This window comes from Acanthochromis polyacanthus, chromosome 14 (genome assembly GCF_021347895.1).
Source record: "Acanthochromis polyacanthus isolate Apoly-LR-REF ecotype Palm Island chromosome 14, KAUST_Apoly_ChrSc, whole genome shotgun sequence".
Taxonomy (NCBI): domain Eukaryota; kingdom Metazoa; phylum Chordata; class Actinopteri; family Pomacentridae; genus Acanthochromis; species Acanthochromis polyacanthus.
The window spans coordinates 16,192,511-16,264,599 of NC_067126.1; the positions used below are offsets into that span (position 1 = coordinate 16,192,511).

At 40.4% G+C, this 72,089-nt stretch overlaps 2 long non-coding RNA genes across 2 annotated transcripts; both read right to left on the bottom strand.

The window, feature by feature from the left end:
• Positions 1 to 45,617: 45,617 nt before the first annotated feature.
• LOC127537147 (uncharacterized) lies at positions 45,618 to 46,370 on the bottom strand. The gene is made up of 2 exons (XR_007946644.1): positions 46,076 to 46,370; positions 45,618 to 45,968 (listed from the first exon to the last, which is right to left on the bottom strand). It is a non-coding gene; the product is annotated as an uncharacterized LOC127537147 (long non-coding RNA).
• Positions 46,371 to 50,994: 4,624 nt separating this feature from the next.
• On the bottom strand, positions 50,995 to 51,699 carry LOC127537146 (uncharacterized). The gene is made up of 2 exons (XR_007946643.1): positions 51,453 to 51,699; positions 50,995 to 51,345 (listed from the first exon to the last, which is right to left on the bottom strand). It is a non-coding gene; the product is annotated as an uncharacterized LOC127537146 (long non-coding RNA).
• Positions 51,700 to 72,089: the final 20,390 nt, after the last annotated feature.

The window sequence follows — 72,089 nt, forward strand, 5'->3', positions numbered from 1 at the left end:
ATGCGTGTCCTATTTTCTACGGGAGACATGTCCTTACCAACAACAAGCAGAACATAATGACCAGCAAAACATAGTCATTAACTCTGATATTCCTATTGTCATTATCCTTTGCATAATGATATTCAGTGTGCAATGTCAATGGAGACCTGAAGCCAGTCACTCACATGTGAGAATAGTAAGTATGCATCAGATATGTGTCATGACTTTATAGTCTCCACTGAGGCAGTAAATCGCAGGTGAGGAAAGCAATGTACTTATTTCCACTGTGTTAATTACATTTGATGACCTAACCAGTCAACTCTATGCAATTATATCAATGAAGTCATCTGCATATATTTGTTCATAGTCCCATGACAAACTAGTATATTATGCTCCAGTAAATATTTAGGGGGGAACTACAGTCTAATGATCTAGCTGAAGGTATTATTTAGGGTCACTCCACCCCCGGCCCCCTCCCTCCACTACCACCCACACACTCTATGTATGGCATTGTACTGACAAAACATGCCGTTGAGTGACACACTGGTGCTATTCCCATCTGTCGTACTTGGAACAACATATCTGGGTCAAGTGAAACCTACCGTTTTGTACAATGACAACCTTGGCTGTGGGAACATCATTTAACTGTGTAACTCTCAGAAAATCCCCGTTGAACACTGTCAGCCTCTGAGGGTCTATTCCCAGCGAGTCTCCAGTTCTAAAAATGACTGCAGAGATGGTGCTGCGAGGCAAGTAAATGTCACTGAGCGCATATTAGAAAACGTCCCTCAAAAGTTCTCCCTATTGAATTGTTGTCATTTATTGAAAGATATCTCAGGTTCATTATGAATTGGCTCTGTTTTTGTTGCTCTCCACTGTTTACTTGCAAGATCTGGGGAGATAACATTGTTTTGAAACAGTGGATGGGGTAAAAATGTGTGATAATGTAGCCCTAAATGTATGATAATTATTCCGTCAAGGAATGCGGAGGAGTTATGTGACTGTCTGCATTGGTTTGTCTGTTTGTCTCTCTACCTGTTCACAACATTACTTAAAAATGGATTCAGATGAAATTTTCAGGGAAGTTCAGAAATGACACAAGGACCAAGTGATTAGATTTTAGCAGTGATGCGGCTTATACCGTAATTTCTGGACTACTGAGGGCACCCAAATATAAGCCGCATCCACTAAATTTAAAAAGAAAAAAAATGTGTACATATATCGACCACACTTGTCTCAAAGTCGCAGCTGAAGAATTAGGTGTGAGTGCAATTGATTTAATTCAAACAGTTTCATTGGTCCACTGTGACCTGTTCTGTAATTTCATTGGCCTGATGTGACGAGGCTAAACGTATGGACAGCATGAGGCTCGGCCGTAAAAATCTATAAATTAGCTGCATCATTGTATAAGCTGCAGGGTTTAAAGCGTGTGAAAAAAGTAGCGGTTTATAGTAGTCTGGATCCATGAATTTGTTAAAGATATCTGTATCATTGTGAGATAGCAGCATGGTGTCACTGTAACTATGACTACAAGTGAACACTATGTCAACAGCCTGCTGACGATCACGATTACAATCCTTCTACAAATCGACCGCTGTGTACCACAAATTTTTTAAAGGTTTCATCCATCGGAAATCACACAACGCCTTAGTGGAGTACTGCGCTCTCTGAATGCTTTTATAGTTTTGATATGTCATAGTTTCAGTTTGTTCCATAAAGGTGAGATTCTATATAGAATCAGAATCAGAGCCAGAAATACTTTTTCGATTCCTGAGGAGAAATTGCTGAGGTAACAGTTGCTCCCATTTAGTATTACAAAGCAGTGCAGTTTTTTTTTGGTTTGTAGATGAACACAGCTTTCAGTGTTCAGTCAAACATGTCACAGTGATTCCGAGCATTGGCGTAAAAGTTTGCTGTAGTTGGCCCTAAGTGGCTGTTTATCATTGTGGAGTTGGGAGGACCAAAAAAATCTCTTATGTCAACATTTTAATTCAACTAAGGACAACAAAAGTGTGATCAAAGTGATAAATACTGTTTTGTCTCTCTAGAAATTTGGAAAAACAAACAAGAGAGCATTTATGATAACCAGCATGAGGTTTGAATGAATTAGCATTACTGTAAAACCACAACACATTGATAAAGACACTGATGCTGTTTCCCAAATTTTGAATACATACTGTAACAAGCATATTTTAATGACAGTTAGTAAATTTAATGGGCTCAATTACACAAAAGATTATAATGTGATCTATCTATCTATCTATCTATCTATCTATCTATCTATCTATCTATCTATCTATCTATCTATCTATCTATCTATCTATCTATCTGTAGAATAAACTGAAAACCAGTAAGAGTCAGAGTCACCTGGGAATGTTGCTCTATAACCTCTAGTCAGCATGTGAAATGTAATTAGTGTGATGGGTCCCCTAAGTATCATCACAGTATCCTTTCCTCTCCCTCCCTTAATGCAATACTTGCAAGACTTTTATTTTGGCACTGAGACTACTGTGTTAACGTCTGCTGTGTTTTCAATGTCAAGTGGAAGCATCAGCAAGTGATTCATGACATTATTAAACATCAATAAAATCTGAGAAATCTACCTAGTGTGTACTGCTTACTAAAACAAGATGTGCTGTTATTTACAATAAAGTGCTCTCCAGATAAAAGACAGTCACCTCAGGGTTATAGCTGGCAGTGAGGACAAAGATGTATGGGTATGGGTTTATGTATATCTTTCGGTGAGAGGGGAAGACTCATTAGGAGATGAGTGAGGATGCAAGAAAAAGGAGGCCGGCAAGAAAAGTGGAAGTGGTTGTGTTTGGAAGGTATTGTGCTGGTATTAATCTCTGGAGTGCCAATTCACCCACATTGGCCATGATACCTTCACACATGCACTGAACTCCTATTTACCTACACTTGTGTTCTTAATAAGGGAGACCCAGAAGGCCAGAGGTATATGCCAATTAAGTAACTGCTTAGAGCCCTGTGGCACTCAGACTGCTTCCAAACAAGCAACATACAAGTGATTAAGTCCTTGTTCATTTGTTAAATTATTACTACAAAGCATTATCTTTGGTTCATTCTATTTTCATGTTTTCACTGAAACTGCACAGAACTGATAATGCCAGTTAAAATATAGCCACTGTCTTATCATTAAAACTCACAATTACATTTACACAATTATGTTGAAGTATTTCACATAAATTGCATTATTCACACTAGATCACCTTCTTTTCAGTGTGACATCGATGTCATTACCCATTGTTACTGTGCAATTGTGTCCAGAGATGCCCCATCACATTTCATTCCGTTTCATTTGTTCTTCCTTTTGATTGCAGATGTTGCTTTGCAGGTTCTGTAGCCAGTTTATACAGCAGACTATTTCATATACACTAACATTCCAAACTTTGGGGTCACCCAGACAGTTACAGATTCTCCATGAAAATTCACACTTTTATTCATGTGCTAAAATAATTGCACAAGACTTTTCTAATCATCAATTAGCCTTTCAACATGATTAGCTAGCACAATGTACCACTAGAACACAGGAGTGATGGTTGCTGGAAATGCCTCTGTACCTCTATGGAGATATTCCATTAAAAATCAGCCATTTCCAGCTGGAATAAGCATTTACCATATTAACAATGTCCAGACTGGATTTTTAATTCATTGATTGTCTTCATTGAAAAAACTGCTTTTCTTTAAAAAAAAAAAAAACATTTCTAAGTGACCCTAAACTTTTGATGGGTAGTGTAATTCATTCACTTTCCTGCTTTCCTGTCACTCCTTTTCAGCCAACCAATCATATATTAGATGAGGTGTAACTCACCACCCTGGTAACACAGAAAAAGGAAGAGAAGCTTCAAACATGTGGTGAAAGGGTCATATTTTAATCCAAACTGTGCTTTACTCCAAAACCTAACCAAGTAATTTTGGTACTTAACAAAGCTTCTAACATGTAGTTACTGTTATGAAAGTCAAACTTGGTGCGATCATTTTCAAGGCCACGCCATTTTAGTGTCTAAACCAAAGGAAGCAGAACGTGAAAACTGAAAGAAAAAAACTAATGAAAACAACACTGAAACCTTAGAATGCCAGAATTTTTGTTGTTGACTTCTGCCTCCATCTTCCCCTTCTCTCTCTGTATGTGATTATATGTTATTATATGTTTGTGGATGCCTTTCCCACTGTACCACAGTTTTGGCTTTTGGATACAAAATGTTACGATGAATTTGTGTCTCATTAAAAAAATAAATAAGAATGCAGTTAAGTAAAAGAATGTAAGGTATGGGATACAGGGTGTATCGAGGAAACACTCACAATGTGTCCTCATTTGACACCAACATACGTATAAGAGTTTATCCATTTTGAAAAAGCCTCATAAGGACATTGGAGGCAGAGCTAGTGAAAGTTGCAGGGTTTTCAGACAGAACACTTAGATTTGTGTCCCATACTGGACCTTTTTGTTTTCAGTTAGTTATTTTGTGACTTTTGTTTTCACTTGCTGTTATGTTAAGCTGTTATATTAAATGTAGGCACTAAAACTACATGGCTGAGTTGAGAAAAAGATCCTGGTTTGTGTTCAGATGTTCCCTTTACACATCACGCATTAACCGTGTGTTACAAGGCAAACTTCTTGTTTCCTGAAAAGGAATGACAAAGACAACACCAACAGGAAGAATCTGGCTACCAACTCGAGTTGTCTATTTCAAATCTTCACAGATTTTTATATGTCTGTGGGGCTGGGCTGCTGGTTGAAAAATGAGTATGTGTCAAGTCAGGAGTGATCCTGACTCATATGGCTGCTGCTGTCTGGATCTGAGAAAGTATGCAAGCTTTCATGTTTAATTTATTTCTCAAGCTTTTTATCTATTATTTTTTGTACTTTTTCGTATAAGCAAAAAGAAAGAATCTCATCTGCAGACCTGTAAACAGGGAGGTGCCGTGGGAAAAAAACAGCAGCACAAAACTGAAGTATCAACTCCTACACACTGTCACAGATAACAAGAGTGTGAAATGTCCAATAAAGGTTCCTTGACCAAAAACTGTGTTGTTTATTTCACCACAACTGTATGCAGGAGTAAGTTTTTGTTTTACACAGCTGTGCCACAGCTTCTAGTCTCTACACATTTTTTTTTCCGCTTAGACGTTTAAACAGCACCCAGAGTGATTGCACAAGCTGGGGTCCCAGTTTTCTTCTTTTTTCTGACAGCCTCTCACTGCCATCCTGTTTAGTTATAGTATTACAAAAGTTGGAGGAATCACTTCATACTTAAACCTGAAAAGTGTACTTTCAATTGCTAGTGACCTGGGGCTATATTTCATCCTATGTCACTTCCTCATTTTTATTCATTAAGTAGTCTATTCTCTGGTATTCTTTAAAGTGTTTCTCTGTAACATCGTTCAAAATGTACAAAATTTTGCACAGCACTGCTATTTTTTAAATGTTTTCATTTTTCATTTCAGTGTATAGGCTTACAAGCAGTCCAATAAATGCATTAATATCCATTCTTTTAGTACCAATATACGTGATTAAAATCAGAATAGCTTTTGTAATTCCCAGTTTGACCTGATGGTAACAGTGTTTTTATAAGTGCCTACACTCAGACATAGTATAAATGCGTGTCTGTTCTGCTTGTTTTCACAGATGGTATAGGGCCTGTATTACAAGTTTAGGGCAGAACAGCATTTTCTTTGATATGGGAGGTCAACAGTTCTGCAAATAAAGATGTTCTTGAAGCTGCTGCTGATAAAGAATGTGTTTCCTTGCCATTTAAAAGCAGAGCCATCTTATAATAATAAAAACAGAGGCTGACCGATGGACTGACGAACAAATTCCCCAACCGTGTGTAGGATTGTTGAGACACACACACACACACACACACACACACACACACACACACACACACACACACACACACACACACACACACACACACACACACTGTGTATTCCTATCCTTGTGGGGCCCTACCATTGAGTCCCATTAATATCTAATCCCTAACCCTTACCCTACCCCAAACCCTGACCTTAACCCAGACCAAAACAATGCCTAACCCTAAAGAAACGTTTTTGCACTTTTACTTTTTTCAGTAACAACAACATGGCCAACATGGCCATGGTCCCCTCATGGGGACCCAAATGAGGTCTCCACAAATGACATTTCTTTTGGTTTTCCTATGGTTGTGAGGACATTAGGTCCCCACAACCCCTATAATTGGCCGCCCACACACACACATACACAGACTTCACAGAATTAGATTTCCAGAACAAATATTTCCTACTTGTGAAGACAGAGGATCTCACAAACTCCCACTCTCTTGGGGAATGACTTCCAAAAGCTGATGGAGGCTCTAAAAGTCTATAGAATTTCCAAAATCAGAACCACTTGAGCTGAAAATACAAGATTGCTGAAGATGCCATCCACGCTCAACTGCAAAACAGTGTATCCACATTGCAATATTCATGAGCAGATGACTACGATTAGTGCTTACTGTGCTGATTGATTTGGGTTTTTGCAGGTGTTTCTCTATGAGGAGTTATAGAGGACTGTGGAAACTTGAAATATGTTTATCTACAGTGACAAATGTAATTGCATTTTCCCTTTTTTGACATATTAATGATTATGACATTTCAGACAAGACAAAAGCATTTGTGTGTTTGTTTGCGTTGCTCTTTGAGAAATGATGCCATATTTGAGTGTAAAAAAGAAAAAAAATGCATTAATTGTCATTTTTATTTTACATTTTGGGTCAGTGATATAATAAACAGTCATTACACAAAAGAAGCAGTATGAAATACGATGCAAAATCTGACCAGTTCAGTGGAAAGTGTTTCAGTCCGTAATCGTCTTTTGATTTTTGTGTTTTACTGCTCTCTTGTTGTTTCAGGCAGTGGTCTGAGCTATCGGCAGGCTGTGAACCAAAGATGAAAAGTAAACACCGGCACTCAGAATTGGAGCGTGACCTCATCCCTTCATCCTCCAATCTTCACACTTCCACTTTCTTTTTCTCTACAAAACCCTGGAAGATTTGGCACACATTTCCATCAGTAGGCGAACCCAGACAGAAACCTTGAGTGCACCACATATATATGCATGCAAGCTTTGTGTTTTTAAATGTTTAATATGTTTAAACTGGATTTATTCTATGGTTCAGACTACAACGATGGACAACAGCACGCACAATTCTAAATAAACTCATTACTTTAACAGTAACATCTTTTAAATCTGTTAAAAGACACACGGGACAAAACGCAACCTTGAAAGCAACTTAAAACAGAATGTCAGGTGTGAAGATTTCAATCGCTGCGCTCAGATGGAGGGGCACAGGGCAATGAAACTGAGAGAGAAGAGACATTCAAAACACAATGTATTATTCATCCTCCACCTTGTGCTACTGTATTCCTCAAATAACATCAAGGATACGAACTGGCACAGATCACAGTATGAGGGCTCTTGCTTTGTCTGTTGTCTGACTGTGAGGGGTGTGATCAGTTCTAACACATCTGAGCAGAATAGGTCTCAAGACAATCTCACTGGGTTCGGTAAACACACAGACACACACAGACACACAGACACACACACACACACACACACACACACACACACACACACACACACACACACACACACACACACACACACACACACACACACACAGAGCAAAGAACATGTTTGTAGGCTTCTGTTGCATTTACTGTTCAAAATGGTCAAGTACTGCTGTCATCTGATTTCAGTTAAATTTGCCTCTATTAGGATATCCAACTGAGATGTTATTTTAAATAAGAATATGTAAAGCCCGACATGGAATCCTACAACCTAAAAGCTCAGTTCAGTTCGGTGAACACACAAAAAAACAAACAAATCTGTTGCTCCTAATTAAAGTGTCCATATGGTGTATTGTGTTTTCTTTTCTTTTCTATTTGTTTGATGTAGCTTATTTGTGCATGTAAAAGGTCTGCAAACTTGGAAAGCTCAAAGCAAATGCCAAAGTAAATTATTCTCTTCGACAGATAACACCACTGCTTACCTGCCTAAGTGTCTTATTTGAAGTCCAGGCTTTTCTTCTGGTACTTACCAATCAAACTGAATAACACACTTGCATAACCTCTGCCCAGCAGCTGGTTTGGGTCCCGGTAAAGAAAGAAAGAGCAGTTGCAATGCACATACAACCGTATTTCCTCATTAGACCAGCTTCTACATCTCTATACACAGGTCTGGTGGTGTTTTATGCTACCAGCATTAAATCACTTCATTCAGCCGGCTGACCAATCAGAGCAGATTGGGCTTTTCAGGAGGGAGCTTTAAAGAGCTTCATATCAAGTTTCAGCTCATTGTTTAAGTGTGTCTGAAACTTGAATAGTTTGTTTCACACAGTTCTGGGTGGTCATTTCAAGGTGCTGGGGTTGTTGTCTCCTTTCAATGAACAGGAAAATGGCTTCTACAACATGTGAAACACTAGAACACTGTCATAGTTACAGTGACGCTGTGCTGCTGTCTCGCAATGATGCAGAAATCTTTAACAAATCTGTTAATCCAGACTACAAGCCACATCAGTGTCAACATCTAATAACTTGGTCATTGTGTTATTTCTGACTTTCCCTGAAAATTTCATCCAAATCTGTCAGTCCATTTTTGAGTAAATTTGTTAACAGACAGACAAACAAACAGACGGACAAATGTACACCGATCGACACATAACTCCGCTGTTCCTTGGTGGAGAAATAAACATAAATAAAAATTCTTCAGTTGTATGGTGCATTAGAAAGGTGGGTAAGCCTTCTTTAAAAATAATTTGCAAATTGTATTTTGTTCATTTCCGTCTCAACACACAGTATTTCTTGTGTTGCAGTGCTGGTCAAATAAGAACATATTTAGATCCTTCAACTTTTAACAAGACCAGAGGCTGCTTTTTGATGTGTTGCTGCAGATTTTCTGCGACTCCCACAGAGTCGCTGTGTGAATACACACAGGGCCGGCTCTCCCTATACGCGAATTAAGCGGCTGCTTAGGGCCCCGCCGCCACTAGGGGGGCCCCGAATTGACTGTGTCTGATGGTCTGACCCACAGACTGCCATCTAACACTACTTGCTTCGGACTAACCTGGCAACCACCCAACACGCGTTGTAAGTTCAGTGTCGCTGATTGGGCGGCAGCCGCACCCCCAGACGTGTCAAAATATTTGGTTGGTTGATCAAAAACTGGCATCAAGGAGGATGTTTAGAAGAAGAACAGAAAAAAACAAGATGAAGCGCGTTTATCCCTCAGGTGCGGAAAAAAGGAAAAAGAAGAAGGAGGACGAACAAAAGAGAGATACGCAAGGCAATTTTTGAAAACATCAGTTGATTGTTTTGTGGATACTATGATCGTGAGTCTCATTTTTAAATACACTTGTTGTCCTTGATATATTCAGCTCAGCTGACGGTAACCAAATCGTTGTTGCTAATGCTAGCGCTGTTTAGCTAGCGGCACGGTCAATTTCTAGGTACAGACAGCTTCTATATTGATGTGTTTTCTTGTATTATAGATTAAGATTAAGCTCGGTTCCTGCAGCTTTCACATTGTTTATAGGATGAAGTAGAACAATATACTCACCCAGAAAGCTTTCCTGATCCAAACAGTGCTTCAGAAAACCATGATGAAATATTGGTGAAACTAATGAGTTTTTGGACGATTAATGCAGTTTTAGAAGTGGCGCTATACATGCCATCCGAGCTCCTCGACTTTGGAGCGACCTGCCCGGGGAGATAAGGCGTACAGAGTCTGCTGCTTCCTTTAAGTCACTTTTAAAAACATACTTTTACAGAACTGCTTTTATGTGATGTCGTCTTTTTAGTCTTTTTAGTCTTCTATTTTATCTTCCTAATATGTATATATATTTAACCCTCTATGGTACGGCGTTGCCATATGGCAACACCCACATTTTAAGCTTTCTACACACAGATAATACATCCCCACTTATGTTGCAATGCATTAAAAAGAAGTTGGGTTCTAAGTTAACCAATAGCAGTGTTTAAATTTGTCACATGACTTTCTGGAGGCCAGTTTGAAACCCTTTTCTGCAGACATCATCGACGGGAGGAGCCTCACCATTTGACTCCTAAAAATTCACCAAAAAAAGTGTTTTTTCGAAGTTTTTCAACGGGGAAAAAAATATACACTCAATAATAGGTGAGTTAAGTTCATTTTTATGTAGTTTCTTGCACTGTGCTTGATCAATAAATAATAGAAAATGTTAAAAATGTGTACGTTGCCATATGGCAACACCGTACCATTATGGATTGCTAGCCTGGTATGTTGATAACATTTTGTATTTAGTTATAGGCCTACTTTGCAATTGCATTGGTGTACACTGATCTTCTATAGTCTATAAACTATAATAATGCACTTTGTGAGTCCTTTCCACATTGCATATGATGATATTTGACACATCATTCTTCCATTTACAGAATGAATGCAATTTTTTTTTATGGTAAATCACGGAAAAAAGCTGAACTAGCCCTCCCTCTAGATGATAGTGAAGATGACAAAGGATTCAGTGACAAGAAAAATGAGCTGCTGGAAACACAGTAGAGTGAGAGTGATGAAGACAGTGAGATGGATGAAGACTATGAGCCAGAGAATGAGGACAGTCAAACGGACGGTCAAATAAGTTACTCAAAAAGTACTGTACATGTATTCTAATTAAATGTTGAAAAATGTCTTTTTAAAAGCTTTTACTTTCACATGAGATGTATTATTAACTGTTCAGGCTACTGGGGTTGTTTATACTATAACAGCAGTTTTAAAATAAATGTTATTTACAATTTCAAACAAAACTCTCTTGTTTTCATTATTTTCCATTATGGTACGGTGTTGCCATATGGCAACGAACCCTAAAAACTACTAAAAATAATAATATTTTTTGAAAATGTCTCTTCATTATGTTGACTGGGTCTATTTTAAGACAAAAAACACACCCCAAACATTTTTTTACCAACTGGGATCATAGTGCGTACCATAGAGGGATATATATATATATATATATATATATATAAAGTGATCCTGCTTAGGGCCCCCTGATGTCCAGAACCGGCCCTGAATACACAACTGCTCAACTTTAAAATAAAAGATGATGATTAGTCAGTGTTGTGTTCATAATGTGTTACTTCTGCCTCCACGTGGACAATAAATCCATCAATTTTAAAACAACAAAAGCAAATCAGGTATTGCAGTTATATTCCATTTGGTGCTAAATTAATTTTTGCAACTTGCACATAAAAAAAAAAAAACATCCCCACATTCAATCAGTAGCCACACAACTGTCAAGCCAAATAAGCAACACTGTGCTCTATAGAGAAGAGACACAGAGTTATAAAATAACTCCTCTCTGTGTCCCTAACACCAAAGCACAGTGGGACCTTAAAAGCTCCAGCAAAAATTGGCATTTTTACTTCCACCAACTCCAAACTGTAAATTAGAGAGTAAATAACAGCCTCATAACAATGAGTCAGTGATACTGGTGTTATTAAACCTGTTTTAAAATTCTCAGCTGCAGCTCTACCAAATCTGATGAAACAGAAATGAACCATAATAGATGCTGCATCCATTTTAATCACAGTAGAACCAGTCAGCCTCTTCATTAAAACTACAATGTTCTGCAACCTTTGAAAAATGTTGGCAGATTAAATAACCAATAGAAAGGTCATCGTCCTCTTTCAGGGACCTCTAGAAAGGAAAGGGTTCAAATTTGGGTTCAAATTTGGGCTGCTATTGTTTTATTTTATTTATTGTTGTCCATAAATTATCTATAAAGGACTACCACCAAAAATGTGTTTGTCTAGTCAATATTTTATGATTCCTCCACTCTGTCTGTGGCACTCATCAATTTGGGTCAGTCAGTTGGTCACGAATGTCATTTTAGTTATCTGGGCATTGTAGTAACACATTTAATTGTTATATTACTATTAAAAAAATTTATCTATTTTCAGCAGATCTATATTTCCAGGAGCAGGACTGACTAAGTGGAAACAAACTTCAATCTGCATTTGTTACAATGAACACATCAGCCAGCGCAAAGTGCAACAGCGTGCCTCAGTTTGTTGCCGTAGTTTTTCGGCAACAAAGGAGCTTGCTGGCACAGATGAATCAGATATTTTTGACTTTTTATGCACACACACTACTTGTTTAGGCTGTTGCTTTTAGGGATCTTCAACAATGATCTCATTGTATCATTGTTGATTATATGCCTCATTGATGATTATACAATGATGTTCTCCCATGGCACCATCAGTTTGACCACAATTATCTTCTGGTCTTTGGTTGACCACAGCACAATGTCTGGTCAGAGGGTTTTTTGAACCACTTCCAGGTACTGCAACCACCTTCCTACATCAACACTCATCTCCCAAGAGCTTGCAGTTTGAAGGGTGTTGGGCTTTGTTCTTGTGGCCTGAATAGACCTAGCTCTTTCCTTAAGGAAAGAGATCGCTCTGCTTGTGACTGTGCCAGTTGACCTTTTCTTGTCTCTCTCCTGCTCTGTAGTATCAGTGAGTGTGAGGAGAACTTTGTCATGGCGCCATCTATACCACCCTTGGGTTAAAACTGTTTGCACCCAGACAGTATGTGTGCCAGAGTCCCCTTCTGGCTGCAGAGCTTGCAGAATGGATCCTCTGTCAGCCCCCATGTGTGCAGATGTGATGGCGAAGGAAGGGTGTCATATACAAATCTCAAGAGGAAGGAGATACGGTAATCCTCCAGTCACCACAGCTCTGGCCACGTGACCTGCATCATGTTTTGTCTGGACCTTGCATTTGCATCTCCACAAGATTGGAAACAAGTGAAGCTGAGGCCTTGCCGATGGATGCATTGGTTGCCGTGATGGCTTGCAGCTTCAGAGAGCTCACTGCCTGCTCCACAGCTGTGTTGGCAGCCCACTTACGCCCAGACCTGGTTGTGACACCTGCTTGTTTTACCAGGTCATCGCTGGAGTCTCTCAGGTTTAGCACGACTCTTCACTTTGCCACCTTGTACTCCTCCACAACCAAGGGCGGCAGTTTGTTTTTAAAAGTGTGTGTGTGTGTGGGGGGGGGGGTGGGGGGGGTGGAGACCACAGCCATTGTTGGAAATGCACACCCTGGGTGGCGTGCTGGGTAATCGGGAACACCGGGGATATCCCCGGTGGGCCGCTTTATTGTTGGGCCGCTCCAGTCATATAATAATAATAATAATAATAATGCTTTAAATCATGGGTCTCAAACTTGCGGGCCAACTGCAGCCCGTGGGACGATATTATGTGGCCCTCTACTTGAGATCAAAGTTTTGCATTGGTGCGGCACGCCTGCTTTTCTCATATGCTTCCGTGTCATTGGTAAGACAGCACTTTGAGAAAATGTCGAAGAACGGCGGCAAAATGCTACAAGCTGGACTCGAACTCACAACCACCGCACCAAAGGCGGAGGCTCAACCTGTTGAGCTATCGGTACATGCGGGTAGAGGGGTCTGTGGGCCGCTATAGTACAAATTCTCCCGGGCCGAAATTTTGCCCCTGCACGCCTCTGGTGGGAGCTTCCACTTGGCACGGGCGCAAATTTAGCATCTGCACGTTTTTTTTTTTAACCTCACGAAGGTGTGCTGCATGTCTGTGCAACTCTCGGCCGAGTGCAGATGGTGCGTTCAGGAGCGTCGGAATTTTCTGTACTGCTGAAAATAACTGGGTTTACAACGGCTTACATGTGAAGAATTTGAATGTGTTGGAGACAAAATGACCCCTGACAAAAAGTGGGGGTTGCACATCCCCACTGTCCCCCCCTAAACTGATGCCTATGTCCACAACCAATGACAGGGAACGTTGCAGCTGCCCACACCAGATGTAAAGGACCACAGACGGGAAACTTAGGGAAATGTCCAGTCATCTTCATAGATGCTTGTTGGCCTTCCTCTCAATGACCTCTACGACCATCATGGGAAACTCATAGACAGTAAAGACCCAAAGGAGCCTGGTCAAGAGGCCATGTTGGTACAGCCATGTCTTAAACTTGCACGGAAGTAAAGATTTATCGATCCTCTTTAATCACTCCTCAGTCTGCTTCACTGCCTGAGCAACATTGGCGCCATCTGTGAGCAACGCGTTGAACCACTTCCCCAGGCACTTTATTAAATTGTCTTCGATGGATGGAATGACTTCGCCCTGAACTTGGAGACTGAAATTGCTGGTAACTCTGCCCTTCTTAATAATCAAACACCTGGACTTCCTAGCTTTGAACAACATCCCTGCCCACGAAGCAACTCTGCCCAAAATTTCCAATGCTTGGACATGAGTTACTGTTGTTCTTGTGATATCGTCCATGAACGCTCACATCACTGGCTGGACAATGCCCAACTCCAATTCAGGGCCCTGGATAATGCCCTCTGCTGCAAATATCAGTTGGTTCATTCCCATAATGAACAAGATGGGGGAGATGGTACACTCTGTTGGAATCCCCTTTTGGAGGTCCAGCCAACTGGTGGTGAAAGGGCTGATGTAAATCTGAGTGTGAACCCAGCAAGATAGCTGGTGATCATGTCTAGGATCGCTACTGGGATGTGATAGTGGTCAAAACCTTCTTGAATAAGGTCATGTGGGATTGACCTATAAGCACTGAAGGTATGCCCAAACTTCTGGCTGGTGGTGTACCTGTTAATATACTGTTAATTCTGTACAAAATTAATAGAGTTAAGCTTTAGCCTTACATATATGCAGTGTAGTCACAGTAAAGAGCCAGCACAGTATATTTCCGTAGATGGCACAATTAATGAATTTCCCTATGACTTAGTGATGGGGCCTTCTGTGTAAATAAGTAGCACCCATTAAAGCCCGGTGTTACATTTTGCAATGTTGAAAGAAATCTCTCAAAATCACATGTGTTATACTTTTAAAAAATCATTTGAGTTGTCTCACTAAAACATCTTTGATATGTCGTAACCATCTTGATGTTCTTGCTTCCTCCCTTGCGGACCTTGATGGCGTGCTGCTGGGCGGTTGGGTGCTAAAGTTGCATTTGATCCATCGGCCATGTTTTTACATCCATTGCCAAGGGCAGCTTAGGCAAAATTTAGCTTGGTATATTCATGAAATCAGTTAAGCACACCATAAGTGTCCAAAAAATGCAATATGCTATTTACTGAAGAGAAATGCCTTGGGATGTCCACTTTGTAGAAAATGCAACCAGTCTATAATGTATCATACAATTCTATTCTGACTGCAAAGGAATTCACTGTCAGAATATGTATAAAGTCAGTAGACATGAACATGCACTAAATGTGCTCTAAATGATGCAACCTGAGCGCACACTTACACTTAACCCATCAGCTGCTCTCTGTGATGAATAAAAATGTAAAACAGCAGCAACAACCCTGAGGTCAATTTCACTAGTTGGAATTTGCTTCAGTTGTTGTCTCAATGCAAGATGATATTCAGCTGCAATAAAGGGGAGCAAGCACCTATATATGCCATGAGGTACTATTGAGGATAAGCTTTCTGTCAGAAATCCTTCAAAAAGGATCAAACTGTTGCCTCGGTACGAAGATGGTCCTAGAATGTAAAATGATTTCTTGTTCGATTAAGATTAAAGGCCAAAAGTGGTGGAGCATACTGGAGAACAGTGCTGTAGATGAACATCCCTCACTGGCCTCAGATGACCTGCAAAAATTCAAATTCAAAAGCAGGGGTTTAAACTGAAGTGCTTTATAACATGCTTGCCGGTTGGCTTAATATCAAGCTATCGAGCTAACTGATGATGCGAGGAGAGTCTTCTAAGACCCTCAAAGTAATTCTGCCAACTTTTAACTAAACCCTTGAAGAAACCCCTGAAAGAAAGACTATAGACAGCAGAATGGTGAGAGAAAGGATTTTAGCAGTGTTAACAGGCATAAAAACAGCTAGCTGCACCCCAAATGCCCATAAAGGCTCTGTGCAAAGGCTGCTGTCAGAGATTTCATAAAGAAGTGTGATGCAAACAAGCACACGGAGGAAGATCTGTCAGTGCAGATTCAGAAGGCTTTTGGATCCCATCGTGATTTGTATTTACATGTATGACCTCCCCAGTCTGTCCGTCTTGTTGTGGAAAGCTTTGTTTACTTTAAATGCACTATTTATTGCCCAGGAAAAGAAGAAAGAAGAGGCGGCAATCTTTAAGCTCCAGACATTTGTTATGTCTTAATCTCCTTTGCTACTCTGAAGAGCCTTGCAAAGATCAAGTTAGACCTCAGACTCCCCCAGGTTGTTCATAAGCAAAAATGTAGTTAAATTCTAAATTACATAAACCCATTCCAAATTCTGATTTGATTTCTTCTGACTTTGATTGAGTTAGAGATGTTAATAAATTTGACCCATGACATTTTCAAAAACATTTTTACTAAAAAAATCTGATTTCTGAAATTATTCATACCCTTTGAAACTGTGTCAATCCAAGCTCCCAAATGGTGCTGGCAATCTCAACCAAGTTCTACAGGATCCTAATACACTATAATTTGATTACATATGATGTAATAGTTTTCTTTTCAGTTACTAGTCCACAAGTCATGGCTAAAGTCAGAGAAATTGGTGAGCTTGCTATTAGAATCCTTTACTAACAGACTTGTGCATTGTGACTGCTTACAACTTGGGTAAGGATGCAAAGCTACATTCCACTGTTCACAGTGCAAAGATGTGGAAGCTCTCAAAGGTTCATGGACGAAACCACAAGTTACCTCTGGACTTGCAAGAATGGCAGAGGCCAAGAAGAATTTAAAAATCACCTCCTAGACAATCCTGATGAATCTGAGCTATTCTTCTACCAACATTTCAATTCGACACTAAAGCAGAAACTGAGCAAAGCTGGTCTCCATGGATGCCGACCAGGGAGGACTCCACTTCTCCAAAACAAACATACATAAACTTTCCTAGCATTTGCAAAAGTTCACCTGGACAAACAAGACAGCTTTTGGTCATTAATTCTGTGATTAAATGGAAATCAGGTGATTTGGACACAGTAGCTGTCATTTGCAGAAGGGAGGTAGAAGCATTCAACCCCAGGAACACCATCTCCATGGTCAAACATTTTGGTGGGAATGTTTTTCAGCTAATGATACACTGAAACACCTCTCTAAATGAACACAAATTTTGCTAAACATATCAGAAATATACTTTAATTAATGTGCAGCTGGAAACAAACTAGCAAATCACCAAAAGTACCAAAGTCTGTCTGTCTGTCTATCTATCTATCTATCTATACACACAAGGCTGTCATATATGTGTGTGTGTGTGTGTGTGTATATATATGTATATATATATATATATATATATATATATATATATATATATATATATATATATCATGGTAGAGACTGCGATTTGGTAGAATTGGAGTTTCTACCAGTAGAGATTGCGATTGGAGTCTCTACCAGTAGAAACTCCAATTCTACCAGTAGAGATTTGTCAGGGCTAAGGTTAGATTTTTAAGGTTAGGGTCAGGGCAGGGGTCAGATTTAAAGTTCCATCTCTACTGGTAGAGATCACAATCACAAACTCTACTGGTAGAGACTCCAATCGCAATCTCTACTGGTAGAAACTCCAATTCTACCAAATCGCAGTCTCTACCCTGACATATATATATATATGTACACACACATATATACCCCCTGTCAAAAGTTTTTGGACGCTTTCCCATTCAAATAAAGTAGAACCTGTCCTGCAACTTTTGACAGGGGGTGTATCTACCAAGCACATCAGGCTGAACAAAAAGTCAGTGACAGCCACATTCCAAACCCAACAGGAAGTGAGCTATTTTTCTTTGAATGTCAGATTTTGCCCATTTTTCATTTTTTTTCTAGAGCAAACTCTTTCTAGGGGGAAACTCCAATTCACCTCAAATTCGGCCAGTACATACAGGAGTCCTTAATGATCCAAAGTTATTAAAATCTTTTTCCAAAGTCAAAGGGCGTGTCCGTGGCGGCCTCTGGAATTTTGATCCTTTGCCATGAAATTTCAAATGCTGTGTAAGTGCCCTGAACATGCTCCAATCTGCCTGAAACTTTACATGTATGATCAGACACCTGCCCTGATCACATCCATATGATGAAATACACCCCCTGTCAAAAGTTGTAGGACAGGTTCTACTTTATTTGAATGAGACAGTGTCCTAAAACTTTTGACAGGGGGTGTATATATATATATATATATATATATATATATATATATATATATATATATATATGTACGACAGCCAACATTTCTACTGGACTGAAGCTGGGACTTCAATGCATAAATTCCGATTAATTAAATGCAGAAAAAATTACACATTTAATCACAGCTTTCTCAGTTCCCTATTTTATGGGACACCGGGAACACTGATGCACCCTCCAGCCCGGCAGGTGGTGGTAACACTCCTAAAGTCTGTTTGCCAGCCATGAAGAAGATGCACAGGACACAGTGCAGTGGGCCACTAGCTGGTCACATGACAGCCATTTAGCTTCAGTTCAATAGTGTTGGACCAACATGGTGGCTCGGCTGCCAACTTTCTATTTATAACACAAATACTTCAGCAAAAAGTATTTCTGAAAGCATATGAGATGAGAAATAAGCTGTGCAGTTCCTGAATCTGTCCTCCTCTTAGTTTAGATTAACTAGATTAATGAATATTTTGCGATTTGCAGCGACCTCCAGGAGACGCACCGGAATGCAGCTCGAAACGCGCTGCAATGCAACCATCAACCAATGCAGTTCATTTCACATAGACAATGAATGGGATGCGAAAAATTGACAGATCTTGTGGACACATATCCTGGATGTTAGCTACGACAGTCCTGATACTGGAAAACGGTGTAGCCAACCCACAGTAGACCACTTTTGAAGACATTGAAAGTGCTTGAGTTTACAATAAATTTTAAAATGTTGATTATATTCGCTATAATTGCACTTTGAATTTGCAGTAATCTGTGAATATAGTAGACGGATGAAAAATGTAGTTTCCCATGGATGGTATAATTGTGCAGGCTGGTAGTTTACTCCATCCATGATGTAAGGTACCAATTCTACCTACTGCGTAGTACCCTGTAAGTCGATGACATGTGTAATGAGATCAGAATCAATTCAAACAGCATGTATAATAAGTTAGTGCTTCATTTGAAACTTTTTTTTCTGTAGAGGGTAGCTCTAAATCTTAACAAATGAGTCAAGAGACAACAAGGCTAGCTGAGATCCATCTGGAACAGACTGTAGAAGTGTTTGTTAATATTTAAGGTTTAAATTTATTTTTGACTGCTGGGTCCATGAGGGGTGGGGATGGGGGATTGACATTTCACCTGTGGATTGGTCAAGACTGCTGTCTAACTGGATGCACACAGCAGGGTGTGTGATAGGAGAGGAGGTTTTTCTTTTGCTGGTGCTTACGATGAATGAAACATGAAACAGCAGGAGTAGAGGGATCGTTGCAAGTGGTAAGGCAGGATTTAATGTTAGCTAAAAACAGGACGTGAGAAAGAGAGGCATGTTGAGAAATAGAAAAAAAAACAGAAAGGAAGGGACAGAAAGGCAGGCTTTTGTGTGAATTTCCGTCCTGCACATGTAAAAACACCATTGCGGGTCACTTGTTTTTACAGCCTATTTTATCGCTAATGTAATTCCCCCCTCATGACGTAACTGCCTATTTTCCCTTCGCAAGAGCACATTCCCAGTTAACTTGTCACTTTCTCCTACTATATCACAGACACACACAGGGGCTGGGATTTGGCTTGTCATAGGGGTTATCTTATCTAGTGTGCAAGCTGTGCAAGCATTCAGGGTCAAGCCAGGTAGCCAAACCTTACATACCAAAGTGTTCATTTGTCATTCAGCTATGTCTCACAATAATCAGGATTTGCATTTTTTGCAAAACACTGTGTCAATGTGTATATGTGTGGTCTGTTTGTGGATGATGAATCTCGCAGTGGTCATGTTGGTTTTCCAGACAGAAGACTAAAAAAAGAAGAAGTATTTGCATGTGCTTCTTTCCATGTAAGTACATGAAATGCTGAGGCTGGGCTCTTCTGAATGAGGCAACAGGGACATGAACTAGGCACTTCTGTAGACTCAGAGTATTTTGCAGCTATAGCTGTCAAGTCTCAAGTGATGCTCTGTCAGAAAGCACAGGGATTAGGCTAATTATTTTCTTTGCAGCCTCTGGAAAGTTTGTTATTGTTTTATTATTGTGCCTCTAACACTCCTGTAATCCCCATTATCTACAGATTGCCTCATTTAGAAAGAATTTACAGCACATTCTTCTTCTTTTTTACCTTGGTAAAAGAACAAAATCAGCGTCTGAAACTGTGTTAACACACACATGCACCCATACTTGTCTATAGGCTGTGTGTGTTTAATTAAGAGATGTGGATGGGGAGCAGACAATGGAGCATTGTTGCACACAGTGTTTGAAAAGCAAATTATAGCAGTGAATGAAGAGCAAATTGAATTCATTAGTTGAAACAATTGATGATTTATGGAGCACAATCCCATAGCACACATCCTGGCGTCAGATGACGAAATGATAAAATCAATCCCGCACAATCCCCAGTTAATCTGTTGTAAGTGTGGCACAGCAATATGCACAATGCCATTTCACTGACACTCTCTACTTTGTTATCAAAGGTCTGATTTGAGTGCAAGATTGAAAGGTGGATCTGCACTGTCATGCAGAAATGCAACTTTATAGTACTTTTAGACTTAATTTACATGTTTGAGAGGGTCTTTCTGAAATGAATAAAAGGAACATTGAGCAATACATGACTTTATGTAAACGAAAGGTCCAACTGCTTTAAAGCAAAGTTAACCATGATATATAATGGATATTTAGCTGAATTTCAAAAGTTTTCTTCAAAATTTGCAGCTGTTTTAAAATGCATGAATCATTTTTGAGCCGTATGGCTCACAGCATTACAGTCTGGGTTTCATTTCACTGCATCATGGCACCCGTGTTTAGCTGTGGTTGGCAGCTGATTTGAAGAATCCCTAAAATCCCATTGTATGCTACCAGCACAGCTCCAAGGTAGCTGGAAACTTTGCAACTACCTTGTAAACACTGTACCTTGTAAACAACTAAAGAATGAGGCATTTTTCTCAGGAGTTATTGGAGACAAAACAGATCTAGAGTGAGTATTTTACTCCTATTTGCCACAGCTGAATGGACCAACTATTTATAAAGCTGCCACTCTTCTGAGTTTTTCCGAACAACCAACTAGTTTCAGGTTAAATGAAATTAAAATAAAACATCACTACTGTGTTTTTATTACTTACATTTTTGATTTTGTCAACACAAACAATAGATACATTTATAAAACACTCTTTGCCTTAATTTACCATCATGGTTAATGGTTAGTAAAAGTATGAATAATAAGAATCCGGAAAGAGATGAAAAGTAGCTGCTGCTGTGCTTCTTTCAGCCCCATGGAGGCCAGAGAGAGCAGAGGAGGAGAGGAGCTGTTTATTTCAGTACAGCAGTACACCTTATTTCTGACAGAGAGGCTCTATTTACTAATCTGCCCTCCTGTGTGGAAAAAGTAGACCTTTGTAATCCTTTGTAATCTGGACTGACTTTAACTCATGTTAAACATACATGCAGGTAACTCTATTTGAAAGAATTAGTTATGAAACATCCTCATGCATGCATCATGCATCAATAATATCCTAAAATTACACAGGATAAGACTACATTAAAATAGAAATGCATGTTGTCAATGCATCAGAGACTCACCAGCATTTCACTGATAGCGTTTTCAGGGGAGCTCATGCCTTATTTTGAGGAGCCAGATTTCTCTTGACTCCTCTGTAGTTCACTCCCTGCTTACAAGGTGTCAAAAATCACCTAAAAGAAGCACAATAGGTTTGATTTTTTTTTTTAAATTTAACAGATTTCTGCCAAAAGAACACCCAGCAGGACCACCTGTGATTACCGAGGATGAGTCTTCCGCACACTGTCACCACTTAGTGATCCAGCAACAATCTGATCAAAGTGAAATTAGCTACAATAACCGACTGCCAAATCATTAGCTGTACAACAACAGGGTGTTATAAAACAACACACCTCCTTACATGAGCAAGCCCAAAAGGTTTTAACAACTAATAAGAACATAATATGCTAATAAATGCATTTTACTCATCTAATGGTTGCTCAATAATGCTTAGTTTTTCTCAACTTTTTTTGTCAGTTTATGGAAAACTAAGTATGGTGTGTCTCCTTCTGGCTTTGAAGCAGGGCTCGAACAGGAAGCACAGGCCAGGTACACGAGAGGGCTGCCCTCTCGTAAATCTGTCGTCGCCATGGCACACAGTAGAACCCAGGTCACTGATTTACACCCTGTGGAGAATGATAGGCAGGCGCTCTGGCCGACAGCTTCTGCTCCATGTCTGGATGTCGCTGCAGCGGCAGGCAGAGCGGAGGGCTCCAGCTGACACTGTCCAGAGAAGGGAAACACAAGCCAACAAAGCTCGCTTTTAGAGCCCCTTTTTGGAGAACAATATGCAGCCTTTCCATGTGCTGAGTTAGGCTGCACAGGGTTACACCTTGATGCTCATGCTAACTGAACTAGTTGTGGAAGGTTTGTGTCCCCCTGCTTGTTTTTTGGGGGTGTGTGTGCATGTTCTTGGTGAGTGAGTGTGGGTAGTGTGAGAGTGTGCGATTGCAGCGAGTGTGACTGTGTATGTGGGAAGTGTCAGAGTCTGTTTGGGTAGGTGGGAGTGTGTGAGCACTCTTCTGTATATGTGTGGTGTCTACGAGTGGGAGAGAATGTGGGTGTTCCAGTGCGTGTTTACGGTGTGTATTTGTGTCTGCATACGTGAGTCGGTGTGTACGCTTGCTTGTAAGTGTATGTCACAAGTAGGACAATTACCATGTGTATGAATGTGTACATGTGTTTATCTGTAGGTGGGTGTGAACATGCTCTGTTGGCCGGGGCTCGTGTATAGCAGACGCTGTTGATTTGATGTTCGTGTATGTGTGTGGGTATACACATGAATATGTGCGACTGTGTGTGCATGTGGCCGTATAATGTGTGCGGGGCTGGCGGTGCAGCCGTTGTAGCGTTTCCTCACCATTCCCACAACAAATTATATTCACCTGTGATCTCAATAAATTGGTGTCAGAGTGCAGGGAATAATGATGTTGTGAATATAAAATATCAAGCTCATTCTGCCTTGTGCTTGCTGCCACATCTGATACACGATAAAATCAGCATATTGTGACAGCTCTTAAGTGTTCTCAGATTGAATTTGAAGAGTTAGACTGTCTCGGATAATAATTACCTCCAATGTCAGACCTCGTACAGAAGGATGCAGTCCAAAATGTTTAGTAACTCTGGCAGGCTTAAATGGAAGTGTTTGTTCATTTTAGTGGTGCTGTGTTTTATCAAGCGGAGGTAGATTTTTAAAATGTGGAGCTTTGCATTACTTTGCACTCAAGGACACCACACTTATATTGGAAGCTGGGTTTCAGTCCAATGCTGGGTTATTCACTGAGTGGAGCAGAGAGTCTCTCTGTGTCTTGGTTTATGCTTGGTGCACTGTCCTCCACAAGTTGCCGTGCCATGTGGTTGTGCCCCTCAATTTTTACATGTGCATATCTTTGACTTGTTGCTTTTTCGCAGATGTTTTGTTGTATGGCTCCTGGGGTTTCAGAGCATACTTGAGAGTAAAAGCCTCTCTGCACGCTCGTAGCTTGCACAGCATGTACAGAGGCCCACTCAAGCATGGCAAAGCTTGAGACCCCAGACCCTCTGGGGTCCAACAAACTCCAGATTTACTGAGGTGGATATTTATCACTAACTTACTTTTTTTTCTGTAAATGAAATGACAAGGCCTTCAAATGGGTTTTACTACCAAATTTCAGCACTGTGACAAAAAATAGCTTTAATTTCTTCATTTACCACATTTTGTGCCAGATATTTTCCAATTCCATCAGTTATTACAGCACTGTGCATCAATTGTGGTCTTAGATGTTTTAGTTCCCAATAGGCAGTGGGATTTAAAAGTAAAACCAGTTATTATTTAGTAATGCAATTGGACAGTCAATGTTTAAACTGGTCAACTTTGAATTTGTACTGACAAAGGCAAAAGCCAGATATTTCAACCTGACTGTGGGCAACTGTGTGTACTTCAACTATCCGTTATTTTCAGCTGTTTGTTTATTTAGCAATACCCTCAAGACATTATTTTTAACGAACTAGCCTAACTGATTTTCCATTTCGTAAATGGGTGAAAGAAGTAAGTTATTTTTAAATCCTATAATGTTTATACATTGTTACAACAGGCAGCTTTCTATAGCAGGAACAAAGGTGTATGGTGGAGAAAACAGCCTCACAATCTTCCCATTGTGGTGTGTACAATCCAACAGCTTGGACTGTGACATTAAATCAGAGTGTGTTAACAGTAATAGTAGCTAATGGATGCAACTCCAGTTGCAGGTTATAGTTAATCCAACGGTATGTGTTTATTTGGGAGCCTACATGTTACATTATATGTTATTGATTATGATGTTATTGAAGTGAATACTACTATTTGTGCAGTCTTGCTGTCCCCTACAGGTTCAATCAATCAGTCAATCAGTGTCCAGACTCAAACAGCAGGTTTTCAGGGCCTGCTAAGAAGCATCTACCCTGGGGTACCCTTTTTTTTTCTCAGAAAATGGCTCTGAAAGTTGTTCTACATACTGCCATGTGGACTTTCAACCTGGGGTACAAATACCTCTGCTTGGGTATCACTACTCCACAGGGTCTCACATTTCATCATGCGTTATGGTTCCAGCTACCTCACTATTGATAGAGCAATACAATTGGTGTTTTGACTTAAGTGGTCAATAAATTTAATAGCAAAAAAATAGAGAAAACAATAATAACTACGAAAGCACTCAGGAAGCGCAATACGCGTCTAAAGCTGTTCATTCTCCCACAGTGATCACAAATCACGGCAACATCGAATGTTGTCATTTGAAATAGATGTACCCACAAACAAAATGACCTCGCGCTGAGTGCAGGCGTGTGTTTTGCATGTGTATATTATGGACAGATACCTAACCGTGTGACCTAAATATGTAGCAGGCGGTGGGAATTGAAGGGATTCAGAAACACTCCCACAATTTAATCTGTTGTTCCTGATAAGTCTGCAGTGATGGATTTGTAGTAACATCGCAATCATGTGATCATCAACAGCCAGCTGACGTAGCGTTCACTTGTTGTCATAGTTACAGTGACACCATGCCATTATCTCGCCATGATACAAAAATCTTTAACAAATCGATGGATCCAGACTACAAGCCGCATCACTGCCAAAATCTAGTCACTTGGTCTTTGTGTCATTTTTGACCTTCCCTTAAAATGTCAATGAAATCCGAAGTCCATTTTTGAGTAATGTTACTAACAGACATACAACAAAACAAGACCCATTGTCACATATTACATTACATTATTACTCCATTGCGATCCTTGGCGGAGTAATAATGTCCTGTAATATTGCATATTTGTGTATCAGAGTGTATTTCAATGAGAATAAATATCTTCATATGTACTTGTAGTATTTTTTTTACTTCACTTTGTATGCAGTTGACTGTTTTTGGCAAAACATGACTTGTAATTTGACCATTTGAGAAGCTCAGTTAATCTAAGCACTCTAGTCCATTTTTGAGTAATGCTGCTAGACAGACAAACAGACGGACAGACAAACCAATGCCGATTGCCACATAACTCTGCCTCATTCCTTGGCGGACTAACAAATCAACTATGTGTTCTTTTTGAGTTACCCTTACACAGACTTACAATACGTGGAGCAAGAAAAGAATGCCTATGTGTCCTGAAGGACATTTGTCTGATGATGTGACCCAGTGGACATTCTGCTTTCCTGCTTCACTTATGCTGCTGTTCTGAATCTCACATGAATTGAAACAAAACTGTATTTCTGTGCTGTTTTAGGTTTAGAATGCACTTAAATGGTGTATCTTCAAATACACATATTTTCCATTTTTTGTACTTGTGTATGTGAAAATTATACAAGTCCTACAATGATGATGACATTTTCGCCCCATGGCACATATGTGGGTTTACCTAGCCAGGGTAAACTGTCATATTCAAGCGTACCTCATTAATACTTCATCGTGTGTTTAGGTACTAGCTGAAGAGATGCAGATTCTTTTATATGAGTATTTTTACTGTCCGCTGGCAATACTACCCAACTGATTCCATTATTTTTTGTTCTCAACTGAGCCTACATGGTAAAACAAAGAAAAAATATATAAATTATAATGAGAAGGTTTACATCTGCCTCCACCACTTTAGATCCCCCTTTAGGCGATGGAACTATTGTATTCCAGTAAAGAAGTTGGTAATAAACCTTTTGTTTTTGCTCTTTTACATCTTTAAATTTATGACAGTATAGTTTAATGTAGTGTTACGGTCACCATCAGCATTAACTACCAGCAACAAATGAGGCCCAATGTGCCTTTTGAAACATGGTTTTGATGACTGAACTGCACTGATTAACTATTAATAGGAACATCATGTTGCTCTGTGTGTTTCTGTGGTGTTCATGTGTTCAATGGAGATGAATGCACATCTGTGACTTGGGCTGGAATACTAATGTTCTTCCCATGGGGGGCGCTCTTGAGTCGTACAGATAAATACAGTGAGAGAAGTGCTCTTCGACTGAGCGACATAACAAACGCACTCACACATAAAGACACCCAGAGAGGGAGAGAGAGCGAGCATGAGAGTGAACAGAGCCTGCTCTCGCACTGCTCTGGGAGGGGCTCTGTCATTGTGCAGCACCCAGCTGTATTGTTTGGATGTGTGTCTGCGCTGGGTGTAGGGAGCTTTTCCCAGGGTTTGTCCTGCCAGTGTATGGAGCCTCACATCTCGGTTCCAACGCATAGCCCCTTCCTGTCATTCACAGCTGGTTCCTTCCTCTGTCCAAAAACCTCCCTCCTTCAGAGTAATGAAATCAACTCCTCATACTGACACACTATTATAACAGGAAAGGCAAGACAGACCGAGTTTTACGTGTTTCACTGAGAGGAAATAAAGCAACAAAAAAAAAAAAAACACTGCTGAAGATCTTTTTATTCCCATCTAAGAAACAGTAGACTGACATTACCCCTTCTGGTCGTTCCAAAGTTGAGGCTTAAATCTAAGGGTGACGAGGTGTTTCCTTCAAGACCCTTTGCCTTTGGAACGACATGCCTGAGGAGACAAGGTTTGCAGAGTCAGAAACTTTTAAATCACTTCTGGAAACCCACTTCTATTGACTTGCTTTTATGTGAAGTTTACTTTTAGCTTTAATTAATATATGTCCTGTCTATTTTTTTTCACCTTCTCTCTTGTTTAATTTTAATTTTAGCTGTCTGGTTCTTTGGTGTGATGTCCTCTCTTTTTCTTTTAAATTCTCTAATTTTTTGCTATTCAATTTCAAATTTTTAAACCTCCATTTGATTCTTTAATTTTTAAACTGCCTAGTTCATTTGTTTTATATGTGTGCCAATCTAGCTAATTATTCATTTAGCTTATTATAATTTTTTACTATTTATTTTAATTGACTGCTCTGCCTTATCTCCTGATGTCTTGCTTGATTGTCCGTGTTGCACGTTTTGACTGTCAAAGCACTTTGTGAACGCTGTTCTTCAGGATGCTATATAAATAAAGTTATTGTACTGTCAATTTTTTAAAAAAAAGGTGTGCACTGGAAGTGTGTGTGTGTGTGTGTGTGTGTGTGTGTGTGCGTGTGTGTGTGTGTGTGTGTGTGTGTGTGTGTGCGTGTGTGTGTGTGTGTGTGTAGCAAGGTATCTTTTTAAATTTATTGACCTAGACATGTGGTTGAATTATCTTAAAATCAAATAAAAAAATAATAATAAACGTTTTTTGAAACCCAGAAGTCACTAAGAAATCAACTGTCAGACAAAAGGAACGGGCGGACTAAGAAAAAATATGGAAACAAGAAAAAGGAAAGAAAGAAAATAAACAGGGGAAAAGGAGAGTAATACAGATCCTGCCACCCCACCAACTACCCCTGCATTCAGTGGCAGTGGCCCGTGCTGAACATTTCTTCCATTACAGATTCACAGATACTTTTAAATTCAAATTAGTAACATTGCACTGAGCAGCTGCAAAACGAAAGAAAACATTAAAAAATCACGTTACATGAATCCCACATAGTTATTTTGGATGCACTGTAGATATTTCCTATTCAGTGTTGAAGTATTTGAAGCACTGACAAGAGCTGTAGATTTAGACAGAATTGTGAGATAAAAGTGGAAATTGTTTATAAAAGATGAGCTAAAGGACACAACATCAAAGGACTTCTGCCTCACAATTTATTGAACAAAACAGAAAATGAACAAACACAATGTGATTAAGAATTCTAATCTTATCTTTTGTTCAAGTAAAACAAAATAGTATCTAAAAATTCTAGTTCTTGTTTTCAGACCACACTATCTTAGAACTTCAAAGAAAAGTTCTTCCAGAATGAGCTGACTAAATGTATTGCTGAGAAATTACTGAACTTCTTAAATTAAGGTTGTTAAATAAACTAAGTTAGTATACTAACAAAAGTCATAAAAAGCTCTGAAGGATTTATTCAACCTAAGCTCATTTAACTCTCATTTTGAGGAAGCAGGACAATTCCTACGGTGAATAAACTTCAAATGATCCACGATGTGGGACTTTAGTACCATCAGTGGTGTGTGCAGAGCATCCTGAATGAGGGACACACTCAGCATAGTGTCAGCACATTTCCATTAGTATATACCAGGTCTGAACTTTTAAACATATCTGACACCTTCCAGGCCACAGTTGTGCAGCAATTTTACCACCAAAATATGCAGGTACTGACTAAAAGTAAAACAACATGCATCATTATCCTTCCAAAATATGAAACTGTAGCCCACATGTGACTGACTAACTAAATAATGAATGAGTTTACTGAAATAACTGTGACAAGTGCTGCATTATTCATATTTTTTATGTTAAATGACCAATCTGTCGACTCATTTCTATGTTGCATCATGAAATCAGCAGAAATAAGAAATACCCAAGGAAAAAAATACATATTCAAATCTAAATTTTAAACAGTAGGAGGCACATGAAACTGTCAGCGGCAAGCCCACAGGGAGCAGTAGTCTTGGAGAGTATTCAGGGGTTTACAGGTTGGCAGCACTGAGTGCACACTGACCGTGGTACATGAATAAATCTGGTGAACTCTGAGGTTTCTGGTAGGTTTGTGCAGAATTCTTTGGTGAACGGTCTGCAGCTCAGACATGGGATGCATCAAGGGCAGCGAGTCTGCGGAAAACTCTGCCTTAAGCTGAGACTCCAGTACCTTTTATAGGTCGTCGGTGCTGAAATACGTATCTGTCAGTCACCACTTGCACTGCTTTTCATTGCTATATTAACCTCCAGAGGGACTGCAGGGCAATAATTTGCTGCTGAGCCCCTGCTGACCCCCACTGCACGTCCAGTATAGTCACCCAGAAACCAACCAGTACTATAAAGCTAAAATGTCCGATGCTTCCATTAACACTAATTTCACACCTTCTCCTCTTTGCCTTCTTATCGTTCCTCTCTATCTCCTCTTCTGTTCTCATGATCAGAAATCATATCTTTTATGAGAATAAATACAATAAAATGCATATAAACATTTTCAACATTCTAAACATTTTGAACTTTGAACTTGGTGCAAGCCAAACAGGACAAAGTATGTATTTTAAACAGATTATCGGTTTAGTCAAACCTATTTATTTATTTATTTATTTATCTATCTAATCAATTTAGACAGCCATATTGTTAAGTGGGCTACAAATATAAACATAGAGAGCAAATATGACTTGGAAAAGGTAAATGAGTGTCCTGATGTAAACCCTATACAAAAGTATAAGTGAAAAAAAAGATAATGTCAGTCTTTTTTTTGTGGTCAGCAAAAGTTACATACACATCCATACATAGTACACAAGTCACAACACTGAGGATTACAAACATATAGTCATGTACCACAGTTGGTGGTTGGACATAGGGACAGAGATGACTACATAGAGGACAAGGAGACAATTGAGGACTGTCAACATTCATCTACAGGTTATCATTATATTTACCTAAAGTGTGTCTTACTGCGTTTCATGTTCCCTGTGTCTGCTCTAAAACTAGATGCTTGTAACTGATTTCATTCAGCTAATAATCCCTGCACAATGGATGTTAATGCGAAAAAAGGTAGTTCAGCTTGAGCTTTTCTAATGTTATAATATATGCCTTTGAAATTCCATTTCTTCTTGAATTTTGATGAATAAACATGCTTTATGCTACATCAAAAACTTTTCACTGAATGAGCCCAGCCTGTCCTCAAAAGAAAAACGACCACATAGGTCGTCTGTACATGCCCGTATTACGACCGCATGTTACGTTTTGACGTTTCCGACCTCTAGCAGTTGAGTAAATATCGACACTCCGGTGTGTCAGCTGAAACGTCACCATGAACAAACTTTTAACTAACACTATCCCTGTCCCTATCCCTAACCCTAACCATAACCCTAAACCTGTGTTGCAAAAGTGAGAAAAAAGCAGTTTCGTGACGGAAAAGCCGTTTCGTGAATTAAATCCCGTAATGCGTTCGTTTTCCCCGTAGGGGCGCAAACGTTCATACGACCGCATAGGTCGTATTCCGGTGCACGGTAAAAACGACCTATGCGGTCGTATGAATTTGAGGACTTGTTGCTGAGCCTGATGAAGATGTCTGTTGAGTGAACTCTTTTGGAAGCCATCGGTACAGTTTGCTCATCTTTTTATCTGATTGCTAGTGTACTTTTCAACAGATTCTACAAGCCTCCACTGCATACTGAAAGAAAAGGTGCAAATTCTCAAAGCATTACTGCCTTTCCCTGCCTCTTTTCATCATGGTAAACAAAGGGTGACAGAAGTGTGATACATGCATAAAAAGAGAATGACAATGATGTTTCTTTATAACAATAACTGGGAGTAAGTGAAAAATGAGTGAATTCAGATTAGTGTCATGTGCAGCTAAAGACAATAAAGTCAAAGCATTTACAATTTAAATCTACGACATAAAAAAACAGTGTGAAACAGACCATCAAGGACATAAAACCATCTTGTCCTATTTAATCATATTCACAGAGACACCAGTACAGCATTGTTTGAGGATGAATCTGTCCTGGGAATCTATCAAACAAATCTGCTGACTTTTTGTCATATTTTTTTTTTCTTTTCAGTAATTCAGATTCATTATCTTTTTTGTGTGTTTCAACAACTACACTCTCGAGGCATTTTTACATGCTGTCAGGTGTTTTTATTTATTTCTCAATTACTGTGAAAAGTAAATTGGGAAATGTCCCCCACTGTCAGTTTTCAATGCTGAATGTTATTCCATATTACACAGATCTTCTTTGCTGGAACAGAGCAACATTAGTAAGCTGATGTTATTTGGTCTGGTTAGTTATACAACAATTGTGCATGGTCACCAGCCAAACAGCTGGCTTTTACCCAGAAGTCTAGTAGTGGAGAGTATAGACACATTGACTTTGACAAAATGACCGTGTGTCAGTGCAGATAGGATAGATGGCAACCATGAAAGTGTAAATGTGTTTGAGTCACACATATTTACCTCACTTGGGTAACAACTGCAAATAGTAAGTTGCAAACATTCTGCATAAAAGTCCAAGTTTTTCTTTTAACGTAAATCCAAATTTCCCAAATATTGTTTCTTTTGGACACTATTGTTTTGTTTAGGAAATAACCATATTACTTTTAATCCAGCCAAATTCCAATGAGTAGAAGTGTTTGGCTTTTGGATACAATCCCCAAGCCATCAGACAAACAAACTAGCATTTCTGCTCAAACACACAAGCGCCCAGGTTAAACCCCATAGCGACGCATTGGCAGATTTCTGCGTGAAAAGCTTTTAGATCAATGTGGTTATGAAGCAGCTGAGAAAATAATGGACATATTTCATAGCAGCTAAGTGGTGACATCACATCTCACAACAAAACCTATCAATAAACTATCTAACAGTCATAACAGTCTGCAGTGATAAATCACTGCTCAGCATTTAGTGGGAAGTTTAGAAGGACTTAACTCTCTTTGCTCTGGTCCTTTAACTTCCTATTGATAATAAGCAGGGTAAAAACAAAGACAAAAAAACTTCCTGCTTCAATAAATACCTTGTCAAAGCAAACCATGGTGTTTATTGTGGCACCAGAAGCAGAGAACGGCATGCACATGTCTGCAGCGACAGAGTTTATGCCAAAGCCAGGATGCAGAGCCTCACATTACAATGTTCACTAAAAGGTGATGCCCTGAAACCCAATGAACACTAGCTGATCTTTAGGGAAATTTTCAGACTGCCACGTTGCAGATTCTTAAAAAAAGAAGAAGAATAAAAACATCTGCAGGACAAAACAGCCACAAAACAACATTAGCTGGTAAGTAAAGTGAGAAGTTTAACCTTTTTATTCCAACTATGAGTTAGGATGAGTGCAGGATGTCACATTCTTATCCCGGGTTTTTTTTTTGTTTTGTTTGTTTGTTTGTTTTAAGTAGATTCAAAGTTAATCATGCGTAAAGAAAAGCAACCGCTGGGATATTTGCCATTTATTATTTATCATAATGTAAATAATTGAGGTGGAATTTCCATCTTACTGGAACATGACTCCAGAGTGCTGCTCTATTGATCCTAGAAATGGTTTAAATGTTGCTAGTGTTAAGACACTGACTCTACTTTACTGCAGTGAAGAATGAAATAAACAGCATCTCATAGAAGATATCATATCATCATATCTTTGCTCACAGACTGGCTAATTTAAAATCAGTTGTGCATTTTTGCTTAATACTGGTTTGGGCTGTTACAAAGTTTAGTGTAGCCTGCTAAATGTATCAAGCTAAAAGGTTGTGATGCTGCCGCACGAGTTTTAGCTCAGCTTAAAAAAAAACTGGCAAATGATAGTATATTACAGTAACTTACTGTGGCAGTTAACAATTACTAAAAAAAAGAAAAACACAGGCTAAGATCATTCTTCATCCTTAAAAATTAGAGATGCTCTAAGGGGTTTGGCTCAATTTAGAGTTGACTTTTACTGTACAACCTGTGTCTTATGTTTCATTTTTATACTCGCACTATTTTATTTGTATTTTTATTTATTTATTATTTTAATTTATTTTTCTTTTAATGTGGACAGCACTTTGGTCGACAGTGTTGTTTTTAAAGTGTTTTAGAAATAAAGTTGGATTGGATTGGATTGGAAAGGTAATGTAATTTCTTCAAATTACTGTGACAGTATGACAGTGAAGAAAATTAGGGAAAAGCACAATACACAATTTCTGTGATCAGGCTGGGCTTCATCCAGGTTAATTATTGTTGCATAGCAAGATATGGAATGAATTTCAAATATGATGCAATATTTTAAATAATTCTGGATAACAGCAGGGTATTAAATCAGATTCTGTCAGGTTGGATTTTATTTTTCCACACAGTACCTTGCCTCACAATGGAAACCTGCTGTCGCTAATGATCTTCTGAGAGAATTCTCAGTCTTTCTTTCCTGGGGTGGTCCTCATCTGGGCCAGTTTCATCACAGTGTTTGATCGTTTGTGTGACTACACTTGGAAAATGATGTACTGCTGTTTCTGATTAAGAAATTTAATAGGGTTATTTATACCACTACTTTGGCAAAACACAGATTATAGGACAGCTAAGAATTCCCCCAGTCAGCATTAGACAAAGCTCACCTGTTGACTGAAAACCATTCCAAGTGCTGACTTCGTGAAGCTGATTAGCATTTATCTCTCTCTCTCTGTCTCTCTCTCTCTCTCTCTGTCTCTCTCTGTCTCTCTCTCTGTCTGTCTGTCTGTCTGTCTATCTATCTATCTATCTCCAATAAATCCCTCTCACTGCTGCCTCAAAAATGTGTCATATTTATGTCTACTTGTGTATGCTAACATCCCCAAGCGGAGCGCCAGGACAGCTCTTATCATTCAGCCAGGGATGTGTGACGGAGGGCCAGGTCATGGAGGGAGGATGTGTAACTCCTTTCAGATAATGGAAGGATTCTGTCTCTCCCTGGAGCTGTAGCAGGCCCAATTCGCCAACTCATCAATCCACGAGCAGACACACCACGCCCCCGCAGCCCTCTGTTCACTTATCACCCCAAAACTACCACAGTGCTCTCTAAATAACTGCTTCCCCTGCACTAATCTGTTCCAATCCCCCACAATGTCTTTCATCCTTGGCATCAAGTCCCTTTTCTATCTTTTTTCTTTCCATGTATTTGAACAGAACCTCCCGTGATAACGGGTTGGTGACAAGGGACCAAATGTTCCACTCCTTTGTTTCATCTCCGAGACATGGCAGCATAGTTATTTTTGAGATGTGTGGTAAATGTGTGCCGATGAATTCAAAAGTCAGTATGTAGACAAGGGATGGAGTGAAGATGGCGGCAGCAATTAGATCTCCATGGGTGGTCTGCCCTGTTTTAACTGACCTGAAGCTTAATGAGGAAAAGAAAACAACCCTTTGGATTCACAGACTGGTGGGGTGTTGAGGTATGGAAGGCAAATATGCAGATGCTTTGAGACGTAGCTGAGTATGGCAGGTATGTAAAGAGGAAAAATTTGGACAGGTCTATGGTTACTGTAAGGCCGAGCGGGGCTGCCACATTGTGTTTGAAAAGAGCGCTGAGCACCTTACTTTGATTAAAGGTGTTTACACTGGCTATTGGATCCAACGTGACAATAAGCCTTGGTCCGGCTCTAACCTGAAGCCAAATACACACTAATGAGGACCAGGCTGGGCCAGTCTCCCTCTCCTCTTTAAATGTGACATTGTGAATCAGGCTCACAATACCTGACAGAAATAGCCTGTGCTGCCAGTGCCACTCTTTTCTCTTTTTTCCCTTTCTTCTCCCCGTCTCCAAATGGTCAACTGGAGAATAATTTGTGGTAAGGGGTGACTAGATCGTTCAGTCATATGTGTGCGTGTGTGTGTGTAAGTGTGTGTCTATGTGACGACCCCATTGTTTACACACAAAAGCTTTGGGGAGCAGTGATGCAATCAGGAAGTGATGTAGAGAATTAGCAGAATCTAACATTACAGCGCCATTGAACCAGTGGTTTTTGAAAATGATGGTATGCTGACCTGTAGTAATTTGTTATGTTACACAATCTCATCCAAACCTGATATTTGACATCTGCTTCTTTTCAAAGACCCGTTATTTTTTTCTTTTTCAGCAGAAGAATGAAAAGAGGAATACATATAATGTTCAGGAATGTTTCCACAACCCCAATGACATTCGAGCTCGGACCTTGTGAGCTTTTCGAGCATAAATGTCTACAAGAATAAATAGCCAAGAGGTAGCAAAAAAATAAAACTAAACATTCACGAACTTAGAGTTCACTTCCAATTGTGTTGCCTCGGGTCACATCAAATTCATGTCATTCAACCACAGCAGCAGGCAAATTGTGTTTGGATGGATAGAATGGACAAGAAGGGTAAAACAGGTCATGACCGGAGTCTGTACAAACTAAGTGCACACAAGGCTTGCTGGCTCCGGTACACCGTAGTGATAGAGTAGTTGTAACCCTATATCTGCTTCAGGGCTCACTGCAGGACAAATTATCTCTCTTGCAGCGATGTCTAATGCGTTTTTAATAATATATTCACCTCATCAGCATCTCACCTCTGAGGGCAAGCCTGTGTACTCTAAATGGGCAAAGGAAGAGGGGGCCAGACAAATAGCTTTTAAGAAATCTTCTTGATGAATGATGGCAGGGAAGACATATGGCTCAGCAAAATTAGATCCATCCTGTGAAAAAAAAGCAAAACTTGAGTGTAAAGTGTGGAACATGCCTTAGCTCAAAGTAATACAAAGGATGAAGTTTCCTAATAAATCACCATTTGTCACTTTTTTTTCTTTCTTTCACCACAGACAAGGATCAATATCATCTAAGATATGATACTAAAACATTCTCTGACAAGATCCAATTAAAAAAAATCAAAATAAATAAACAAAAATCTTTTGAACAAAGATCTTAAAGGGCATTAAACTTACAGGAGGGAATTGTTTGAGGAGGTCAATCTTTTGATGTTGCTTTTACTGAGCTCACAACTTAACATTGTCAAGGCAACTGTAAATGACTTAATGCCAATGTAGCACACATATACTAGCCACCCTACCAAAATTTTAAAAATTAAGAAGCTTTATTTAAGGCAAAACTAAATGTGTAACTTCTATGGTATAGTGCCAATATGGTGAAATATATACATACACCTCCTGGAGCCTGCACTACGAGGAAGGTTCAGCACACTTTGGGTATCTTTTCATTCTGGCTTCACTTAAACTAAGTCAGGATAAGCGGTCTTATAAAGCTGGTTATCAATTCAACAAATCAGTCCAGGGCTTCTGAACCTAGATGTGAATGTGCTCACATGGAAAAGAAAAAGGCAGAGTTGGCAACAGATCACAAATAGCAAACATGAACAGGTCTACAAAATGGTGAAGAGCAAATCATAATATCAGAGGAATACAAATATTTTAAGTACATTTTGAACACATGACAGAGACAAGGCCACCAGTGATCTTGTAGCCTCAGAGAATGGACTTATCTCCATACTTGACCTGCTGGATCTCAGTCCTACATTCGAATTCCAGTGACATATTTCAGTCTCTGTAATATGCTGTGATCAGCTGTGTCAAAGAACCACACTAATTTAATTTAAATCAGACAGAATCCAATTTGTTCATGGTAATGACGATTCTTTGACCCTCACCAGAGTTAGTTATGGAGTTCCACAGGGTTCTGTGTTCGGACCAGCATTGTACATGCCCCCCTTAGGCAACATTATTAGGAAGCACTGTCTAAATTATTATCATACCGTTGTGTTTATCTATGAAGCCAAATTAAACTAATCAGTGAGTCAAACAGTGAAACATGTCTGAAGGACATAAAGGACTGATGACTTTCATTTTTGTTACTCCTCAATTCAGACAAAACTGGGATTATTGTATTTGGCCCTATACACCTCAGAAACACACTATCTAATCAAATAGTTACTGTGGCTGGCATTGCCTTGGCCTCCAGTTGTACAGTGAGAAACTTTGGGGTTATGTTCCCCAGGATGTCCTTTAACTCACACACAAGGCAAGTCTGTAGGATGACCTTCTTTTAACTGCATAATACTGTAATTCTCTCTCTCCAGTGCCAGATAGTTCTATGACTTTGCTACTATTACAGCAACAGTCTGGCCTTCACCTGTGAACCAGCTGAGAATCACTCTTTAGTGCTTCTTGTTTGCTACTCTTCTGGTCCATTGTGCTTCCATGTGTAGATCCTTCTGTGTATCTTTTTGCCAACTGCTGGTTCATGTCACCTGTGCTCCAGTGTTTTGTGTGCTCAAGCCTTTACTTCCACACTGAACATTTCCTGCCGGTCAGACCTCAGCCACCACTGCTCCCCTTCAAAGGTTGGTCTGCATCTGGGTCTAAAAAAAATCATTCATCTCACACCAAAGTCTTCTTAACAAAACATGGATGGGGATGGAGTGCATTTCATTTCATAAAATTCACCTAAACATTCCAAGTAAGATTACCCAGACTGCTTTAAGTGGTAAAGTTAAAAGCCAATACTTTCAACCCTCCTCATCCTTCATTCTCAATTTGACATTAAGAAGCCAACTTATTGACCCCTATTGACCTTAACAATCCAATCTTAAGCTGAAAAACAAAACAACGGGGGGCTGAGTGCCAAACGTAGGGGCTACAAATAGGGGCAAATGGCATTAGCCATCTACACAGGGTCAACACAGCCATTAGGCTGGATCCCAAATATCCCCCATTGCACTTCCAATTAAGTCGTCAAAGCGGGGCAGATGGTTGTGACGCTATCGGGGTGCCGTGCTGCCCTCGTGCCCACATCTCGTACCCTCTCACAGCCATCCATCACTGGAGGAGTTCTAATTAGCTTGTTATTCTGCCATGCAAACTATTCCAAGCTTGTGAAAAGGCCTCCTCATGTTTTGAATGACAGGGAAAGCATTGAGAGAGGGCAAATGGGGAGGGGGAGAGGAAAGCCAATCACTGTGCACAGAATGGCATTTGAATAGCCTTTTCAGCACACTACAGCAGCAATTATATTCCCCTCTCAGACTTCCTGCCAGGATATTTTTCTTTGTAGTTTCTTCATCAAAACGGTGCCATCAATTGACAAGTTAAGCTTGACAGAATAAAAGCCCAAATGAAAGAGGTCAAAAGAGTGATTTCTTCTCAGCTGAATGTCATCAGTGTAGAAATGAAGAAGCATTTTGTTGAGGCAAAGGTTAAACAGTTTCAGTAAGTGTCAGTGTAAACACTTGTTACCCGCCTTTACTGTAAGTCAGACACAGCTATACCCAGCCTGGCACACTAAGGTAGGGAGTTATAATAGGGAGCCCTTCAAATACTACATTGTTTTATGCCATTGTCATCATATCCCTAGTGTCAATGCAGTATGCTGTTGTAGGGTTTATCAGTGGTATTGCACTTTTAGGTACTTCTACATTGACTTCATTCTCACGGTTTCTGTTGCTTGGAGTAATATACTGACAACAAGTCAAAGCACGTATACGAGTTAGCACGTATTTGGTGCAACACGCCCTTGATCTGCAAAGAAGTCCTGCCACTGCTCAACAATGCTTTTCCTGATGCGTATTCTCATTTTTGGAGGAAGATGCATTTGCAATTCAACCTTGTCAGTTCAACTGGCCTAATTAGTTTATCTTGACAGTCAGATCAGACTGATCATTAGGTAATGAGCACACATTTCCATTAATCCCAAAACACAGCACTTGTGTGGGCTTAATATATTGGAGCCAAAAGATATGACATTCATTTCACTGTTGTTTCCTTTTCTGTGTTTTATCTCACATTTAAACTCTTTGAATCAGCTATTCACTCTGTACATTCCTTTGCATGTTAGTGCAAAGTTATTCACAACTAAAACAAATCATCACCTGCAGTGGTTTTCTTTTAGCAAACTTTTATTTTAATGGCACGTTTTGAGCACATCTCACTACCACCTCTTTCCCCTCACCTCGTCATTTCGTGGTTCTGGCTTGACACAGCAGGTTGCCCCATGCTACTTGTTTTCCTTCCATCTTTCATTATCTCCCTCGGTTTTCTTTGGACTGAAACCTTGCCAGAAGCTCAGTTTGCCCACCTTCTCCGTGCAAATTTGGAGAGCAATCCTTGTCAGTAAGCGTGCACTCCCAAAACAGGTTCTCTGTCCCCCCCACTCCCCTGTGAGAAGGATATGTCTAGAGCTGTGGGATACATTGAATTACTTTGGAGTGCCACATGCAGCACCTGGCAATTGGGACATAATAGCTGTCTTTGTTTACATCCATCAGTAAAACACTTTCAGGTCATTTTTCTTAGAGCTGTAGCAAAATCTTTACACACCTGAATAGGGTTGATGGGCAGATGAAGTTGGATGTTGAAGTAATTAGAAGAGAACAAGTAAATAGTGTCTGTTCCAGAGTAACAAATTCCTAGTTAATTATAACAGGCTATGTGAATGAGGAGGGTACCTGCCAGCAGTGTTAGTCAGTAGCAATGTGATCACTTTCTCAGTAATGAGCAGGTTTACTTGTGATCCATGTCAAAACTTTCAGTGTATCAGTCCACATGGATTCCAACCTCTCTTTGGTTGATGCTGACGTCTGAAGAAGCTGTCTATCTTCTCAAGCTGGCAAACTTTTTCGAACAATATTTTTCAAGTATTCTCTACAAGGAGTACACGGGGGGAAAATAGTATTGTTTTTATGTATTGATTTTGCCTTGATGACTGGGTTGGTACATGGGCATTACACACAAAAGGAGTATGGTTCACACAAAAACAAAAAAAATATGACTTTGAGCGTCATAAAAACTACATTGTGTCTCTGCTCATGTTTCATACATTAGTGTAAACTGTGAGTCAGGCGAGTGATGGATGTCCAATTGGTCAATATGTAGATCAAGGGCAGAGTGTGAATTATGCGACAGTTGAAGGGTTAATAGTTGTCAGTGTCCTTCAGGGATGACAATCCAATGCATGTGCTCACTTTAGTTAACTGAAGTCATACAGGATCCTGTTTGTCTATTGGTGTTTTACAGTCAAGGGTCACCAACATAATATTCTGTAGCAAACCGGACCGCACACGGAAGATGTCCACCCCCTTACACTGCCAAATAAAAACTAATAAATAATTTCAAGTTTTGTTCCTGAAACTTGTCCTCCATCTCAATGATTTTACTCTTCATAGGAGCTAGTGCTAGTCTTAAGTCTTAGGCTAGAGAATAGATCACATTGAGATTTAGGATGATTCAAACATCTCTGATGTTGGGTTGGATGATGTTTTGTTTCATTCCAGCCACAATGTTGATGTGGAAGATCTTATAAAATATGTCTTGGTCCAGTCTGCTGCTTTACTTGCTGTGTGTATCATAGAATCTCGTCTCACATTTGAAGGCAAGCCTTGCTTGCCACTATTAATTCCTTTGGAGTCTCTCTATTACTTGTCCCTTGCAGTTCACAATTCATGCTTGCCTTGCTAGGTTTACCCAAGAGTTTTGCCATTTTGTGCGGTTGGTTCATTGTCACCACAAAGGGCCAACTGTTTGTGTTCTGTTGGCCAGGTAGACTTGTGGAGTGAAGTCAGCACCATTTCTTTTGTCTTCTTCCTCTCCAGTACTGTGCACGAAATTAAACTGGTCTGATGAGATGCTTTCTTGAACTGTTGATCTTGGTTTTTCACCCTGTGTTTTATTGCTGCTAGATGAACCTGTTTCTGGCTTCTCTAAGCTTCAGTAAAAGACTTATAAAATGTCCCTCATGTGGTCCAAGTCATACCGATACTGATATTGCAGTATTATAATAATATTTCAGCAGCCCTGAACACTATATGTAGTTTAATAAAACTCATAATACAAGCTGTTTTGAAGTATATTTCAAAGTGATGGCAGCTATGCACAGATTTTAATGACTCGTGCGCAGTGAATTGTAACTGTGAGCTAAGTTGTCTCTGTTGTTAAGTTACATAACCAGGTAAAACTGAACTCATGCATCAAGCTTGTTATAATAATCAGTGAGCATGTTAATGAGACAGCTGTTATAATCTCACAGTGAATAAATAACAGAACCGTTTGAGTATGACATTATCTCAAAATAAATAGGATGTGATTGGCTGAAAAAGTCCATGAGAAAACAACGCTTCTCTTTCAATCTGTTACTTCAATAAACATTTTCGTATTGAGGTTTTGGTGCACTTTTGTAACACAGCATGATGTTTGTTTCATAAGTTATGGTACTATTTAGAGGAGAAAAACGTAATTCAGCAGGGTATACAGTCAAAAGTTTGGACACACCTTCTCATTTAATGTTTTTTCCTCTATTTTCACAACTATTTGCATTGCAGATTCTCACTAAAGGCATCAAAACTCAAAATGAAAACATATGGAATTATGTAATAAACAAAGAAAGTGTGAAATAAGTCAAAACATATTTTGTATTTAGATTATTTAAAACCCTTTGCTTTGATTACTGCTTTGCACACTCTTGGCATTGTCTCGATGAGCTTCATGAGGTAGTCACCTTAAATGGTTTGTACTTCACAGGTGTGCCTTTTCAAGGTTAATTTGTGGAATTCTAGATTTCTTAATGGATTTGGAACCATCAGTTGTGTTGTGCAGAGGTCAGGTTGGTACACAGTTGACAGCCCTTTTGACAACTGTTCAATCTAGCATGCTGCAAAGTAAATCTAAATGCCTTTTCAATAAATAACAGTAAGAAAACTAATATTGCATTTTAACTTCTGGCCTGAGTATGTCTCCAAATGTACTTTCCGAAAACAACATTGTTGCTAGCAATGAAATGTATTTAATTTAATTGAGTGATGTGAAAAACCAGACCCTACTTTCCTCTCTCTCTCTCTCTCTCTCTCTCTCTCTCTCTCTCTCTCCTCTCTGTATGTGTGTGCATGTGCGTGCATGTGTGTGTCGTTTTGCTGACAGTGGTGAGGCAGGTTTCTGGCGTCACAGGTGTGCTACTTGAGCCGTGTCACACTGAATTTCCTGTCTCTCCAATCACAAGATGGCCGCCTTCCATTACAAACACCAATGGAGCTTTTTTATTACCTCTATAGCTATATTGTTTCCTAATAAAAAAGGTCACAGGGAGATAAAAATTGATTTGTGAGACAGGTGACCTGGCTCTATACACTGATTTGTGTGAACCTGTTTCATGCACAAATAATAATTCAGTGATGGAATGTTCATAGAAGAAAAAATTAAAAAGTGCTCAACTGTATTTGTGTTTATTTTAAGAATGTAAAGGACTTTTTTCCTGATGGAAATTCCCCTCGTCAGCTCAGGGCAAGGTTGGACATTACAAGGTCCTTGGGATGGCTATTAAGCAGAAATGCAGTAACTTCATGACTCCAAGATAGAACTCATTTTCGTATCCCAGATTAAAGCTCTTTTTCAACATGACAGTGTGACTGGGAATTCAGGATTTACTACCCACATAAGGGATGAAATTTTCTGGCATGACCTCATTGTTATTCCTCCTATCCACTAATGTATTAGTGAGCATTTCATTACAGCTCCATCTTTCAGTCACAGGTTTATTAGAGGCTAACAAAGTTGAAAATCAATTATTTATTACAGTTTTAGACATTAAACTAAAATTTGGGAGCAGTAAATGAGCAACTTATACTGTCAACATAATGGAAAAAAAGGTATTTAGAGGGGGAGAAAAACCTAATAAGCTGTCATTTGCACAATGCCGATGAAAACAGCATTATAAAGTGGCTCACAGTGTAAATAAATGGGGCAAAAAGGTCAAAACCCGCATGCCACATATATTTAAAGAGAGTGAAAATCAAGCTGGATTAGCATGGAGCTATCGTTGCATGATGAAACCACCCTAAATGTGACAGGTCAAGTTCATCCAGAGAGTCAGAAGGCCGTGTTTCAGTGAATGCAATGACAGTAAGAGGTAAGTTGAAGATGGTACACACAGACCTTAAAGTGTTAATATTTGTACTGTGGCGTTGCAGATGTCATTCACCTGTGCACACCTTTCTGGGGCTGTACTGAAGCTGAGGTCAATGACAGCATTCACTTCAACCTGCCTTCTCCCCACTATGTGCTATGTGCACCAACTTGTAAGATGGCACCCAGACCAACTATGGAGGATGTATACACACGAACAAACACACAGGAACAAATACAAACTGAAAAATCGGTTAATTATGACAAATTATTGCTAAATTGTCCCCCTGGCCATCAGACGGTACAACTCATCACTGAATGGTCAGAGGGGTCACAGTCATAATCATATTAGGACCAGTGTTATTATTATTATAGAATGTCCATGCACCTTAGGTAGTTCAATTTAACTTTTTTTTCCTACTACCTTTCAAAGTCACTTTAAATCACAAAATTCACTTTAATTCACCATGCCTTGAAATGTGGAAATTCTGTATATTGTATTCTAATTTTATTCAGTATTCTATAGATTTTAAACTTAGAATTGTTTTTTTATAGTATAATATTGTACAGCAAGATTTTCAGAGTATATACTAACCTTTATTGTTAATGTTACTAACCTGCCTATTTGTTATTTTATGTTGTTGTATGTAACCTGCTGAACATTGAATTTCCCTCAGGATTAATACAGTATCTGTCGATCTATCTATTTAAAAAAGTGCCTTCAACAGTAGGTGATGTAACTCTTAAAAAAATGCTTTGCTGCTTAAAAACTGTTTCTTTGTTCAGTGACCTGTCAGTCCCTTTCACATAAATACAATGGGAATTTGAATGTGCAAGAGGAAACAAATGGAGTTTGTTCCCAAGATGCATCATACAAGGACATCTACCCACAAGGAATCGACCCTCTGCTTTCAAAAAAGAACAGTAATAACAATGATGAATGGATATGATCAAATGGCGATTGTCTTCCTGTTCCTGCATGCCTGCTTATCAATATGAGGAGGATCATCAAATCGCTCTCTCCCGGTGTTCTCAGGGCTTCGGTCAATAGTCTGTCCAATTAACATCCAATTACCCCGACTCATATTAATCACCTGGGACCAAGGGCAGTGGGGTTTGTAAAAGGTCACGTATGTGCAATGAAGATTAACAGTGACATGGTATTGATTGGCTGGCAGGAAGGCTAATGTAGTGGGTGCGTTGTAAGCTGTTGTGGCTGCCAGATGCAAAGCAGAAAGAATCTGGGATGTAAACGAGAGTGATGTAACTTTCAACTGGAGTGTACAGTTAAAGGATAACAGTGGTTTTCATATTGTCATCAGATCTCACAAAAAGAGCTAAAATGCAGAGGAAAATGTAGTGTAATTGTTGGCTGCTGAATTGCAGTGGATGAATACTTGGGCACCAAACTGAAATGCTGGAAATGCTAGGAACCAAATTACAGGTTGGAAAAGTGAGTTCAGAAGCAGCTGAGTAAGTATAAATTGCAAGTGTATTCAGAGTGCCATGAGAACTCTGGAATATACAGAAGGAGAGTGCCAAAAGCAAAAATGAGTTGAAACTTAAATAGCAGTTGATGGTGAAATACTGACAGCAAAGGAAAAAATAGTTCTGAAGTCTCTGTGAAAGGAACTGAAGGTTGGTAAGAAAAATTAGATTTACCTAGATGAAAAAAAAGTGTGAAACACCAATTGATTAAGGCCTAGAAGCAATATAAATGTCTGTATGATCAGAGCTTACAGAACACAAATGGTGATCTGAGTTGTGTTGTTTTTGTGTGAACTGAAAGCAGTTGAAGGGCAGTTCCTTGATGAGTAACATGCTGCAGAGAGTAACTTTAGTGATTCTAAGTGGTCGTATGGGTGTAACAGGTGGTTGCTGAGGGTTTTCCTGCTGGTCTGTGTTAATCCAGCTCTTCCATCATTTGATCTGAGAAAACTTATTTTTTTTAATAGCTTCTATGTCAAGGACAACAATGTATTATGAAAGTGTTATGTTTTTACATGTTTCTCACTATAAAATGATGAAAATAGAGAGGCAATTGTGTATGTGTATCTGCAGTTCGGCAGTATCGGAATTATAATCGTAGGACATGCGGTTTAAATTTGAAAATGGGAAAAATGTGTGCTTAGTGCCTGTCATTATTGCATTCACTGACTGTTGCTCATTGAAGACATTTTTTTTTTAAAAAGAACAATGCTGTTGTTTATCCAATCCGTATGGAGACCTGCACACCAGTTTTTCGGGGCGACTCAGAAGTACCTCCCCCACAGAAGATACTATTTTCTCCCCTGACAAGAGCCCAGGAATAGAATCTACAGGAGTGGCTCCTGCAGCTGGAACACTCATGGTTCGAACTTCCCTAGAATGGCTCGCAAGTTCCTGAAGTGCAAAACTGCCCATAAGAACAGACATCCCAGTTTTTGCAAATTTTGGAATTGAGCTCTATGTCACAGAGGAATATGATACATCGGACTTTAAATACACACACGCGCACACACATTTACTTGTTGGTAAGAACAAGACATTCTTAATTTTGGTATTTTCACGACATTGTGATCGATGAAAGGCAAAATAATTGTCAGGACTGTAGCGAGGAGGATGGAAACGGTGGAAGAACTGGGCTGGAGTGGTGGTGAATTATAGGTTTTATTGTGAGGGAGGAAAGATGATTCTGGGGATGGAAGGCTGGACCTCCAGGCCTGGGTCTTGGACTGGGTTTCTGTGATGGGATTCCTATTGGCGGTGGATCGGGCCGAGGTTCGGGACCTGGTCTTGGCTGTGGTATTGTCTTGGCTGCGGTTCTGACTGCGGACCGTAGTTTCCTTGTGGCTGTGGGTTGAGCGGGGGCTCTGGCTTAGGTCTTGGCTGTGGTATTCTCTTGGCTGTGGGTCAAGCGGCGGTTCTGGGCTTGGTCCTGGCGGTGGTATCCTCTTGGCGGTGATTCAGGATGGCAGTGCGTGGGTTCCGAGCAGCTGAGACTGGTGAAGCAAGGAAAGGCAGAGTTATACACGGTTTGATGCAAACAACAACGAATCTGCTGAATCTAATTTCTGAGACAACTTGGTTTGGCTGGCGTGTCACTAACTGTGAGTAGTTTGAACAACAATCCGGCGAAGAGTGGATGTGACGACCGGCTTTTTACTGTCAGGGTGAGATGATGACGAAGTGGAGTCAGCTGCTCAGACCAGGCTACGTGGCCAATCACCTGAGTGGCTCCAGCTGCTGCTGAAGCCACTCTGACCTGATTAACGAGGGTGAGAGAGAACCGGTACAAAGCAACACAGAAACACATGGCAACGGCAGAGCTCAAAAGACATGGCATGACATCAGAAAAAAAAAACCCACAAGGGTTAAAAAGGGGTCTGTAGCCAGCAAGGCAGGACGGGAGTCATGACAGAACCCCCCCTCAACGGGCGACTCTCGGCGCCCTTCGGGGCTTGTCAGGATGGGCGCGATGGAAATCGCGAATGAGATCCGGGTCCAAAATCCGGGCCTTGGGAACCCACAGGCGCTCCTCAGGTCCATACCCCTCCCAGTCCACCAGGTATTGCAGGCCCCGACCCCGGCGGCGAACATCCAAAAGGCGGGAGACCGTGTAAACGGGGTCGCCGTCTAACATACGCGGGGGCAGAGGAGCGGACACGGGAGGGGCCAGCGGGGCCTCCTGAACCGGTTTAAGCTGCGAGACATGAAACGTGGGATGGATCCTCATGAATCGTGGAAGATCCAACCGGACAGCGACTGGGTTAATGATCTTGGAGATTGTAAACGGACCAACAAAACGAGGAGAGAGTTTTTTGGGGGATGCACGGAGGGGAAGGTGTTGGGTCTTCAACCAGACCCGTTGGCCAATGGAGTAGGTCGGCGCCTCGGACCGATGACGGTTGGCCTGATCCTGAGTGCGACGTGATGATCGGAGGAGGGCGGCACGTGCACGTCGCCATGTGTGTGTGCACCGGCGGAGATGGGCCCTGACTGAGGGCACCTCAATTGTCTCCTCCAAGGCCGGGAACACAGGTGGTTGGTAACCATACAAGCACTGGAAGGGAGAGAGACCAGTAGCGGCGCTGGGGAGGGTGTTATGCGCATACTCCACCCAGGGGAGTTGCTTGCTCCATGAGCCTGGGTTCTTGGAAGACGTGCATCTAAGGGCGGCCTCCATGGACTGGTTCAGCCTCTCTGTCTGGCCATTACTCTGTGGGTGAAACCCCGAGGACAAACTAATCCTGACCCCGAGTGCAGTGCAAAAGGCTTTCCAGACAGCCGACGTGAACTGCGGACCCCGGTCCGAAACTATATCCCTTGGCAGACCATGAGCCCGAAAGACATGGTGAACAAGCAGATCGGCCGTTTCTATGGCAGAGGGAAGTTTAGGCAAGGGAATCAGATGAGCGAACTTTGAGAATCGATCTATGATAGATAGTATAACGGACTGACCTTGTGACTGAGGTAACCCGGTGACGAAGTCAAGGGCTATATGTGACCATGGTCGTCTTGGGATTTTCAGAGGTTGGAGATGACCCACGGCCGGCTGTGTGGATGTCTTATTTTGGGCACAGACAGAGCAGGCAGCGACAAAGTCTCGACAATCCCCAGCCATGGAAGGCCACCAGAATCGCCGCCGGAGATTTGATAAGGTCCTGAACTCCCCTGGGTGGTAGGCGAACTGGCTGGAGTGAACCCACTGTAGAACCTCCGAGCGGGCAGATTCGGGGACGAACAGAGTACCTGGGGGACCAGCTTCGGGGAATACTTGGTTCTGTTGAGCTCGTTTCACTACTGATTCTATATTCCAACTAAGACAGGCCAGGTGGCAAGGGGACAGGATGGGCTCCGGAATCTTAGGAGAGGCATCGTTAGAGAAGATGCGGGACAAGGCATCGGGTTTGCCGTTGCGTGATCCAGGACGATAGGCTAATGTAAACTGGAATCGATCAAAGAATAGCGACCACCTGGCCTGTCTAGGGTTTAGTCGTTTGGCGGTCTGCAGGTATTGGAGGTTCTTATGATCAGTCCAAACCAGAAAGGGAAGCTCCGCTCCCTCCAGCCAGTGACGCCACTCCTCCAGCGCCAATTTGACTGCTAACAACTCCCGATTACCGACATCATAGTTCCTCTCGGCCTGTGACAGTTTACGTGAGAAGAATGCGCATGGATGAAGCTTCCCATCCCCGCCGGCACGCTGAGATAACACCGCTCCCACTCCAGTGTCCGAAGCGTCGACCTCCACAATGAATTGCTTGGTCGGGTCTGGTTGAATGAGAACTGGGGAAGAGACAAACAGAGATTTTAATGTGACAAAGGCATGCTCAGCGGCAGGTGTCCAGACAAACGGAATAGCGGCGGACGTGAGTGCGGTTAAGGGGGAAGCGATCTGACTGTAGTTACGAATGAAGCGGCGGTAGAAGTTGGCAAAGCCCAGGAACCGCTGAAGCCGTTTGCGGTCCCCGGGCTCCGGCCACTCAACCACCGCCGCTACCTTGGCTGGGTCCATCCTGACCTCTCCCGCGGCAATGATGTAACCCAGGAAGGACACCGATGCTGCATGAAAAACGCACTTTTCAGCTTTGACGAAAAGACGGTTCTCGAGCAGACGCCCGAGAACCGTCCTTACGTGCTGTCGGTGCTCCTCCAGGCCGCGGGAGAAGATCAGGATGTCGTCGAGGTAGACGAAGACGAACCGGTCCAGGAAGTCCCTCAGGACGTCATTGACGAGATGCTGGAAGACGGCCGGGGCATTGGTCAAACCGAAAGGCATGACACAGTACTCAAAATGCCCCAATGGAGTGTTAAAGGCCGTCTTCCACTCATCCCCCTCCCGCATCCGCACCAGATGATAAGCATTTCTGAGGTCTAATTTTGAGAAGATCGAGGCGCCGTGTAAGGGAGTAAAGGCTGAGTCTATGAGGGGAAGGGAGTATTTGTTCCGAACGGTGATTTCATTTAATTTTTTGTAGTCCACGCATGGTCTGAGTCCGCCGTCCTTTTTTCCCACAAAAAAGGTCCCAGCCCCGACTGGAGATGTGGACGGACGGATCAGACCAGCCGCTAGCGATTCTTTGATGTACGTTTCCATAGCAGCTCTTTCTGGTTTTGAGAGGTTATACAACCGACCTCTAGGAAGGGGGGCACCCTCAAACAGATCTATGGCGCAGTCGTACGGCCTATGTGGAGGCAGTGACACGGCTCGATCTTTATCAAAAACGGAAGCCAAATCGTGGTATTCCGTGGGAACGTTGGTCAAATCGGGAGGTGACGACCGCGGTTTTGTTTCAGAATCCCCTGGGTTTTGGGCGGATACTAGACACTTGGCATGACAGTCTGTACTCCAAGTCAAAATTTTCCCTAGCTGCCAATCTACTTGGGGATTATGAAGTTTTAACCAGGGATAGCCCAGGACAATAGGCGAATTTAAATCTGAAAGTACAAAAAATACGAGTAATTCAACGTGATTGCCTGAGGTTCTGAGGGTGACTGGGACAGTTTGGGCACTCACCTGGGCTAAACGGCGACCATTGAGAGACAAGGCACATAAAGGTGGTCTAATAGGTTCAGTAGGTAACGAAAGTTGTCTGACCAGGGTTTCATCAATGAAGTTGCCCTCCGCTCCAGAGTCCACCAGAGCCCCTACTGTGGACTGGTGCGTCTTCCAGCGTATAGATGCGGGTACCTGGAGATGAGTCAAAAAAGGGGAGACAGAGGTTTGGCTCACCCGGACCCCCCCAGACCGAGGTGAGCCGTGACGTTTCCCGGCCTAGATGGGCATGTGGCCACTAGGTGTCCCCGTTCTCCACAGTAAAAGCAAGCCCCTCTCTTTAGACGTTCTGCTCGCTCCTCCGGGGATATGCGAGCCCGACCCAGCTGCATGGGCTCCTCTCCTGACGTTGGAGTAACCGGAACAGAGAGATTCCCACGTGGAGGTGGAAGGGACGGCACTGTGGAGCTGGAGTCGCAGGACCGAGGACCAGGGCGAGGGTGGACTGAGGGGGAAAAGCGAGACACCTGTGGGTTCGTATGCCTTTTCTCTCTTCTTCTTTCTCGCAGACGGTTGTCCAAGATGATCGCCTTGTCTATGAGTGAATCTAAATCCTCGACTTCGTCTCGGCGAGCCAACTCGTCTTTTAGTTCTTCGCTCAGTCCTCTGAGAAACTGAAACCGTAAGGCTGAATCGTTCCAGTCCACGGCGGCTGCTAATGTCCGGAACTCCACCGCGTAATCTGCTACACTTTGTCCGCCTTGGCTGAGGCTTCCCAGCCTCTTCATGGCGTCCGCTCCGCGCACCGGGTGGTCAAAGGCGCGCTTCATTTCCTCCGTGAAGGCGGCATATGAAGCACAGGCAGGTCTTTTATTTTGCCAAACCGCTGACCCCCACCGAAGCGCTGCTCCCGTCAATAAGCCCAGGGTATAGGAGATCTTTTGCTCATCGGTACGAAATGTCTGTGGCTGTGCGCTAAAAACTAGTGAAACCTGCATAAGAAAGTCTCCGCAGGCTCCTTGATTCCCAGCGTAGCGCTCGGGGATAGGCATCTTGGGTTCTGGAAGAATGGTCTGAGGCGTGGCGGTAGGTTCGAGGCTCGGTGGTGGTGGATTCGGTGGGGGACTGGTGGCGGTTGTGGACTGGAGAGTTGAGCCAGAACGGTGGTAATCTGGTGCAGCTGGGCTGTCATACCTCCCATCTGCTCGGTCAGAAGACGGCTCGAAACCCCCAGATCCTGGAGGGCTCGGCTATGCTGGTCTAAGACAGAAGGAGCGGTTGCTACCTGGGACATTTGGTCAGAAAGGGAATGAAGCTGGGTTGTTACCTGATTCCCTGCTTCTACCAGCTCCCTTAAGGTCTTGCTGTGTTGCCCCAATAGTTGACCATGGACGGAGACTGCGTGCAGAACCTGGGAAGGGGAGGGCTCGTCTGGACCCATGTTCTCCGTTTCCATTAATGAATGGGCCGGATTGTTCTGTCAGGACTGTAGCGAGGAGGATGGAAACGGTGGAAGAACTGGGCTGGAGTGGTGGTGAATTATAGGTTTTATTGTGAGGGAGGAAAGATGATTCTGGGGATGGAAGGCTGGACCTCCAGGCCTGGGTCTTGGACTGGGTTTCTGTGATGGGATTCCTATTGGCGGTGGATCGGGCCGAGGTTCGGGACCTGGTCTTGGCTGTGGTATTGTCTTGGCTGCGGTTCTGACTGCGGACCGTAGTTTCCTTGTGGCTGTGGGTTGAGCGGGGGCTCTGGCTTAGGTCTTGGCTGTGGTATTCTCTTGGCTGTGGGTCAAGCGGCGGTTCTGGGCTTGGTCCTGGCGGTGGTATCCTCTTGGCGGTGATTCAGGATGGCAGTGCGTGGGTTCCGAGCAGCTGAGACTGGTGAAGCAAGGAAAGGCAGAGTTATACACAGTTTGATGCAAACAACAACGAATCTGCTGAATCTAATTTCTGAGACAACTTGGTTTGGCTGGCGTGTCACTAACTGTGAGTAGTTTGAACAACAATCCGGCGAAGAGTGGATGTGACGACCGGCTTTTTACTGTCAGGGTGAGATGATGACGAAGTGGAGTCAGCTGCTCAGACCAGGCTACGTGGCCAATCACCTGAGTGGCTCCAGCTGCTGCTGAAGCCACTCTGACCTGATTAACGAGGGTGAGAGAGAACCGGTACAAAGCAACACAGAAACACATGGCAACGGCAGAGCTCAAAAGACATGGCATGACATCAGAAAAAAAAACCCACAAGGGTTAAAAAGGGGTCTGTAGCCAGCAAGGCAGGACGGGAGTCATGACAATAATGATATCCCTGGATCAATATATAATTGCTGGACTTTCTGTAACATACTTCACAGGTATCATAATGGACATTTTTGATGTTTTCAGGCCTAAAATCAACATGGCCACCTCCATTTTTACAGAAACATTCCTCTAAATATTATATATACAATTGAGTAGAATTGAAATTGAAAGCTATTTATAAAGATATTGAAGTAACACTGTTGCCATGTGATAATTCCACACTTGACTCACACATTACTTTATATTAAACAACTAAGAAAGCCTTGAAGTCTTGCCGGTCTTTTCCTAAGGAGGAAATGCCATCATGTAAAGCAGGTCATGTGATTTGGAATCAACGCTCTTCTTTAACAGGTGTTTTTGTAATAAGTAACTTAGTTGAAAGTGATTTCTTGGACACAGATACAATTTGTTATGTTCCATATAAAATTTGGTATATTGCCAAAAAATAAATATCTGTCACGATTATCTCAGCTTAATAAAAAGAACACAACCTAAGCAATTTTTGGATGAGCTCATTTTATTATTGTTTAGCTAATTAGAAGGTGGTTGTTATTAAATTTGGAGGGCTATTTAGTTGACATTTTAGTGATTTTCCAGTCAGTTTTATTAATAAGTGATTGCTTCCATGATAAATAATTATGGCATTTTAAAAGGCATGATCATAATGAACAAAAAAATGAGTTTTTTTTTTTAGTTTTTTTATAACTTTTAACAAAAATGTATGCAAAATACCCTATGGACTTCAAAAGTCTCTCAGTTATATATTGACCCACCTCATCCTTCAAACTACATTTTGGACACATGATTGTTTTTGTTCTTGTGGGTAGTTACCATGTTTGCCATGTGGAAGGCCCCTGAAATACTGGTCATTAGGATACCCGTCACTGTCACTCCTTTCACAAGGAGCTGGACTTGTGTCACACTAGTTGATATTTTAGAGCACCACTAGCATAAAATGAGCAGTGTAAAAGATTCCCAATGGCAAATCAAGTAAATTCAATCTAATCATGTGTGTCTGTCTCAGTCTAAATACACTCATTTGTGGGTGTACTGTGGGATCTTGTCTCAGTCCTGAGCTACAAAATACACCCTGGTGACTAAAATTACATTAGAATTAGAAGAAACTTTAAAAATTATTTCTAAATGTGAAATTCATGTAGTTTCTAAATGATGTATGTTTATGGAGTCACTATATATTACTGTTACTAATAGATACTAATAACCTGAGGCAGGACTGCAGCAGGACAGACACTGTATAAGTGCTAAACTTTCGAATGCACAGACAGAAATGTAATAACCTCTGCCCCCATGCACATTCAACACACACACCTGAACATATTATCCTTTCAATGCAGGAGCAAGTCTTGGACTTCACTTGTCTTCATCTTCATATTTCAACTATTGTTTTACTGTAGGCCGGCAGAAATGCATCAATAGTACATTCGTCCGTAGGGAAGTCTCCATCACAAATCAATAATGTTTGGACTGTAGCATATTGCATATGATAGATTTTCAAACATACACCATCTGTTATGCCAACACAGCAGACTGATGGTAACATGAATATCTGCCCTTGAAGTAATTGATTTTCCCTGGTTAAGCCAAAGGATTTGAACAGATGAAACAGGCAAGTATGACAAATTCAGGGCTGTGATGAATTTTGCAACATCTTTATACTCACAGAAGTGTACACATGAGCACATGGACACAATATCCACACACAAACACAGAGCAGCAAATGCTGTAATTTAATTACAAAACCATTCCAGGAAAAACGCTTCACCAACATACACACACATGCATACACACTGCCTTCCCTTATCTTCTGGCCACTCTGCCCAGGGAGACATGATTTAGGCCTTGATCCTTGCAGCCCCTGGAGATATTGTGTTTGATTACTGTAGCCTGCCTGCTAGATCGATGAGTCATCAATAACAGTGATAATGTCTAACATGCTGTGGCTAGCCTTTACCATTCCTCTGTGACGGCTCCTAGGCACAAGGAGAATTGAGTCAATATGTGGTGAGAAGTTAGGATCTATTACAAAAAGAAAAGAAAAGAAAACAACGAAACAACAACAAAAAAGCTCCATTATAACTCGGTATAGGAATGCTTTGATGAAAACAGCCTGATTAATCAGAGTTATGGTCAATCTTTTGGTAAAATGTGGAAAGAAGGGCATTTACGATAACTCAGTGTACTACACAGTATGCTTTTCATGCTTGTTGACATTAATGAAAATGCAAATAAATAAAATAATTTTTCTAATGCTGTGTCTATGTCTAATGCACTGAATTATATATATATATATATATATATATATATAGATAGATAGATGGATAGATGGATAGACAGAGTTAAGATTTAAGCTAAGATTGTTCAGTGGTCCATTGGGCAGATTACAAACGCATGCCAATACAGACCTCACTCACGCCCACATAAGGCAAAGGAAGGAGTGGGAGAGGGAAAGCTACTACTAAGCAGACATGGAGGGCATGACAGTACATCCCTGTGCAACATCACCTAAATGTCAGATGATTCAGGCTGAATCAGCTCTCAAAACCTGCATTATTTCTAATTTGACAAGTCAACTATTTCCTCCTGTGAACAATGAAAAACAAACACTTTTCAAAGACTATACTGGAAATTAGACCCTAAAGTAGAAATTCAATGCAACGAGATCAAATACATCTGTAATCAGTGACACATGAGGTAGAACACATGCCATCACTGAAAGTAAACTGAGAACACCTGTGGTTTTCAACTAGCCAAACTGCATGAATACAGTGGATATAAAAGTCTACACACCCCTGTTAAAATGTCAGGTTTTTGTGATGTAATGAGACCAAGATATATCATTTCAGAACTGTTTCCATTTTTAATGTGACCTGCAACCTGTAGAACTCAATTCAAAAACGGAAATCTTTTAAGGAGGGGAAGTAAAAACAAACAAAAAACAAGTAAGATATTGTATTTTTCCTCCATACTCTAATATAGGGGTAAAATGAACAAATAAGACAACCTTACAAATGTTTGGTTTGTCTGTTTTTGACAGAATGCTGATGGTTGCTTCTTTCTTTCCCCAGTCATTCGGCTAAAAATCTCCAAGCAACACCGTACTCCTTGCACAGACTCTTTTAGAAGAAAGGCAAATAAGAATAATGAGCTACACTTTGAGATTTCACTCTGTTTCATTCTATGTAAGTGTTAGTATGTTTCTATAATGAGCTTTTATTAAAAACTGCAAGATTCATCTCAAAGCAAATACAGGCTTGAAGGAAGATCCCTGCTCCTTCTTCTCTTTGTCTTTTTTAAAGTTTAATGAAAGGCACACATTTACTGCTCCATGTCAGAAGGACTTCACAGGATCTACCCCAGAAATTAAACTATGATGGCTTAATGACACGTTTGTGCGGTGCACCTGAGAGGGAGAGAGCAGAGAAACTGGCTACCAGGGACAAAATGATGAAAGTCTTTGAAGCTGCAAAGGCAAGGGCAGCAGCTGCAGTAATAACAAAGGGAATGATATTCATGAAAGAGTTGAGAGGAGAGCGAGACGGTGGCCCAAGTTCCAGGCCTTAAGGTACCTCCTCAGTAATTACCAGAAGGTAGGCATTAAACATAAATGCATCATTATGTTAACAATTAATACAATCATGTCAGGCCTCCCGGCGAGAATGTTTGCAATGGCTCTGTTGTGTGCAATGGGTTTTAGTTGGGAGAGGGGAGGGTGCAGTGTGTGTGTGAGTGTATTGTTTTCATGCACATTGTAAATGTGAGTAGATTACCTTTTTGCAAATGAAGTCAAATGTGATTTTAACATTAACACAGCCTGGAAAATATAAACAAAGCAGGAGAATATGATTAACCTCTTTATTTCTTGAATCTCCTGTTTTACCCATTCTTTTTATCCCCACTGAATCTCTCTATCTCCAAATTGGCCCATTCATTTTTTAAGGTAAAGAAGCACAGCGAGGCTTATTTAATAATAAAACACGTGTGCATCATGATATGGAGAACAACTGTGAACTGTAATCATTCCCATGAAGACAGAAGCATTCTGATTTTCATCTGTCAACACCTATAAGTAGTTGTAAGTGTCTTTAACTGGAAGTGTGACTCATCACAACAGAATTACAGACGGCTCTCACCGTGGTTTGACTTGTCAGAATGGAATGATAGATATGTGGAAAAACAAAAACAAATCACAAACAAATAACAACATAAAAAGATACACTATCGTTAAAAAGTTTGGGGTCACCCAGACAATTTCATGTTTCCCCTGAAAATTCACACTTTTATTCATGTGCTAACATAATTGCTCAAGGGTTTTCGAATCATCAGTTAGCCTTTCAACACGGTTAGCAAACACAATGTAACATTAGAACACAGGAGCAATGGTTGCTGTAAACGGGCCTCTGTACCCCTACATTCCATTAAAAATCAAGTGTTTCCAGCTAGAATAGTCATTTACCACATGAACAATGTCTAGACTGTATTTCTGATTCATTTAATGTTATCTTCATTGAATAAAACAGCTTCTCTTCCAAAAATAAGGACATTTCTAAGTGAGCCCAAACTTTAGAATGGTACTGTATGTCATTTTAATCCTGCATAGTAAAAGTCAATTATTAAATGTTAAAACAGCATGCCATATATGTAAATATATGGAATTATTATTTACAGTAAGACATAAAACAGTAGTAAAATACGCCTGACAAATTGGAAACAGTTTGCATTGCAGGTTTTACTGATGGAAAATAGCATCTTGTATTTCAGCCCGATCTCACGAGGATTCGTGAAACTGTCACGTAAATTTTTGTTTCGGTTTCGTGCGCACCAACACGATTTCGTCATGTTTTTCGTGCCGCTCACCACGAAATGCACACCAATGTATTTTAAACGGCGGACTTTTCGTGCCACTCAGAACGTATTTCAAAAGAATGTGTATATTATATTTTTAAAGTAAAACCGCGGCGAATCCAACGCTACATTTTGCATGACATCGTCCCTAAACATAACCCTAACCATAATCCTAACCATAACCTAACCATAACCTAACCATAAGCCGGTGGTACACTTACCAATTTGCATAGGAATTTCAAGAATGTCCTGCGCAAACGCGATCACACAAGCAGTATACGCCGATGGACAGCTTAGATCGTCAAAAATCCGCCGGTATAAACCACTTTCAGATGTGATTACCACAGCGAAAAACATTTCGTGGTGAGCGGCACGAAAAACATGACGAAATCGTGTTGGTGCGCACGAAACCGAAACTAAAACTTATGTGACAGTTTCACGAATCCCCGTGAGACCGGGTTGTGTATTTTGGCTACAAATTAAATGTAAGCAAAAATAATAAAGAACTCAAGTTATGCTAGCCCCTCTAGCATCCTTACAATATAACTGGTTGGTAGGTGTTAGCAAAATGTGTATACGCTTTGTGCTTTCACCTCAGGTAGGAACAGTTTTAATGGATTTGACAACAAATCCTCAAATTCATACGACCGCATAGGTCGTTTGCACCGTGCACCGGAATACGACCTATGCGGTCGTATGAACGTTTGCACCCCTATGGGGAAAACGAACGCATTACGGGATTTAATTCGCGAAACGGCTTTTCCGTCGCGAAATGGCTTTTTTCCTCACTTTTGCAACATGGGTTTAGGGTTATGGTTAGGGTTAGGGATAAGGACAGGGATAGTGTTAGTTAAAAGTTTGTTCATGGTGACGTTTCAGCTGACACACCGGAGTGTCGATATTTACTCAACCGCTGGAAGTCGGAAACGTCAAAACGTAACATGCGGTCGTAATACGGGTGTGTACAGACGACCTATGTGGTCGTTTTTCTTTTGAGGAAAGGCTGGGATTTGAGTTTTCCTTTTAAGTGGCTATTTAAGTAACTCCCATGAAATCCAAATAAGTGATAGAATTTGTCAAGCACAAAAGGGTTGAATCAGTGGCAATACACAAAGAGATAGTCTATTCACAGTATCACACTGAGTCAAAGCAATAAACAAAAGCCTGTAATGAGATATGTGCTTTGAGCTTTTCCCTGTTTCATCCAGAGGTTTGTCTTGTATGGATCATATGAGAACAGGAAGCCCTGATTGCTCTGAGACAAAAATAAATATTCCCTTTTATAGCATGGACAATAATTTGAATCAGCACTTTCCCTTTGCTATGTGTGAGGATTAAATGCAGGCCATGTATTATCTTCATTTTTCATGGGGGTATTTTGTATCCATTTACCCAGGGTCACTGAATCACATGAATAGCTTTTATTCAACACACATTTCACTTGAACTCCCAGGAATCAACTCCAGTCTATGTGTGCTCCTTCAGAAACATACAAACTGAAGCATTCCACATAGAAGACATACACACATCTGGCATACATATCATAAAGTGCAAACACAAAAATGTTGGCGTCCTCATTTTACTTCTGTAATTACAGCCAACACAGTGATTTACTCAGTCTCCCTGCATGAGGAATGATCAGTATGTCTTTGAAACTATGTTGTACACAGATGTTGTTCAAGTTACAATTACAAATGTGCCTAAAAGTGAAGATTCATTGTGCCATTGAAGATTTTGGGAAAAATATTAAAACACTGGCAATTTTTTTTAAAGGCACACAGCAAAAAAATGCTGTAAAAAGTTCTTCATTGTCAACTAGTTAGATTTTTTTTCTTTTTTAGCATGGACTTCTTCAAAAGATATTCAAATTACCGTTTTATAAAATAAACATTTAGTAACTTTGATTTTGACTACTACTCTCCCTCTTTTACAATCCTGAACAAAAATTTACATCCACTTCTAAAGATCATGTATATCATGGCAATCTTATGCTTTCAGTGACTCTCATGACTCCTATTTTTTGGATAATTGAATGATTGAAACACACATATCTCAGTCACAAGAAATAATCATGTTTTTTGTTTCTATAATAGATTTATTACAGATGTTCCTTATGACACAACAAATGTTCAAATCTAATGGGTCAAATATATACATACAGCAGTTGTAATATTTGGCCATTTTCACCTCAGATAGGTCCTTTGTTACCTGTCCACAAGCTTCCGGTTGTATATTTGACCACTCCTCCTAACGGAATTGGTGCAGATCGGGTTTAAGTCAGGAATTTAGGGAGACCAGTCTCAAATATTAATACTAGTTGGATTTATTCACTTCTTTACCATTTTTAATTTGTGTTTGCCATCACTGTCTTGTTGTTACACTCAACCGCATCCTTCTGACAGAGGAAGATAGTTTATTTTCATTGTAATCAGGATACAACAAGATCAGCAGTGCCATTCCTGCTAGGTGCTTTACAGCAACAAAGACATAGAATTTATTTTGGCTGATGATTTCAGATTTTTTTGAGGAATGTTCAGGTAATCTTCCTTAATAATCATTCTGTTCACTTTGTGTGAAGCACCAGTTCCACTGGCAGCGAACAGCTCTAGAGCATAAAACTACTTAGCAACATGCTTGTTGTTATAGAAGTCATTGAAAACTCAAGACTGTCATGATATACATGGTCATTACACATGTATGTAAAATTTGTTCATGGCTGTAGATCCTAAAGGAAAGTTGTAAACCAACAAGATCCACTGTACTGGGATATGGCACAAAAATGGTTCATCTCTGGTTCAGCCTGGACAAACAAAAAGGTTGACAGGTCAAGGTTTAAGTTAAAATAGGGGACCTTTGTTGTCTGCATGGTCTGCATGGTCTGCACTTACAGTATTTTACTACCTTACAGTTACTCAAACCGCTTGCAGTGTTTCCTGTTCACCTAAACACACACAGGAACAGAGCAGCCATTCAAGGTGTTTATCTGCCATTGGCCTTCTTGGGATCTTTCTGCATGAAGTTTGCATGTTCTCCCAGTGGATGCATGGGTTTTCTCTGGGCACTCTGGCTTCCTCCCACAGTCCAAAAACATGCTGGGATTAATTGGTAACTCTGAGTTGTCTGTAGGTGTAAATGTGAGTGTGACTGTTTGTCTCTATATGTAGCACTGTGATAGACTGGCAACCTATCCAGGGTGTCCACTGCCGGATAGGCAAAACAAAAGTACTGTTGGAACACACTGTGGCACCATACCCTGGAGAGCATTATTTGAACAGTACTGTACTGGAGAAAGCTGTGTGTTGCTATAAAAATGATGAGGAAAAGGAAATTAACAATAGAAGAGAGACAGACCATCATAACACTTAAAAATGTTGGTCTTTCCAACAGAGAAATTGTGAAGAAAGTCAATGTGTCAGTGAGTACAGTTTTGTTCACCATCAAAAGGCACTCAGAAACTGGTGGAAAATCTGACAGGAAGAGGTCTGGAAGACCCAAAGCTGCAACAGAATCAGAATCCACGTTTCTGAGGGTCAGCAGTTTGGGGGGTCACAGGACAATAGCTTCAAGCACACTTGGTCATAGCAAGCAAGTCTTAGTTTCAACTGTGAAGAGAAGACTGGTTGTTGCAGGTTTGACAGGTCAAGTTGCAGCAAGAAAGCCATTGCTAAGATGTCAGAGTAAGGAAAAGAGACTTCCTTGGCCATAAAACACCCCCAATGGACTACTGAAGACTGGAAGAATGTATTATAGACTGATAAATCAAAATTGCCGTTGAGTAGGTAAAAGGATTATTCCTCAGTATGTGATGTCATCAACTGCCAAACATGAAGGAGGAAGTATGATGGTCTTGGGCTGTTTTGCTGGATCCAGGGTCAGTGACTTGTACAGAGTGAGAGGTACCCTGAACTAAAACAGCTACCACAGCAATCTGCTGTGACATGCAATACCCTCTGGTATGTTCCTAATTGGTCAGGGGCTCATCCTCCGGCAAGAAAATGATCCAAAACATAAGTCCAAGCTATGCTAGAACTATCCTAGGAAAAAATAACAAGATGGTAAGCTTGAAAACACGGAGTGGCAGCACAGTCTCCAGACTTTGAGCTGGTTTGGCTGGACAGAAGAGTGAAAGCAAAGCAACCTACAAGGGCAACACATTAATGGGAACTTCTGAAGAATAATTGGTAAGAACTTTCTGAAGAATATTTGATTTCCATTGTGGAAAGAATTTCACAAGTGTGTTCAGCTGTTCAACAACGTTGGGTTCAACAGCATATATTTTCTGCAAGTAGGTTGTTTTCTGTGCAAAGTTAATTGAATAAAATAATGATGGCTACTTTGATTAGAAATTAAGCACATACAGTCATAGAGTATCCAACCATCATGGTTTTGACGTTGCCAGGTTCTAGACAACCTCTCCAACATAATTATGAAGAAGTTCTCTCCACTGCTAGCATTTCATTGTAAGTCTTACGGAAAACTAGAAAGCCTAATATTAAAAATCTATGAAGTTATTACTATATCAGTTCAAAACACCACATCAGAAAAAAAGACCAAAACAAACAACAACAAAAAAAGGATAACATTTAAAGCTGGCCCCCAATGACCGCGATAAGAGTTTAAAGGTGAAGACAGTGAATAACATAGGGCTTGTAGGGTTAATTGATCTGCTGCTAACAGCATTTTACCTGACCCCAAAGGGTAATTGCCTCAGACACTCTGAGCTGTTTAGTTGGCACACAAAGCACCTACAGCATGTCTGGAAGCAGCAACCATGTTTTGGTTATCAGCATAAATAATGTCCATGAGTAAGGCAGGACTGAACCTTCCTTGATTTTATGAAGATGGCTCATTTTGTTTATGATATATTTGACGGTTTGGATATTTATTTTCACATTTTTTCTTAGTATGATTTTACATTCCTTAAAATTTATTTATTCCACAGTGTACCACGGTGATACTGACAATATATAAATGGAACATTTAATTTGGTTAATAGTCTAAATCTGAAGAGTGTGCAAATCTAATGTTGTATCCTGCAAAAAAAATCAGTCCCAGCTCAAATGAAGGTGCGAATGTACACGACCATTCATAAGTGTGGAATCACTTAGAAATGTCCTTATTTTTGAAAGAAAAGCATTGTTTTTTTCAGTGAACATAATGTTAAATGAATCAGAAATCCAGTCGAGACATTGTTCATGTGGTAAATGAGTATTTTGTCTGGAAATGGCTGATTTTTAATGGAATATCTACATAAGGGTACAAAGGCCCATTTCCAGCAACCATCACTCCTGTGTTTTAATGGTACATTGTGTTAGCTAATCGTGTTTGAAGGCTAACTGATGGTTAGAAAAGCCTTGTGCAATTATGTTAGCATTATGAATAAAAGTACGAGTATTCATGGAAAACATGAAGTTGTATGGGTGACTCCAGACTTTTGAATGGTAGTTATACATTCCACTTGGATTCACAGAACAGCCATGCAATGCTCACTGTGCATAGAGAAAACTGCCTCACATAAACAGCACAATCATTCTGACATATCCCTTCATCTTCAACACAATTACAGGAACAAAGGGAGAAAAAATGCGTATTTAGACATATAATCCTCATTCTTGATGCCTAAATGATCTCTCTGGATGTTTATTGTGAATGAGTGTGTGAGCCCCTGTTGGCCATGACATAGATGAATGCTATGGCAGTCTGGAGGTCCATTATGAAGCATCTGTACGGTAATCCCAACCACCTTCGCATGATAAAGATGAGCCTTGTAACAGCACATCATGCCAAATGAGCCTTCTCTGTCACATCTCACCGAAGAAAAGCAATTGAGCTGCTATTGGGTGTGAAATGAGAGATATGGTAGACCAAGCAGAATGGAGTAAATACACATATATTTCCACTAATAGTAAGAGATGTGCTTTGGTGAAGCATTTATTAGATATTAAACACCTGCACTAGTAAAGTCTGTAGCTTATTGTTATGCATAATTAAATGCATGAGTATTCAGCCTGCTGTACTTCATGAATGGACCTAAACCTCAAGATAGCAAAGACCCAAACTAGCTCACAGAATAAGAAAAGTATGACTCCAAGCACATGGATTCTAACTGCAAAACATCAGTCTTCTACAGGGGAGAAAAACAGGTATGCAAAGAATTAGAAGGTGCTAAAACACAGGTGTCAGTGTGTACTGTGAGGTGCACTAAGTCTGTCAAAGAGGAGTCGTCAAGGTGGATGTCTAAAAAATTTACAGTTTGAAAACAGCCAGTGTCTGCATTTAACTCCAGTTCACCAGTAACCCACAATGCTGTATCCATCTCACTGCTTCTCGCCTTTGTCTTTACTTTAATTGTACTTTTACAACCAGCTGGATAGCTCAGTGACTAGCATCCCTGACTTTGACTTTGTTCCAATCCTCATCGGGGTGCAATTACCCCACATACCTACCTCGTGTTGTATGTCACTTTGGATAAAAGCGTCTGCTACATGAAAATGTATACTTGTCAGTTCAATATCTCATTTGTAAGTTTTGGAACAGAAACAATGTAAATAAAGATTAAAGAGTAGTGCTTCTCTCGATAGTTTTGGTGTTGTTTTAGGCTGGTACTTGATTGTTTTTGTGTACTAGTAGAATTCTAGCTACCGAGTGACTTTTTTTTATTAATTTTTTGTCTTTTCTTTCATTGTAGTTTTGTTGTTGTGTTTGTTTTGTACCTAGTGGTTATCATGTTTGTGTTGCGTTAATATTTTGATGGATGTGCATTGTATTCATCTGGGTATTGGCCTGTATGTGCTCATTGCGGTAAGTTATCTATATTCTAATTTTGATGTTTTAAGAAGCTAGGGACTATAGCTTAAATGAGCCTATAGTGTGTACTCCGGTTTATTTACCTTTTTCTGTTGAGCACTGTCCCTGTTGAATTAAAAAAAAAGAGAAAGGAAATTAATATAAATGAATCAGTAGTGATATGGAGAAATATTTTAAATGCACCTTTTGCTAAGTTAATAGTCACACATCATTCCACTGCTGTACAAGTGGTAGAAATGCACCAAAAAGGCAGCAATAGTCACTTATCCACTGCAGGAACTTGGAGCAGATATGAAGTGGTGCAAATATTTACCCTCACTTGTCATTTCTGTTTCATCCACCGATCTACCAGATTTGCAAGGTAATATAATATTTCTGCAACAGCTTTGAATGAAACAACACACTTTCAAGTGCTTTCCATACACCCTAAAACAATGGCAAGTAACAGCATACTGAATGTAACTCCTGTACCACTGTAACAATATAGAAAGCTGAGATGGTTGTTGTGTTGCTGTTTGTTGTGTTAAACTACGAATGAACGACTCAAACAGGACATCAAGAGGGCAGAGAAGATGACACTTGTTATCGTCTCTAAGTTTAATCAGTTGGCATCAAGCTTCACCCTACTGTTTTTCAGGGACACTGTGAACAACTTATCTTGTCGTAAGTAATATATTTTCCACCAAAAATAGGCCTGAAAGAGGTCCTAGAGGGTCTGTCTCTGCGGTCAACACAAATTTGCTGGTAGCCCTAAAGCAGCCTATGAGTTCCTACAGTGGTAAATGGCCTAGCTAGTATAACTAGTACAGCGACATGTACTCCAAATTCAATGACAAAAAATGCTGGTTGTCAACACATTCTAGAGCAACCCATTGAAGTGTTTTCTGTTCTCATGTCACTATCAACAGAACGCTATCATATGTATGTGCCTTCAAACCACAGACAAAGCAAGCAAGCAAACTGTTTAACTAATCTAACAACAAGATGGTTATAGTTAGATTCAGCCACAAAGCCAGGAGAGTACATAGTTTGGTTTCCGTGGTCATCATCATGTCCATAGCATTAACCAAGTGTTTGCAGTAATGAAACAAATCTACATAAAATATCTTCGGAAGGTGTTGGTTCACCACATGCTGTCAGAACAATTTCAGTATTCCATGGCATTGATTCTGTAAGTTTCTGGAACTCTACCAGAGGAATGAAGAGCATATAAATTGTATTTTCCTCATTTTGTGTTTTGATGGTGATAGAGATCGCTGTCTAACATGTCAGTCCAAAATCTCTGATACATGATCAGTTCAGTTGAGATCGTGTAACTGTGAAGGACACAGCATATGATTCACATCATTTTCATACTCATCAAACCATTCAGTGATTGCTAGTGCTCTGGGAGCACGGTCATGGTGGACCACTTTAAATCCATTACATAGTACATAGCTCAATGTTAGATGTTACCACACAAAGTAACACTGAATGTGGGGACAAAAGGTCTTCACTGACATCATCAATCATATCTCATTCTGAGTTTAAGTTCCCCTGTTTAAGCATTGTCAGATAATTTTTTAGAACAATGTTCTCTTCAGTGAGAAAATGTTATTTGTTTGCCCTCTTATTTGTACCATTTTTAGACATTTTTAGTGCTGATGCCATCCATTCACACCAAGACTATTTGCAGTTCATTTACTCACCTGTGTATTTTTTTTTTAATTAATCTTATTTTTTCTCATTAACAGATTTAAAAATGTTCTAAACGAAGGAGGCTTGCAGTTGTGGTAATGGTGGTGTATAGTTGCAGCTGTTTATGAATGGAACAAATGAATAAATTATACGAATAAGTTATTCCTTGTTTTAACAGGTGTAACAGATTATTCACGGCTGAATTGTTGTTTGCTTCTCCCTTGTTAACCAGGCTAGATGTACACACTGGGCCACACAGTCCTCTAAAGCTCAGCTGTTTCTCTTTGTCTGGAGGATTTTCACACAACCCACCTTGCCCATTGTCTCTTGCAAGAGCTGCTGTCCCTGGCAAAATGCCCTGATGTCTGGTTTGATTCCTGACTTGGTACTATATACTGTCATTCATCGTTCCTCCTCCCCTACTTTTCCTGTCTCTCATCTCTGTCAGTATGGAAGAATGAAATACAAATGCCATGAAAATAGTTTTTGAAAGCCAAAAGAATAAAAGACCAGTACTATTACAGCCGCAAATGTACACATTCTGCCACAGAACTGTTTATTATGAGGTGAGGCATACATATATAGAAAGGACCTGTGAGGTGCTGAGTAATGTGAAAACTTCTTCTCTTATTCCCCTGCTGGGTTAACTCATCAGTATAACTTCCATAGGCTTGCCTGTGTGAAGGCTTTTCTTTTTTGTTTGTAAAGGGAATGTAGAAGAAGGCAGAGTCCAGATGTGACAACTATACTTCTGTATCCCTGAAAAGAAAATTCCATGATGCTGTGGTGTTTATTCCTCTTTAGAAATGTATAAAAAAAATTAAGTCACAGTAATTAAATATACGCAAAGGTCCCTCGTACTCTGTCTTTATTATTTTTTCATATTAAGACACCTGTCCAGTGATGTTTCTGCCAGCATTTTATAAGTCGGCCAGCCAGCCCTGTTCTTTACATCATTACATTACATCATTGCAACCCTGTCATTTTGCTGTTCAGACCTAGTATTGTGCAACCAGCCCATCACCCTCACTTTTTGAATGTCAAGAGAGTGTCAGCTAAAATTTCCACCTATGTGCCACATTCACTTTACCACCACTCAGAGTTTAGACTTTGGGTAATTCCATCCAAACCCCTAACTTTATTTGGTACTATGAACTGATAATGCTTGTCATGGTCGTTCACCAAGATCCTTTTCTTTTACTACCTCAAGAAATTTTTATTATGCACTTCCAAATGATCTCTCCTTATTCTGTACAGTATTGACCTTCCTATGTGAAGTGTCCTGCAATGATATACACTACCTTTCCAAAGTTTGAGGTCAATTAGAATTGTCCTTATTTTTGAAAGAAATGCATTTTTTGTCAATGAAGATAACATTAAATTAATCAGAAATGTAGTCTATACATTGTTAATGTGGTAAATGACCATTCTAGCTGGAAATGGCTGCTTTAATGGAATATCTACATAAGGGTAGAGAGGCCCATTTCCAGCAGCCATCACTCCTGTGTTCTAATGGTACATTTTGTTAAAAAATCATGTTGAAAGGCTAACTGGTAATGAGAAAAGCCTTGTGCAATTATGTTAGCACATGAATACAAGTGTGAGCTTTCATGAAAAACATGAAATTGTCTGAGTGACACCAAACCTGTTGAGCTATCTGAACAAACCACCCCAAACATTTGAATGGTACTACATGTTATGAGTTGTCACTATATAAGTCAAACGGAATCGAAGCATCAGTAATGTAAATGAAGGACATGACTGAAATACATTATGGGAAGTATATTACAATAAGTGTTTTTGCTCTCAGTCACTAAATTCAGCTCTAATAAATGTGCAAATGGTCATTTTAAAGACCATAGAATACCAGAAATGTGATGTGTGCAGGGTGAAGTGGAAAGTTGACAGTACTGTATCATGGGGAGTGCCAGTGCTGCAGACCACCACATCAGATACACAGTCCTGTAGCCTCAGATACTGCAGTCTGTCAGTGAGGTAGTCTACGGTCCAGCTGGTCACTGACCCCTGCTTTCTCCAGCTTCACCCTTAGCAGTGAGGGTTGGATTACATTGAATGCACTGCAGACGTTGAAGAATCCTCACTGTGTTTCCTTTGTCCGCCAGTTAAGACAGGGATCTCTGCAGCAGACAGATGACAGTGTCATCTGTCCCAAAGCCAGGCTGGTGCGCAAACTGCAGCAGATCCATCTTCACCCCTTGGTGAAGATGGTTCACGACGATCCTCTCAAGTGCCTTCATCAGATGAGACGTTAAGGCCACAAGTCTTAAATGGTTTCCCAGATAGCAAACTATGGGTGAATCAATGTTGAATCTATGTTGAGACCTAACGTCGAAATTATACAGAAAGCGCAAGGTTGATAAAATGTTGAGTCAACGTTTCCTTTTCAACCATAAATCACACTTCACCCAGATAGCAAAAGATGTTAAATCAATGTTGAATTAGGGTTAAGAAGGTTGACTTTTGGTTACGGTTGAAGATTGATGGTTGGATCAACGTTGATTCAACAACATTTTGTCAACATTGAAGTTTGTGTTTAAAAGATACCATTGAATCTACATTGTATTTTGGTTTAATTAAAATGTTTGACAGGTCAATGTTTAATTAATGTTGAATCTATGTTTGCAAACATGTAATCTATGTAAGCAAAAGTTGACTCAACATTTTATCAACTTTGCGCTTTCTGTATAATTTTGACGTTAGGTCTCAACATAGATTAAACATCGATTCACCCATAGTTTGCTATCTGGGTTGGCTCCTTTGGGCACGAGGTCTTTGGGACCAGGACCACAAAAGAAGTCTTCCACATAGCAGAAACTCTTTCCAATCTCTGACTCTAAGGTCAAAGATGTAGCTGACCACCTGACAGAGCTGGGCTGCACAGTCCCTGAGGAGTCTGGAGCTGATTCCATCAGGACCCATGGCTTTCCTGGCTCTGGTCTTGCTAAACTGCATTCTCACCTGATCCACTGTTGGTGTGATGAGAGGAAGAGAAGGTGAGGGGAGAGAGGAGAGCCCCGGAGATGGTGGTGGTGGTGAAGGAGGTAAGTGGGAATGGGTAAGCAAGGAAGAGGAGCTGGAGGTAGCTGGACAGTGCTCAGGCTGGAAGGGGAGGAGGTAAGACAGTTATCAAATCTGTTGAAAACAGGTTTAACTTGTTGGCCCAGCCTCTGTCCTCAGGTTGGGGTCCCTCTTTTTGCCTTTGCTCTGTGCTGGAGAAGACTCCAGACCTCACGTTGTTTGTATGTAGCTTATCTTCCATGTTTTTCTTGTAGTTGGTCTTGTATTACCAGATCTCATTTTGAGATCATTCTGTATCCTCCTCAGTTCTTTGCTGTCACAACTTAGAAGCCCTTCTTTTCTCCAGCACAAGGCTCTCAGCTCAGGAGTCTTCAATGGCTTGTTGTCTGAGAAACTGCACTCTCTTTAAAAAAAATAAAATAAAAAAAAAATTAGTAGAGAGATGTGGAGACTGGTGGAAATGGGGAGTTTAGTCACACCAAATAATGCCATCTATGCATGAAAGCTATTGTAATACTGCAACTACAAAACTAAATCAATTTTATTGAGAATCATTATTTTGAATTCCCACAATTAGATGAACAGGATCATCTGTGCTATTGATGGTTTAAAATGCTCTGCATTTAGAATACACTTAATGTAAATAAAATCATTTGATTTTGCCTAGAGTAAATCTCACATTAGAATGCCTTATTGCACTGTATGTAAAGTAATTTTTGGTCATAGACTGGCCTGAGCTCCTGTGCTGCAGTACCTTCTCTCCAGAATCATGTGCTGGTAAGACCAACTGACGAACTTGGTCACACCAGTGCTACTAGTGGAAAAGTTATTTTGGAGGCACATTGAAAGCTTTGATGTTCGTCATGTGGTCAGCAACTGGCAACTGCAAGTGACTTTTGGCTTAACTGCTGCTCTCTCTGGTGCCTAAACTTACTGTTTCCACTGTGAAGTGAAGTTGCTTATGTTAGCCCATGTGTGGGCTGTTCAGTGTTTCCACTACTCTGGGAAGTTTCCTTCAAACTTAGGTAAACAGAGTGTGTAGATTTTTATTGTTTTTTAACCAGGCTTCAAACATAAAAGATGGCACCAAATATGGTCTACTGACATGATGACTGAGATATGCCAACCAGTCAGTATATGGTGAAATGCTGATGGTTTGGCAGTACTAATTGCCTATCATTATATAGAAAAACAAACAACAACAAAAAATAACCTATTTGAAAGTCATGAAAGCTAATTTTATGTGGCTTTACTAAGATGTCATGGAACACGATGAGAATAGGAGCCGAATGCAATAAAAAATAATTATAATAATGACAATAATAATTAAAAATAAGCTTGAATTCTACTTTTTTTTTTCTTACTGCCAGTCACTCTGCAATGTCTTTTCTTGAATTTTCTTGATCTGCACAATGTTCTTAGTCAAGAAATAAACCACTTGCAACATTATTTCGAAGCACTCACTAAAAACTGCCAGGTTTTACATCGGCTGTACTATTTTTATGTTCCATAGTAAATATCTCAGCAAATACAGCAGAAAGTAAGACCCAAATATACTAATAGAGATGTTTTGTGATGGTTTTTACTGCGTGATACCTTCTATAACAGCCTCATTTATGCTAATCAAGGCAAAAGGACACTGAGGCATGGCCCTGTTGATCACTGGTAAGATTACATAGTTTAACTTGACAGATATTATGACCTCATCCCCCGAGGAAAGAAGATAATTGTTTCTGCACAGATACTGTTCTTGTTGAGTGTGCAGCAGATAATATTTGGTCAAAGTCATACAAATACACAATTCAGACAAACAATCGGATGCAATTATGGTTATTGTGCCTCTGACTGAATTAATAAACACTTGAGTGGGGGCCAGAGAATTGTGGAAGGCAGCCTCGACCTGAATATCAATACGTTTCTTTTATTAACAATGGAAAGAAGCAATACATCGCAGCCACACTTTGAATTCATGAGAACAACAATAACAATCTTACATTATAAGGAGAATCGAAAGCGCAGCAGTCATCACAAGGCCATTTCATAGAAATTCCTTTACTACACATCTAAATTGCACCAGCGAATACAATTTTTTGTTGTTGTTCACTAATCGTAAGGTAGGAATTCGATCCTCTGCGGTGTGCCGAGGTGTCTTTGAACAAGACGATGAACTGAGTTGATACCAATGGTATGTGAGCAGCTTCCATGGCAGGTCTGCCACCAGTGGTGTGTAAATGTGTGAAAGGGTGGTAAACACATTGTAAAGTGCTCTGTAGACCTACCTCATGTTGAAAAGCCGCTGTATGAGTGCGGACCATTTACTATTTTGAGGGGAAGTTATGACTTTCTGTTAACATAATGAGGAAACATTAACAAACACATTTTGCAGGTTGTAAATACATTAATAGGTGAAAAAAATGTTTACTAACAACATGCACATTATTATTTTTATTTATTTATTAATTTTTCAGAGAAATGTAATGGTTCATTACAATGTACATATGAGGGTACTTTAAAAAGTCAATAGCCTCACTTGGAAACAAGGGACGTAACTCCCATTTTGGAGCATAACTGTGTACTAGAAAGCCTTGTATCACTGTTCACAAAAACTCAAATGTGTCATTTCTTTAAGGGTGATAGTCTAAAAATCATTAGGTAAGAGGGAAAAGAAACAAACAAAAAAACAAACAAAAACATAGCACAGTTCATGGTGACAGAAGTAGCAAAATGTAGTTACTCTGGCAAGGAATGTGGTGGAATTATGTGAAGAGCGGCGTGCATTTGTCTGTCTGCAACGTTACTCAAAAACAGATGAATGCATTTGGATGAAATTTTCAGGGAAGGTCAAAAATGCCAAAAGAACCAACTTAATAGATTTTGGCAGTGATGTGGCTTAAAGTCTGGATCCATGGATTTGTTAAAGATTTCTGTTTCATTGCGAGATAATGTCACAGCGTCACTGTAACTATAACTACAAGTGAACAGTGCATCATCTGCCTGCTGATGATCACATGATTGCGATCCTACTACAAATCCACTGCTGCGGACTTATCAGGATGGGAAATGATAAAAAGAGCAATAGATTAAATTGTGAGGGTGTTTCCAAGTCCCATCAAGTTCCACTGCCCACTACATATTTGATCACGTGATTCAGTATCGGGCTGCACAGTGTACTAGTGGTTAGCACTTTCGACTTGCAGCAAGAAGATCCCCGGTTCAAATCCCAGGGTGGGCCTGGGATCTTTCTGCATGGAGTTTGCATGTTCTCCCTGTGTATGCGTGGGTTTTCTCCGGGCACTCCGGCTTCCTCCCACAGTTATTTTAAATTGCCCATAGGTGTGAGTGTGAGTGTGATTGTTTGTCTGTATATGTAGCCCTGTGACAGACTAGCGACTGGCTCTTCTAGTTTTGAACTGTTGCACCTTACTCACCCGACCTGGCACAATTTCACTTCTGTTTCCCAAACTGAAAGCCCATTTACATGGTCACCATTTTCAGACTGATGAGTCAGACATTCATATTGCTGAGAAGTACCGGGAGGGTCAAGATGTGACTTTCTTTTGTGAGTGCTCAGAGTAACTTGAGACACAATGTAACCAAAGCTAATTGCAATCAAAGGGATTGACACATTCAACACAGACCATACTCTGGATACAAACTTTTGGCATAAAAGTGAATTTACAGTAGACCCACCACACATACACCCTAGAATCTCTAACAGTCTTTATAGCTCTATGGTGCTACATTCATTTAAAAGAAAAAAAAATAGATAAATGAAAAAAGTTGCCCCTGGATGTAATCCACTTGATTGTTCCCAGTTATGTTTTGGCAGAATGTAAGTGTGCCTATATAATGCCTTTAAACCCTTTCATCAGAAGCTTCTTAGGGTTCACTGCCTTGGAAAATTTGGCACGTGGAATGCCTGGGATTGAATTACTA